This window comes from Coffea eugenioides, unplaced genomic scaffold (assembly GCF_003713205.1).
Source record: "Coffea eugenioides isolate CCC68of unplaced genomic scaffold, Ceug_1.0 ScVebR1_1266;HRSCAF=2088, whole genome shotgun sequence".
Taxonomy (NCBI): Eukaryota; Viridiplantae; Streptophyta; class Magnoliopsida; order Gentianales; family Rubiaceae; genus Coffea; species Coffea eugenioides.
Genome location: NW_020861654.1, coordinates 1 through 68,243, shown reverse-complemented (window position 1 = coordinate 68,243; position 68,243 = coordinate 1). Strand labels below are relative to the sequence as shown.

At 38.5% G+C, this 68,243-nt stretch overlaps 1 protein-coding gene across 2 annotated transcripts; it reads left to right on the top strand.

The window, feature by feature from the left end:
* The first annotated feature begins 34,009 nt into the window (after nucleotides 1-34,009).
* LOC113755174 (serine carboxypeptidase-like 2) lies at nucleotides 34,010-43,580 on the top strand. 2 transcript variants are annotated; one of them, XM_027299235.1, is made up of 15 exons: nucleotides 34,010-34,292; nucleotides 34,451-34,596; nucleotides 35,541-35,617; nucleotides 35,980-36,102; nucleotides 36,254-36,356; nucleotides 36,595-36,632; nucleotides 36,766-36,867; nucleotides 37,207-37,293; nucleotides 38,149-38,307; nucleotides 38,544-38,615; nucleotides 38,822-38,940; nucleotides 39,229-39,282; nucleotides 42,710-42,769; nucleotides 42,882-42,942; nucleotides 43,293-43,580. In XM_027299235.1, the coding sequence occupies exons 1-15, from the start codon at nucleotides 34,165-34,167 to the stop codon at nucleotides 43,374-43,376; spliced, it is 1,413 nt and encodes a 470-aa protein (XP_027155036.1). In that variant the 5' UTR covers nucleotides 34,010-34,164; the 3' UTR covers nucleotides 43,377-43,580. The 2 variants fall into 2 exon arrangements, 1 of the variants encoding a protein (XP_027155036.1); XR_003465595.1 differs by lacking the exons at nucleotides 42,710-42,769; nucleotides 42,882-42,942; nucleotides 43,293-43,580 and having other exon boundaries at nucleotides 38,822-39,039; nucleotides 39,229-39,276.
* Nucleotides 43,581-68,243: the final 24,663 nt, after the last annotated feature.

Below are 68,243 nucleotides of genomic sequence, written 5' to 3'. Positions count from 1 at the left end.
CATGCTCGTTACTTTGCTATATCAAAAACTTGTACTTATAAATAATGGTCAATTTGCTATTTGGAACCTCACTGGGCTTTGAACTCATTCCACGCCATTTGTTTTCCTTACAGGGGTACGAGCGAGGCGTGAGACGTTTACAGACTAGCGTAGTCTAGTTGTTTTGAATTTTGTAATTGTACTCGCACTAGTCGCTCGATTAGGGTTGAATGTACTGAGAACTTAAATCTTTTGATGTATTTGGGACTGTATGGATGGTTGAGATAGAAATGAATGTATTTGTATGTTCTAAACTTGGGAACCGTTATTTCGTTTATTATTGAGGTTGCACCTTATTTTAATTGATGGGAGTGAGTGAGTCCTGGTGAGAGTTGGACAGGCGGTCTGCTAAACCCTAGGGTACGCCCAGGAGGAGGTGGGGCCGTCACAATCACGATGATATAAGTAGGAAAGGTAGGTCACTCCCATAACTAACATTCAAACTTACATCACGAGTTCCAAAATACATCAAGTATCCAATCCTTACATCAAGTTCACAAAGGTTACATCAAATCTCAAAATATGCAATAATCCCGAGTCTAGCCAAGTACATTGAAAATCCTAATACAAAAGTAAATTAAAAAGGGGTTTCTCTGAGGTTCACTTCCGATCCTTTCCTGTTAAGGAAAACAAAACTACAGGGTGAACAAAACGCTCGTGAGGCCAAGAACACACATGCAGACACGTTGTTCAAGTAACAATCCCAATTTAACAAGTAGAGCAATAATATTTCAATAAATAACAATTCGAGCGAGAAAAGTAAACAGAAACAATTCAAGAATATAGAAGCTCTCAGGAGCTATTTTCCACTTGCATGATCACAAACCTCCACGAGTTGACACTCCGTCAATCGGGTAGGTTTAGTCCGTAGAACTTCACTTATCATGTCCCCTTTTCACCTTACATACCCCTGTATCTGTGACGGCCCCACCTCACCCTAAGGCGAACCAAAGGGTTTGGCGGACCGCCTGCCCAGCTCTTGCCAGGACTCATTCACTCGCATCAATTAAAATAAGGTACAACCTCAATAATAAACGAAATAACGGTTCCCAAGTTTGGAACATACAAATACATTCATTTCTATCCCAACCATCCATACAGTCCCAAATACATCAAAAGAGTTAAGTTCTCAGTACATTCAACCCTAATCGAGCTGCTAGTGCAAGTACAATTACAAAATTCAAAACAACTAGACTACGCTAGTCTATACACGTCTCACGCCTCGCTCGTACCCCTATAAGGAAAACAAATGACGTGGAAAGAGCTAAAAGCCCAGTGAGGTTCCAAATAGCAAGTTAACCCTTATTTAAAAGTGCAAGTATCATGTAACAAAGTAATGAGCATGAAAAATTCATAAAAGTGAGCAATAAGTAGCAAATCTCAAAGTGAGCGAGTGTAAAAGTTTTTCAAAAGAAACAATAATCCAATAAACAATAATCACTCCAAAGTATAAGGATACGGATGGCTCTCAGGAGCCAAATTCCCCCTTGCATCACCAGAGCTTGATCAAGTAATAGTTGATACTCCGTCAACCTTCAAGTAAGTAACCAATCCAGTAGAGCACCACTTACACTACTCTCCGTCCACCATTCACACCCCCTACTGGGTCCAAAATCCTCAATAAATATTGGTGGTAATACTCGAGTATACCGATTAGTCGAGGAGATAACACTCCACTCGACATCAATAACTATCTATGGTTCATTATCTAATCGACCAAACCCTTGCCGGTTCGACTCGATTAACTAGCCAGTGGGGTTTGGGGTCCCCAAAAGTCGATGAGGTAACACTCCAATCGACTGAATTAAAATAAAAGTACGAAGACGGAAATGAGAGGCACCTCCCACTCAGATTGAGTGTGGTACATACTGCCGCTCCGCACTTACAACTCAAGTACAAATATATCAAATCATTTGCAACAATAAACAAATATATATCATATTAGGGCAAATGCGATAAAGTACACCCTTGCCCGATCAACAAATCTCGTATCATGTATTTTCATGGATCAAGTATTAAAACAAGTGTCCAGTTCAACCAGATATTTGGAAGCACTCACCAAAAGTCTAGTGCCTATCAAAAACACGTTCAGGTCCAACTCCTTGGTTGGAGTCCAAATCTGCGATAAAATATCATTTACGAATGTAAAATTTTCTAGAGTTCGAAACATAGGAGTTTCGCTTCAAGAAAATCAAGTAAATGCAACTCGTTTGAGTAGTATTCAAGATACTTATCAAATTCTAAGAAATTCATGCTCGCTCTTAAGACTTTGAAACTTGGAAACAATTATACTTTGAAATACCATTTGGGTCGACGAAATGGAGAAAAGTATATCTATTAGTCATAAATTTCATTTTTCCAAGGGTACAAGGTCGGCCAAGTTCTAACTTATATACCTCGATAAAAGAAGGTGCAATATCCTAGATGGTTCAAGTGGTATTCGCTCTCAAACCTTACTCAAGTCGCAAGCATATCTACCTAGTTCTCGAGCGTAAATTTGGGCAGCACGCCCTTTGTATTTACCTATTTTCTAGCCATTTATGGCTTCATTCTTTTCCTCAATCAAACCCAAAGTTACACACAACATAATCTCATTTCATTAGCCGTCCAATAGGCTCAAGGTCATACAAGTACAAAATCAAGCTAAGAACATGTGCGGAAATGAAGTTTAAGTTAGGAAAAAAAAGGCAGATTTGACATTTTTTTTCGTAACAGACACAACCGGAGCTACGCTTATCGGATTAGGGTGAAATTTATACCATTGCGAAGCTAAGACAGAGAGCTATAACTTTGATGAAGACTACTTAGTCCAGTTCTCATCCTGACTAGGTCAAAGTTACCAAAACAACCCCAGATGTTTCAGTTCGAAGCTCACTGTGAAATTCAACCAGCAGTCCTGATTCATTCAATCATATCTCAGTACACACAACTCCGATTCAGGTAATTCCAAAGCTATTTGAAAGCTAAGATACAAGGCTATAATTCTTAAGAAGACATCAATAACCAAATAAGTAGTATTCCCAGTCAAACTAACCAATTACAGAAGCTGATTATCAGTTTCGGACAGAAACAGGGCAGCAGGGGTATTTCGGTCTTTTCACAGGCTACGGAGGTCGGATTGGGATAAAATTTTGTAGAAAACCATAAAACATCATTCTCTACAAATTTCATGTTTTGGGCTAAGGCTGGTTCGGTCTCTAACATACTCAAACAGAAACAGATAGAACTGAACCATAAGAAACCGATATTCTGGAAATTTTCTCCATTCAAGGTATAACTCTCATTTTAAGCTTGAAACCAGCACTACAACCTCATATACAAGCTTATATGCATCATATACCATCCATACAGCAAGTATAAGAAGAAAATCATTCAAACCCAAAGCTGAAATTTTACACTACAAAGCTGGAATTGACCAAATCTACTACTAAACCATGAGATCTACCCAACAAACCATAACTTTCACTTGTAAACCATTAAGTAGTACAACCATGAACTAATACCTTCCTTACCTAGTATTGGAGAAGCACAACAGCCTCTAGGAAGCTTGAACCACCAAAACTCTCCACTCCAAGATGGCAATCCACCTTCCTAAGCAACTTCCATGGATTATTTGGTGAATCTATCAGTTAGTTCGCAAGATTGAGCAAGAAATCAAGATGGAATGAAGTGTTTCTTTCTCTCCTTTTCTCTTCTCACTCTCACGGCCAAATGTGCAGAAATGAAGCCCAAGGAAAGATAAGAAAGCAAGAAAAAGGCTTGGTCAAAGTTTAACACATGTCACAATTTGATTGGTGGTCAAAATTTTCTTTTCTCTCTCTTGTTTTTTTTGTCCAACTTTTCGGCTGCTTTATCAGATATTTTGGGGCTGATTTGACTCAATTAATAGCAAGGGTATTAAGGTAATAAAGTGGTGTTCACGTGGTGCACTCTCTCGGTAACAAACGGTGCACGTCGGTTCTACCCGTTTTTCCTGAACTCGCACGTACTAGGATTTTTACTTATAATTCACTAACTCATTATTCTCACTTCTAATCTCATATTATTTCTCATCTAAAACTCACTCTTAATTACTAAATTTAGTACACAAACCTCCACACTTAATCACATTACCAAAATACGTGAAAACTCTAATTTACCCGAACTATAAAACTAAGGGTAAAACTCTTAATTCTATTCTTTATTCTAACCCTTGAGGATGTAAATAAGTAGTATAGCTATAATAAGGTAATGTATTTCAAGTAAAAGGGAATTTTATGAAAAATGTGATGAATTTTACAATTTCATAGAATAAAATTAGGGTTTTGAGTCAAATATGAGGGATTTAAACACAACCTGTTAGTTACAAGTAAACTAGGATTTTAAAGTACAAGTAGGGTTTCTAGTCTTTAAAATAAAACAATGTTTTAAAACAAAAATAAAATAAAGAAACCGTAATATCCTCTTTGAGACTAAACAAAAACATTATCCTAAAAGTCGGGGTATCACAATCTCCCCTCCTTAAAAGAATTTCGTCCTCGAAATTCTAACATTTAATTAAAACATTCCTGATATCTCTTCTGTCTTCTGACCTAGTTTCACTGGTCATTACATATTCCTTCTGGTAGAAGATCCATACCCTAACCCACTCTCTCGTGTACACTTATAAACTTGCACAAGAAGAAACCAGGTGGTTATCCAAATTCCACCAAAATTCGTATACAAGTACAGAACTCACATTTTTGTTCCCTAAAATTCCATATAGAATTCAAAACTTAAAGAGAAATCAAAGTCAAGTTCCTATGCGGTATCACAGAGGTGTAGAAAATAGACACAGAGGTATAGAAAATAGAAAAATAGTTAACCAGTAGTTAAAATGAGTTCATAAGAAATTCATTTATATCCGTAATCAAATAAAAAAAATCATAGAAACACGAAATCAAAGTATGTAGGTACCGAAGAACCAAAACAATTATAATACCAGCACCTTAACGTGTGCAACGATCACAAATCTAACTATCATATATATAACCCTAACCAAACGTGCACAAGACTAATCCATGACAACACTCACTGATCCATTTTCCTTAATTAGTTCAATCTCAAATCCAATCCTAGAATCTTTCATGCCTTGACGTTTACCATCCAAATTTATCTCAAGTTCAATCGAGATATAGTTCTTTATTCTAGTATTTTCCAGTTTTGGTATTCGGGTACAAGAATCCGAAACTAGGAGCATTCACATCTCAGGCCGTACGCTTCCAAGTGCAAATCATCCAAGTTAAGATTCCTACCCAACATACAAATCTAAGGTCCTCAATAACAGATATTTGTTCCACACTTAACAAGCCAATCCCCACAGTCCGAGAACCTTCTCCCGGCACGAGCTCGATAGGAGCTCTGATACCATCTGTGATGGCCCCACCTCACCCTAAGGCGAACCAAAGGGTTCAGCGGACCGCCTGCCCAGTTCTCGCCAGGACTCACTCACTCACATCAATTAAAATAAGGTGCAACCTCAATAATAAACGAAATAACGGTTCCCAAGTTTGGAACATACAAATACATTCATTTCTATCCCAACCATCCATACAGTCCCAAATACATCAAAAGAGTTAAGTTCTAAGTACATTCAACCCTAATCGAGCGGCTAGTGCAAGTACAATTACAAAATTCAAAACAACTAGACTACGCTAGTCTGTACACGTCTCACGCCTCGCTCGTACCCTGTAAGGAAAACAAATGACGTGGAATGAGCTAAAAGCCCAGTGAGATTCCAAATAGCAAGTTAACCCTTATTTAAAAGTGCAAGTATCATGTAACAAAGTAATGAGCATGAAAAGTTCATAAAAGTGAGCAATAATACTTCAAGTAGCAAATCTCAAAGTGAGCGAGTGTAAAAGTTTTTCAAAAGAAACAATAATCCAATAAACAATAATCACTCCAAAGTATAAGGATACGGATGGCTCTCAGGAGCCAAATTCCCCTTTGCATCACCAGAGCTTGATCAAGTAATAGTTGACACTCCGTCAACCTTCAAGTAAGTAACCAATCCAGTAGAGCACCACTTACACTACTCTCCGTCCACCATTCATACCCCCTACTGGGTCCAAAATCCTCAATAAATATTGGTTGTAATACTCGAGTATACCGATTAGTCGAGGAGATAACACTCCACTCGACATCAATAACTATCTATGGTTCGTTATCTAATCGACCAAGCCCTTGCCGGTTTGACTCGATTAACTAGCCAGTGGGGTTTGGGGTCCCCAAAAGTCGATGAGGTAACACTCCAATCGACTGAATTAAAATAAAAGTACGAAGATGGAAATGAGAGGCACCTCCCACTCGGATTGAGTGTGGTACATACTGTCGCTCCGCACTTACAACTCAAGTACAAATATATCAAATCAATTGCAACAATAAACAAGTATATATCATATTAGGGCAAGTTCGATAAAGTACACCATTGCCCGATGAACAAATCTCGTATCATGTATTTTCATGGATCAAGTATTAAAACAAGTGTCCAGTTCAACCAGATATTTGGAAGCACTCACCAAAAGTCTAGTGCCTCTCAAAAATTCGTTCAGGTTCAACTCCTTGGTTGGAGTCCAAATCTGCGATAAAATATCATTTACGAATGTAAAATTTTCTAGTGTTCGAAACATAGGAGTTTCGCTTCAAGAAAATCAAGTAAATGCAACTCGTTTGAGTAGTATTCAAGATACTTATCAAATTCTAAGAAATTCATGCTCGCTCTTAAGACTTTGAAACTTGGAAACAATTATACTTTGAAATACCATTTGGGTCAATGAAATGGAGAAAAGTATATCTATTAGTCATAAATTTCATTTTTCCAAGGGTACAAGGTCGGCCAAGTTCTAACTTATATACCTCGATAAAAGAAGGTGTAATATCCTAGATGGTTCAAGTGGTATTTGCTCTCAAACCTTACTCAAGTCGCAAGCATATCGACTGTGACAGCCCCACCTCCCCCTAAGGCGAACCAGAGGGTTCGGCGGACCACCTGCCCAGCTCTCGCCGGGACTCAGTCGAACCTCAATCAAATCCGAAATAAAACCACAAGATCAAACGAAACAACAATCCAAAACTTAAAGCGAAACTTATATACATTTCTATCTCAAAAGGAAGTACAAATATCGAATATACAAAGGTTCTCAATTCGTCATACATCCAGCCCGTGCCAAGCACTAGGGCGAGAACCATTACAAAACAAAAAAAAACTAGACTAGGCTAACCTACACTGGGCTCTCGTCCTTGCTCGTATCCCCCTGTTAAGGAAAACAAAACTAAAGGGGTGAGCTAAAAGCTCAGTGAGGTTCCGAACACATATTCAACAACAAAGCCAATACATTAACCATCGATAATCAATAATTCAAGAAACATTTACAATGGAAAGCGATAATAACACATACATTAAAAGGATACGGGCTCACAGGGAGCCATTCATTTGTTCGTTCGTTCGTTCGTTCGTTCTCCTGTCATTCCCCTTATTCCTCCAATCATTTGAAAATGCATTTTTGTAAGTAAAACCCTCGTTCGATCGTTCATTTCATTCACCCCCTCCTGGACGTTGGCCAGGCTCCACCAACCTACAAGGTAATACTCGAGTATACCAACGTTCACACCCAGGGTCACCATATCGCCTGACCGAGTCCGCTTCTGGCTCGAGTCGATCGGTAACGAAGGGCAGGGTCCAGTTCAGCCACAAGGCTTACATCATGCACAACTAATGTATCAATCATTAAATCGTTGAAAATTTTGCGTTTCATTTAGGTCGAGCGCGATAAAGTACACGCTCGCCTAGAAAATTCGTTTTGGAAATCATTGGAAACACTTAACACATTATCAAACAATAACAACAAGTCATGAAGTCAAGGAGAATATAACAAACAAGGAACACTCACCTATGTACGCAAAACAACGTGCAAAATATTCTTCCGGATATTATCCTTAGTGATACGAGTCAAGCTATGCCATCGGATAAGGTTCAAGTCCCACTAGGACTGGTTACACGAGCTCGAGCAGTTCATTCAGCTTCACCGCAGCAAAGACGTTATAAGGCACAGACACGCTTTATAAGGATACGTCTTCTGCCATTTAATCGATTCACCATAGCAAAGTCATTATAAGGTGTGGGCACGCTTTATAAGCTCAAGTCGTCTGCCCATCTAGTCACATTTGCTATTTTAGTTAAGTCATTGTAATAAGGGCTTAATGGTCCATAGTCTTGCTTTAATTACCTAAGCGATGACCTCATAAGGTTGTTTACCTAAGGGATGACCTCATAAGGTTGTTTACCTAAGGGATGACCTCATAAGGTTTGGTCAAGCCTACAATTGTTAGTCTTAGTCAAGACCACAACTCTAGACTAGTACCACATTTAGTTGTTCATCTCTATGTAAGGCTATAAATAGCCCACACTTCCAATGGTTTTAGGCATTCAATCAATAAATCAGATTTTGAGAGTTTTCTTGGTTTCTCCAAGGTTTCTTGAATACCTTAGAATTTCTCTAGGTGTTCGTGACTTATCAATCTAGAATCACACTAGGTTGTGGCGTCCTCTACCGTTAAATCTGTTCTTGAGTGGTCCAAGTTCGGGTTCAACTCCATCAAATCTTCATCGTGTTCCTCTAGATCCGAAGTAGCTTCCGCGTCTCGTATCAGCTGGCATCAGAGCTAGTTAGAGGTATCACGAATATCCTTTTTTATCGTTTTTAGATCTATTTTAGTCTTCTAAATTCGTAGCTCAAGTGCTCGGGTTTGTCAAGTCCGAAATCTGTCTTGTTGTTTCCTTGTCAGAAATCTGTCTTTGTTGTTTAGTTGTTGTCCGAAATTTTCTGTCCAGTTTTGTCTTGTGTTTATGTTCTGTTTAAATCCAGAAAAAAAAAAAATCTCTTGTGTTGCATACCTTATTGTCATTCCCTTGAGTCGTTGCTGGAATTAATTGCTGGGTTGCCGAATCTGTTTGCACTTGTTTCTTGAACCTTTGTGTTGTTGCTTTGCAAAACTCGAACATCAAAACCTTATTGGGGAAGTCTTGAGCTTCTTGGATCAAAGAGGTTAATCTTGGCAGTCTTGAAACCTGAAATAAACCTTCAACCGTGTTCTTGTTTTCATGGAACTTTGATCTTGAAACCAAATCTGTCCAAGTTGTTTACGTTAATTGCTGTGAAATTGTGGTCTAAGCTAGCTGGCTATTGTGTGAAAACACCCCAACAGAAGTCAAAAAAAAATTTCAAGAAAGACGGCTCTAGTTTCCAATTCTTGACCAGCCTTCAAGTTTTACCAAATCTGATTCAAACTTGGACTTTCAAATCTGAACAGCCCTAGTCTTGGTCAGCATTCAAGCCACCAAATCTGATTCAAACTTGGACTTCCAAATCTGAACAACATCCAATTCTTGACAGCCTACAAGTTTACCAAATTTTGTGCAAAATCTGACTTCCAAATCTGACCAAACTCCAAGGTTTCCAATCTTGGCAACCCCAAGTGTCCAAATCAGATCACGGACCAAAAAAAAAAAACCACGGACCAGCAGCTCAACACATTCCAGAAATTTGGGTTTCGGGTAGAGTTTTCTAGGATTTTCAAAATTTCAGCATTCAAGTTAATTGTCTTACTTTCTTTTGAGTCGTTAGTTATTGTCCAGCTATATTTTGAGTCTTGAGTCGTGTCTAGGTCTTCAGTCATTCACCTCCATTTATTGCTACTAGCTTGTGTGTCACTTGTTGACTAGTCAAGAACGTACACTGCGGTGACGCCTAGTTTGTTCAACTCGAGCAACTAGCAAGCCAAGGAATTGCTTGGTAAGATTATTAGAGAGTGATACACTTGAGTGAAACACGAGTGTGAGTGACCTATACATCGTATTAAAAAAAAAAAAAAAAGAGAGAGGAAATCGTTTTTGTTTATTTGTTTTGCAGGTGAACTAAATATGTCTAGTGGAGTGGGTAGCCAAACCATGGACATCAAACTACAGTTGGAAGCCATGATGGGGGAGTTCAAACGATTGCTTAAGAATGAAATTGAACCATTGCATGATCGAATTGATCAGTTGGAGAACTCGAGGCCTCCACCTACCCCGAGTAAGGGCAAAGAATCGGCATACTCAAACGATGAAGAGGAAGCGTTTGAGGGAAGGTACCAAAATGATCAAAGGTTCCAACGTCGAGGAGATGACACCATTAAAGGTGTCAAACTCAAGATTCCCTCATTCCAAGGCAAGTCGGACCCCGAGGCGTACTTGGAATGGGAACGAAAAATTGAGTTAGTCTATGAATGCCACACCTATACGGAGGAGCAAAAGGTGAAACTAGCAGCCGTAGAATTCACTGACTACGCCTCCATTTGGTGGGACCAACTTAGACTAAGCCGAAGGAGAAATCGTGAGAGACCTGTGGAAACTTGGGAGGAAATGAGGAGTCTGATGAGAAAAAGGTTCGTTCAGAGCTACTATAGTCGAGATCTACACCGTCGGCTACAAGCTCTCAACCAAGGGTCCATGTCAGTTGAGGATTATTACAAGGAGATGGAAATGGCCATCATGAAGGCGGATTTACGTGAAGATGGAGAGGCCACTATGGCTCGTTTTCTACATGGATTGAGGCCCGAGATTGCCGAAGTAGTGGAACTCCAACACTACCTCGACATGAATGAAATGCTCGAGAAGGCGGTTACAATTGAACGGCGCCTCAAGAGGAGGGGTACTGCGCGACAAAGCACTACTTATCAAGCTGGAAATTGGCGCACTTCTCAACCAAAAAGGGAGGAGAAAGCCGCAGCTCCTTCTTACCCTCCAAGGCCGAATGGCCTCCCTTCCAAGGCAACGCCCAAGCCTGACTTTGAGGCTAATAATGCAGCTTCCAATCCGCGTGGTCGAGACACCAAGTGTTTTAAGTGTCAAGGATTTGGCCATATCGCTTCTCAATGCCCCAGCCAAAGGACCATGCTGATGTTGCCAAATGGGGAAATTGTATCAGATGAGGAAGAGGAGTACGAGGGGATACCACCTCTAGAAGAGGAAGAGAATGAATCGAGTGAGGAGATACCTACGCATGAGGAGATTGGATGCCTAGTGGTTCGAAAGGTCCTCACTACCCGCGCCAAAGAGGAGGAAATGGAGGTACAACGGGACAACCTTTTCTACACAATGTGTCATATCAAGGATAAGGATAGGGATAATGCACTGATTTTAAGTTTCAACAAAAATGAGAGTGAGGGGACTTATTGCCATTCTAACAACCTTAACATTGCTCTGTCTAGTGTTCCCTGTTTTGTGCAGGTTAAGCAAAGTGCAATCGTTTTGATCTTACAATGTTCCATCCCAAAGACGCTTGTGCAATTTGCGAGTTTCCATGGAGTTTGTCTTCTAGGAGTTAGATCAAATTGGTTCCCATTCATGGAATCAGATAATTTCAATGCTGTTCACGTCTTTGGAGGATCAAACTATGTGTACCCTCAAGACCTTAGAATCGACCATGTTCCACGAGTTTACACAAGGAGCGAGGTCTTCAATGGTCACTACAATACCTATGCTCATCTTGCACCTAGTCCACTTGAAGCTCCAATTTCACCAAGTCAGCTTCCATACTTTGCAAGCTTATTCAAGTTTGAGGAGTATGATTTCATAGGATCTACATCGCATCACTTTGAGGATCCTTACCTCATGATCACAAGCGATCAAGTTGGGCATACATTGAAACTGGTTCGTGAGATTCAAGGTTCAACAATGTTTACTTTCCAGCTTAGCAAGTGGTTTATGCATTGGATGAAAATTGTGGTAATCATAACAAAATTGACTCGACGGCATGTAACTCTTCTTATCATCATTCATGCTGCTTCAATTTGTGGGCAAATTGCTTTCAAGAGAAGGGGAATGATACGAGTCAAGCTATGCCATCGGATAAGGTTCAAGTCCCACTAGGACTGGTTACACGAGCTCGAGCAGTTCATTCAGCTTCACCGCAGCAAAGACGTTATAAGGCACAGACACGCTTTATAAGGATACGTCTTCTGCCATTTAATCGATTCACCATAGCAAAGTCATTATAAGGTGTGGGCACGCTTTATAAGCTCAAGTTGTCTGCCCATCTAGTCACATTTGCTATTTTAGTTAAGTCATTGTAATAAGGGCTTAATGGTCCATAGTCTTGCTTTAATTACCTAAGCGATGACCTCATAAGGTTGTTTACCTAAGGGATGACCTCATAAGGTTGTTTACCTAAGGGATGACCTCATAAGGTTTGGTCAAGCCTACAATTGTTAGTCTTAGTCAAGACCACAACTCTAGACTAGTACCACATTTAGTTGTTCATCTCTATGTAAGGCTATAAATAGCCCACACTTCCAATGGTTTTAGGCATTCAATCAATAAATCAGATTTTGAGAGTTTTCTTGGTTTCTCCAAGGTTTCTTGAATACCTTAGAATTTCTCTAGGTGTTCGTGACTTATCAATCTAGAATCACACTAGGTTGTGGCGTCCTCTACCGTTAAATCTGTTCTTGAGTGGTCCAAGTTCGGGTTCAACTCCGTCAAATCTTCATCGTGTTCCTCTAGATCCGAAGTAGCTTCCGCGTCTCGTATCACTTAGTCACCGAGAAAACCTAAGATTAAACGAGAAAGAATATTACAGCTCATCTAGCACAAACAATTAGGTGAAATCAAAGAAACTCAACAATTGATGAGTAGAACGTATAAAAAGACTTTAAAGTGAAACGAGGACATTTGGACCCGTGGACAAGAATAATTAGGGTTTTGTAGACCAAACGTAAAACCAAACTAAAGACAAGTCGGAATCCAACTAGATAGGCTAAGAAATACTGTTTTCGGAATCATTTCAGAATCAACTCATATTCAAGTAGATATTATACACTAAAGGTCTTAATGAAATTCATGAAAAAAAAGGAGGTCAAAATACCCAAGAAAACCCTAAACCACTCCTCTTTATTTGGGTAAGAGTAAGTACACATTTGGAGTTTCCAATTGAAGAAGGATCATGTTTTAAAATGGAAAACGGTCATAGTATTAGTATTGGACAAACGAAAAATATACAAGTTCAAATAGAAACTTAGGCCTCGAGCGAAAATTTGGGCAGCACGCCCTTTGTATTTACCTATTTCCCAGCCATTTATGGCTTCATTATTTTCCTCAATCAATCCCAACATTACACACAATATAAATAGCCACTCAATAGGCTCAATGTCATATGATTACCAAATCAAGCTAGGACATGTGCGGAAATGACGTTTAGGTTGGAAAACAAAAGGCAGATTTGCTGTTGCTTAGCGGAACTAACACAACTGAAGCGACACAAGTCGGATTGAGGTGCAATTTACACCATTTCGAAGCTAAGAGAAAGGGCTACAATGTTGAAGAAGGCCACTCAGTCCAGTTTGCAATGTATCTAGGTCAAATTTACCAAAACATCCTCAGATTTTCCAGTTCGCAGTTCAACTAGCAGTCCTGATTCATTCAATCATATCTCAGCACATACAACTCCAATTCAAGTGATTCCAAAACCATCTGAAAGCTAAGATACCAGGCAATATTTCTTAAAAAGACATCGACAACCAAATCAGTAGTATTCCTGGTCAAAACAACCAATTACAAAAGCTGATTAGCATGTTCGGATAGAAACAGGGCAGCAGGGGTATTTCAGTCTTTTCACAGGCTACGTTATTCCGATTGAGCTGAATTTTTCAGGCTACCATAAAATATCATTCTCTACAACTTTTATATTTTGTGCTAAGGCCAAATCGGCCTCTAACTAGGTGTAACAGTACCGGGTAGAATTGGGGAAAAATGAAACCCTAATCTGGAATTTTCCGCACAAAGTGGAAATTTTCCGCAATTAGCTACAATTTACGCACAATTGCTTCATTCTAAGCTATCCCAAGTCATCACCCATGGCCACACAATATTAAACATATGAAAACAGAAAAATTCAAGAATAAATATAAAAGTCACCAATCTCAACTAAAAGTCATGAAATCTTTCACCAAATCACATCTTTGACTAACACAAGCTACCAATTTAATATTAGCAAGACCAAAGAATGAACTCCTTAGCTACTCACCTTACAACTCAAGAGAAGAGCCAACTAAGCACCTTTGTTTCTCAAACCACTTCACCAACTACCTCAAGACTACTTAGCAAAGGGATTTTATGGAGTGATTTGTAGTTTTATCGGTTTGAGTTGAAGATTGGAGCAAGATTATGAAGTAGGAAGTTGGAGGGATTTTTTTCTTTTCTTGAGCAAGAGGTTCGGCCAAAGGGGAGCAAAATGTGATGAATTTTTGGTCAAATTTTGATTAAATGGTAAAGTAGGAAAGTTAGTCAAAGTCCAAGAATAAATGGCATGGTGACACTTGTCACCTTTTGGCCCTAAAGCTTATCCTTTTTCCCCCCAATGCTAATCCAACAATAATACAACTAAGTAACCTCTTATCACCTAGTAAATTAATCTCGGTATACAAAACATAACCTAATTGGTCGAATTTTTTTCGAACTTTCCGCACTAGCGGGTCCCACGTCCGATATACACTCTTAATTTCTCAAAAACTAACTGATACGTTCCTCGATCAACTTGTTTCGAGACACGTAGCATGTTTGCCCAAGGATCTAGCAAGGTTGTCCAACGCTTGAATTGCGGGACCTAGAATCAAACGGACGACACGATTTGATTTAGGTGGTAGACGACACTCCGAAGAAGGTGAATACTCCAGGGGAATAGGTCGGATGAACAATCGAGGACAGGACGCAAGATTGCTCAATAACCCTTGCCAAAGCAAGTTAAAGTGCTCGAACTCTCTTCTTAGAAGAAGGAACGAATTAAACCAATTTTATTGATAAAACGACTACCCTAAAACCTTACAAAGCAAGCCTATTTATAGGCTAAAGTGACTAAGAAAACCTAAGGAAACAATGGCAAAGAGTTCGGCCATCTTGGTGTCCAAGATAGGCCGGCCCAATGAGCTATGAAGACAAATTAATCCAATCTATCAAGTACTAAGGCTAAGGCCCTATAGGGCCGGTCCTCTTGAAGGCCCACTTGAGTCTTCGTGGGCTTGGATCATGGTGCAAATGGCTTGATTGTCTCTCTCTAAGCCCTCAATATCTTTGTGAACTCCATGTTGGTCTTGGACGACTCGAACCAGGGCTTGGAGTGATTCTTTGAAGAGCTTGGCCCGTGCACGTGTGACTGGGCCCAATGGAACTCGGACTGGGTCGTTGCGTGGGCCGAGACTCGTGCACACATCAGTCCCCTCCTCTTGAGAAGGATTTGCCCTCAAATCTGGATCCTCCTCGTCAAGAAATGGGCTTAGGTCCGCGACGTTGAAGGTCGCACTAACATTGTACTCCCCAGGTAGCTCCAACTTGTATGCGTTGTCATTGACTCTTTGGAGTACCCGAAATGGTCCATCACCTCTTGGGGACAATTTGCTTTCGCGTTGCTTGGGAAATCGCTCTTTCCTCAAGTGTAGCCAAACCCAATCTCCAGGCTCAAAAATCATCTTGCGACGGTGCTTGTTGGCTTGCTGGATGTATTGCTGCGTACGCTTCTCAATGTTTGCTCGCACGACCTCATGTAACCTGCGCACAGAATCAGCTTTCTTTTTCCCATCTAAGCTTGTGTGCTCAGAGGAAGGTAAGGGCACCAAATCAAGGGGGTTTACGGGGTTGAAGCCATAAACAATCTCAAAGGGGGAGTATTGTGTGGCACTATGCACAGTTCGATTGTAGGGGAATTCAACATGAGGGAGGCACTCTTCCCAAGTCTTAAGATTCTTTTTAATCAAGGCCCGAAGTAGAGTGCCAAGTGTGCGATTGACAACTTCAGTTTGTCCATCGCTTTGTGGATGACTAGTGGTGGAGAATAATAACCTAGTGCCCAGTTTGGACCACAAAGTCTTCCAAAAGTAACTCAAGAATTTCACATCTCTATCACTGACAATAGTTTTAGGCAGGCCATGCAGACGGACAATTTCTTTGAAGAACAGATTAGCAATATGAGATGCATCGTCAGTTTTGTGGCAAGGAATAAAATGAGCCATCTTAGAGAATCTATCAACCACAACAAAGATGGAGTCATTACCCCTTGTTGATCTAGGCAATCCTAATACAAAGTCCATAGACAAATCAACCCAAGGATGGTGAGGGATAGGTAATGGGGTATACAAGCCATATGGATTTGTCTTAGACTTTGCCTTGTGACAAGTAGCGCATCTACCAACCATGCGTTCAACATCCCTACGCATATGAGGCCAGTAAAAGTGCTCTTGTAACATGGCCAGAGTCTTGGTGATGCGAAAGTGGCCCATGAGACCACCACTATGTGCCTCTCGAATCAAAAGATCACGAATGGAAGAATTAGGTACACACAGTTTATCTACATGGAATAGAAATCCATCATGCAAGAAGTATTTTCCATGCGGGTTCTTAACACAAGCAACATAGATATCACCAAAGTCATGATCATTTGTGTAGAGTTCCTTAACCATTTCGAACCCTAGTAACTTGGCATCCAGGAGGGCAAGCAACGAATGTCTACGTGATAATGCATCAGCCACTACATTCGTTTTGCCAGTCTTATACTTAATGACATACGAAAAGGTGTCAATGAAGCTTACCCATTTGGCGTGTCGCTTGCTTAACTTGGGTTGTCCCTTGAGGTACTTCAATGACTCGTGATCAGTGTGTATCACGAACTCCCGAGGGCGAAGATAGTGTTGCCAAGTCTCCAAGGCCCTCACTAATGCGTACAACTCCTTGTCGTACGTGGGGTAGTTTAATGCAGCTCCTCCCAGTTTCTCACTAAAGAAGGTACAAGGCCTCTTGTCTTGCATGAGGACCGCTCCAATACCTACACCAGAAGCATCACATTCAATTTCAAAAGTCTTGTGAAAATTTGGTAATGCTAACACAGGTGCATGTGTGAGTGTGTCCTTGAAGGCGAGAAATGCTTGTTCTTGTGATTCTCCCCAGTGGAACTTGTCATTCTTCTTTGTCACGGCGGTCAACGGGGCGGCAATGGTGCTAAAATCTTTGACAAAGCGCCGGTAAAAGCCCGCCAATCCAAGAAAGCTACGCACGTCAGGGACAGATGTGGGAGTTGGCCATTGCTCGATGGCCTCAATCTTGGATTTGTCCACCTTGATACCCTGCGAACTTACCACATAGCCTAAAAACACAAGCTCATTAGTATAAAAGGTGCACTTCTTGAGGTTGGCGTAAAGATGCGCCTGCCGAAGTGTCTCAAGAACTAATCTCACATGCTCTAGGTGCTCATGCTCACTACGACTATAGATCAGGATGTCATCAAAGTAAACAATGACAAACTTGCCAATAAAGTGTCTCAACACATGGTTCATTAGTCGCATGAAGGTGCTAGGGGCATTAGTTAAGCCAAAAGGCATGACTAGCCACTCATAGAGACCATGTTTGGTTTTGAAGGCTGTTTTCCACTCGTCGCCTTCTTTCATCCGAATTTGATGATAGCCGCTCCTTAAGTCAATTTTGGTGAAAATAATGGCACCATCGAGTTCATCAAGCATATCATCAAGTCTAGGAATGGGATGACTATATTTGACAGTGATAGCGTTCACAGCCCGACAGTCAGTGCACATGTGCCAAGTACCGTCCTTTTTGGGAACAAGTATCACAGGCACAACGCAAGGACTTAGACTTTCCTTTACCCAACCCTTACCTAAGAGGCCATCAACTTGCCTTTGAAGCTCCTTGGTCTCCTCAGGGCCCATGCGGTAAGCAGGTTTGTTGGGCAATGGTGCTCCAGGAATGAGGTCGATTTGGTGTTCAATTCCCCGAATGGGTGGTAAGCCATCAGGGACCTCGTCAGGGAAAACATCCTCAAATTCTTGCAAAAGAGCAACTATGCTCGCAGGCAACGCCTTGTCGAGCTCAGCAACATCCAAGAGCACATGCTTGCAAATCATGAGAAGTATAGGCTGATTAGAGTTCACCACTTTTCTAACATCTTTAGCCTTAATAAACATGTTGTGCTTCCTAGTGGTAGGTGCGGTAGGTGATTTATCATGTATACCCCTAGGTGTGCTCCCTTGACCCTTGGTTGATGGCTCACTCGTAGACGTGGAGCCTTCACCAGGGTCGACCGCCTTTAGTTTCCTCCTTTGACGGTCTTGTTCACACTCCCTTTGCAATAGTAGTTGGTCCTCATAAACTTGTGCAGGTGTGAGAGGTGTAAGGACCTTACGTTTGCCATCGTGCAAAAGTGTGTACTTATTTGCTCTTCCATCGAATGTGACGTGTTTGTCAAATTGCCAGGGCCTTCCCAAAATGATATGCGTAGCATGCATTGGTACTACGTCGCACACGATTTCATCAGTGTAAGTACCAATTGAAAAGAGAATGCGTACCTGTTTGAAGACTCGTACCTCACCATCCTCACTTAGCCATTGGAGGCGGTAAGGATTTGGATGCCTGGTAGTGGGGAGTCCTAGACTCTCAACCATGAGCAAACTGGCCACGTTCGTGCAACTCCCACCGTCGATGATGAGACTACACACCTTGTCGCCTATCTTACAGCGGGTGTAGAAAAGGTTTTCGCGTTGTAGCTGCTCGTCCTCCTTAACGCGGGCGGTTAGCACTAGCCGTGCCACCAAGCAACCTACTTCTCCTCGTGTAGGCGAGCAAGCCTCCCCAGCTGACTCTTCTTCCAGGCAGTCATCTTCGACCAGCTCGGGCATCTCCTCACATTCGTCATCATCAGACACGATTTCGCCATTGTGAGTGATGAGCATGACCCGTTGGTTTGGGCACTGAGATTGAATATGTCCAAACACTTGGCACTTGAAGCACTTGATGTCCCTACTCCTAGTCTTAGGAGTCTCATGCGGTGCCTTTGAAGTGGACCTGGATGCATCGGAAACCTTGTTAGGGGTAGAATAGGAATGGCAGTTAGAGGTGTTACCTTGGATTCGGTTAGAAGAGGTTGGTGCTGCCGCATTTCCAACTTCGTGGGTCGCCCTTCGTGGTTGGTTGCCCCTCCATGAAGTGGTGTTAGAAGTTTGGAACGTACGTACTCCGCGTCTTAGTTTCTTCCCCCGCTCGGCCTTAATAGCGAGTTCTAGAAGGTCGTGCATGTCCAAGTAATGTTGGAGCTCCAAGGCTTCTTGAAGGTCAGGATTGAGACCTCTAAGAAACCGAGCCATCGTGGCCTCATTGTCTTCTTGAATGTTGGCCCTCATCATGGCCATCTCAATTTCTTTGTAGTAGTCCTCCACACTCATGTTACCTTGCGTGAGAGTTTGAAGCTTAGAGTGGAGATCGCGATTGTAATAGCTAGGAACAAATCGCTTGCGCAGCAGTGCCTTGAGTTCGCGCCAAGTCCGGACACGTGGCTCTCCCATCCTCCTCCTATTGGTCCTTACTTGGTCCCACCAGACTAGTGCGTAGTCGGTGAACTCCACGGTGGCAACCTTAACCTTTTGTTCCTCACTGTAGTCGTAGCAGTCGAAGACCATCTTGATACGGCCTTCCCACTCCAAGTAAGCTTCAGGGTCACCTTTGCCTTTGAATGCGGGGACTTGAATCTTAAGCCCCTTGAGTTCGTTTTTGGGCGTGTCCTTTGTAGACCTCTCGGGTCGCCCCTCATCCTCACTAGCGGAGTAGTCTTTGCCATTTGCCTCTTTGGTGCTGTGGTTACTCCGGTTGTGGGATCTAGAACGAGAGCCTCGTGTAAGACTCCTGGACAACTCGTCAAAACGAGTGTGTAACGTCTCCATTTGTTGTTCACTGATTCGCCTTAGCTCAGTCTTCATTGCGGCGAACAACAAGGAGTGATCGGTGGTTGCTTGTTGCTCCATGTCTCGCTTGATGCCCCTGCAAAGGTTAGTAACAAGCAAAGAAAGTGCAAATATAATCCTCACTTCACTCCCTGAGTGTATCTTTCTCTCTCGTGTATAGTGCTCAAGTCGCTCTATAAAACTTACCAAGTACCTTACCTGTTGGTTTAGGTAGTTGAGAAATGTTGCTCGAGTCCAACAATTTGTCACCAACTTTTCCCACAAGAGTAAACAAGAGTGAAGGATGCAAGTGGATGAAATTTTGTGAAGGAAAGGACGGTTTTGGAAGGTTTGGGGACGGTGGACAGATTTGGAATTAATGTCAAAGGAAACTCCAAGAATCCTAAGATGTAGGAGTGATTTCCTAAAGTGGATGAGAGAATATAGGAGAATATCCTAAAATGGAGGAGAAAATATAGAGAAGTGTCCAAGAGTTATCCAAGTTTGTTTGCTTAGTCTCCTAAACCAAAATGGAAAACAAGTTAGAGTTGGAAACTCCCTTGAAGATCTTTCTTAAGCAACTTCCTAATCCTTCTCCACAACAGATTCGGTTCCTCCTCTCTCTTACCCGCAAACTTCCAGAAATTCACCTCTTAAACCCAACCCAAGGTCGGTTAGTCTTGCCCTAAAATCCCCCTCTCACAGCCGCACACTTCACAACTACACAAGCCGGATTTGGTAGCTCGGTTTTCAACCGAATTGGCCTTCAAAAATTTCCAGATTTCTGCCTTCTCAAATCCTTCCCTAAGTTGGCTAACCTTCCTATAAAACTCCCTCTCTCACAGCCGCAACTTGCCCAAGCAATTCGGCTCTCTCTCTATTCCAAGAAACAAGCAATTCGGCCCTCTCTCCTACAAGACAGGTTTGGTTCTTGTTGCTCAAGCAATTCGGCTCCAATGGACTCCCAAGGTAAAGCAAGTATTGTTACTCAAGAATCTCCCAAGAAATTCACTCCTAAACCAAGGAAGCCTCGTATGGATGCAAGATCTTACAAAAAACTCTTTATACGAAGGGAAGTGCAAGTCTTCAAACCCCAAGATAATCAAGACCCTCAAGAAACCCAAAAGGTGACACAAGTGATCAAGATCCAAGGTGATCAAGATTTCCAAGAAGAGGTTGGCCAAAACTTTTGAATTCTTTTCTTTTCTCTTGCTGTAATTTTCTGGTTTGGGTTGGAACAAGAAGTAACAAGACAGGTTTGACAATAATGATACGGCTTCCTTCTTTGTTTCTTGTTGTCCGAATTTTTTTTTTTTCTCTTTTCTCTTGCGTTTCTATTTTTTTTTTTTGACTTAAAGACAACACAAGTTCTTGTCCGAATGAGTAAAAATCCCAGAAATAAGGTCAGCCCTCAACACGCAAGAACGCACCACCCAACTTCCTCAAACTAACAAGGTTTCTCCAAGACTTTCAAGAATTTCAAGATAGCGGTCAAGAACTTCAAGAACCTTAGAAACCTTGTAGATTTCTTCAAGATTCACCAACCCAACAAGTTTTTGTATCCCAAATCAGTTTAGGCCAGCTAAGCACACAACTTGGATAACAATAACTACTTGGACAGATTTGACAACAAAGAAAAACCCTACAAACCCTAGCCTTTTTTTTTTTTTTTTTGCAGATTCAGCTATGACCCAAAGCTGGCAGAATTAATGCAATTAAAAGCACAAAACCTGGTCAGATTAGGCTAGCAACAATAACGACCACTTTGGACAGAATTGGACATCAAATCATGACAACACAACCGCGGCAGAATCGAAGGAACAAAGTCAAGTGCCTCAAAAGTAGGCCACACAGTCATACAAAATACAATGGCCTCAGCACTAGCATCACCCCAACTAATTCTAACTATATCAGTCAAAAGGGCCAAAAGGGTCAATCACTCTGGGTCTAGTCCACAGTAGGGCTACCAGGTGGAATCTCCTCCTCAGGATCCTTCTCCGGATCTTCCTCCTGATCTGGACTCTGGATAATGTCCATCACCTCATCAATCAACCTACCAGTATCCGCTAGGATCCCAGAAATTCGATCTCGGACCTCCTCACCTAACCTAGTAAGTCGAGCCCTAGTCCTCTGAAGCTCCTTGCAAGTGACCTCAGCCGTAGCTACCTTGCCAGCTAATACCTCCTCAAGCTCAGCGATTCTCTCACCCTGAGCACTAACCATCTGTCTCTACTCCTCCACCTCCTCAAGTAAATCTCGGTTGGTGTTCACCAACTGACGACGCTCGTCGTCCAGAGCTAGTACAAGGTGGTTCGGGTAGGCAAACGTCAACCTACACGAACATCGAGAATACCTAGTAGAGGGCGAAGAACGCACACGTGCTCCCCCACCTAGAGCTCGGTAGTAAATAGGCCTAGGAGGCTCTACATGGCCATTAGCATGGTCATTCCCATTAGTTGCAAGGGTCCCGTTCCCATTCTCCATCCCTGCAAAACAACCACACTTTTCGGATTAGAAACTTAGTCACTAGCTCGCTCAGATATCACTTAAAGTATGACTAAGTCATCCTATCTCAAATTTTAAGGGTAAGGTTTCTAGTATATCTCCCAAATAGATCTCTAACCAAGCGCTCTGATACCAACTGTGACGCTCTCACTTCTCCCTAAGGCGAACCAAAGGGTATCCGCGGGACGCCTGCCCAACTCTCGCCAGGACTCAAGACAGTTCGATTCAAGTTTAACGATACATAACCGTTCATACAAGTCTAATAAAGAAAAGTCGCTTCCATAACCAAATATCCCGTCTTACACCACGAGTTCCAAAATACATCAAGTTTCCAAAATATATAACTGTCAAAGGTCTAGTCGATTACATTTGAAACCCGAATACAAAAGTACATCCCAAGGGTTTCTTCGAGTTTCACTCCAAGGCCGTTCCTGTTAAGGAAAACAAATCTACGGGGCGAGCAATTGCTTGTGAGGCCAAGAAACACACATGCAAGCACGTTGTCCAAATAATAATCCCAAATAACAAGAAAACGATAATATTCGAGTAATTAACAATTCAAGTGATATAGAACAGAAACAATTCAAGGATATGGTAGCTCTCAGGAACTAAGTTTCACTTGCTTTGCCAGATCTCAATCGTATACTTTCCCGTGATGACTCTCCATCAACCGGATCGGTATTTCCAATCCGTAGACTCCACTTTACTTCACAAGTCCTTCCACCTTACAACCCCCCCCCCACCGGGCCCGAATGTCGATAAAGGCGCTACTGCATGAGTTGGCCAAGCAAGATCTCTCCAATAGATCAAACTTATCATTTCATTCCCATGGCTCACCAAAGTTCCCAACCAATCTCATGTCGGCTCGAGTCCCAAGGTCGGCCTATGGGTTTGGGCGTCTCCTATTTAACATTTATGAATCGAGTAGATTCACTCCAACGACGTTTGCAGTCATAGCATACCATTTCATTTCATTCAATCATTCAATATCATTCAATCGTTCATTTCATTCAATCCATTCAATACATTTTATTCCATTCATTTCATTTCAATCAATTCAATCACGATTCATTCAAATGAGAACGAGTGCGGTAAAGTACACACTTGACTCCATTTTCAAAATCTCCAATCATTAATAACAGTTAAACATGTATCAAGTTTCCATACACTTGACACTCACCAAGTAATTCAAGAAGTAAAGCACAAGCGGTTGTTTAGGCGTCTCCTGTGAGATCCTCTTGAAGGTCCTCTTGAAGGTCCTCTTGAGTGCCTGAGCAATAATAATAAACTATTACACACTATCACTGAAAACCCCTACTTATCGAGAAAGATTGCACTCATGTACAATTTAAGAAGATATCATGAGAATGAGCCTTAATTACTCGTAAATCGAGACTCAAAAGTGGGGTTTAAAAACACAAGAAAAATCTGATTTTCATCTTTGAAATCAAGTGTAAAATGGTCAAACGATATCGAAAGAAAATGGAGAGTTCTAAAAACTCAATTTCCTTTAAGTTCGGAAATTTCAGATTTGACAAGCAATCTTTGAAAAATCGTATCTCACTCTCTGTACGTCCAAAATTGGAAAACTTAGTACCGTTGGAAACTAGTTCCGAAGTACTAAAAGTTCCTAGAAGACATTTTTCCATGATTCAAAATGGAAGACATTCAAATTTTGGCCTCAAGTTGCTGATTTGGGCTCCCCGGACAGATTCGGGGTTGGTTTTTGACAAATTTTGAAAATTCGGAAAAATTCACAGAATATGAACTAGCCTCTCAAATTTGAAACTCAATTAGAGTTACAATCAATGTTTACAACACAACAAACGGAACAAGAAACAGATTTTTGAGCGCCAGGATATAGCAGCTCAAAGTTGCTGAAAATTCCTCACTGAACAAGGATTTTCTAGATTTGAAACATAAATTTTGAGACTTCGGTTGGGCCTCGAAATGGACTTGGAATGGGATCAAATTTGATAGTATTACCCTACCATATAAGGGCTATTCCTCTGTCAAATTTCATGCAAAAATTCGTACGGAAGGTCAGTTAACAAAGCCACTAAAGTTCCAAGAATTTCCAAGACAAACCTGCCTTGTACTTCCGTTTTCCTTTTTTTTTGACTTTTGGCCAATGAAATTGACTCAAATCCGGTAGCCAAATACATTTGGTAGGTGATTGACACCAAAAGTTTCAAAATAACAAGTCCCAATTCGAAATAAGCAATCACTGATGCAGTTCTATAATTCAGCCACAACTCACTCAATTCAACTTGGAATTGGGCGTGGTTAGTGGCGTTGGAAACTACATTCATAAGGCTACAATTTCTCAGAAGAAATAATTTTGAAATTCTGTCCATAACTAGCTCATATTCGAGCAACAAGTCACAGCACATAACAAGTTTTCTAACACAGCAGTGAAACAGGACAGTTAACTTTGAAAGGCTGGTACGGTTCACTCAAGTTGAATCAGGGGATGCATTTTATACCATTAGAAAAATGGAAGTATCTAGTTTCTAATACCGCAAATGGAACTCGATTTTGACATTGGAACAAAGAGTTATGATCGTTTAAAGTTCGCTGCCAGAGTAACTCTGGACATGTTTTCCAGCCATGAAGAAATTTCGAAATTCAAACATTTACCCAACCAAATCAAGTGATTTTTGGTGGAAACTTTTCATACAACCTATACAACATATCTACATCAAAATCAAGATAATTTGACCACAAAAAATCACACCAAAAGGTGCGGCAAGAACAGGGCAGAACCGGCCCTTCTTCCTTTGAGTTTCTTTCTACTCTTTCAACTTAAATCCACTAGATTAACACTTAATGAACATAAATAACATTCAAAATCATCACATCAGTCCAACAAGTCCATTGTGGGATTTCATAGAGCCCACTCACATGATTTTCAACAATCCAAAGCTACCCACATGAAGCTACAAGTTTCTAAGTGCAATCTAACTTACAAAAGCTAAGATTCAAGAGTTGGATGATTAACTACCTTCTTAGATGATGAACTCGGAAAGTTTTGGTCCTTTGAGCTCCAAGAAACCATGAGGATGAAGCTCTCTTCCTAGTCCAAGATGATCTCCAAGTGGTTTTGAGTTTGTGGTAGAAATTTGAAGTGATTTGGTGCAAGAAAGTGAGGTGAAATGATGAAGGTTTTGCTCCTTCTTTTCCTTGGTGTTGTTCGGCCACAATGAGAGAAAAGAGAGAGTGTGTTGCAGCTGCAAAAGCTTCTTGACTAAGCTTGGTAGGTGAAAGGTTTAAGTGCTCAAAAGTCAACCCTCCAATAGTGCGTGTACGCGCGCGTTTCGTGCTCGTTTCCTCTCGGGTTTGTTTCACTTGTGCACTAAACCTCTAATGCACTTCCATTAACACTATTATTATTCACTCTTAATAGTCTAAAAATAAAGGTCTAAAGTCCCTCAATTAATCGCGCGCGCAAAACGCGTACTTCCGATTTGTGCGCGATAAAACGAAATTTCTAAGGAATTTTTATAACGATAGTATAACTAACTAATACTTGGGTAATAAATCATGAAAATAACTATTTTGGAGCAAACCAATAAATAAGTGAATAAATCGATAAAATAATTAAATGAAAATAAGATAAATTACGAGTCCTCACAGATGAAGCCTATCAAAGCCAAATGCTAAAATTCACAAAAATAAATCAAAACCCTCTCACCAAACCCCAAACAAAAATATTACCCAAATCTAAACTATTTTTCAAAATCCAAATAAAAAACTATGAATCTACCAAAAATTATTAAACCTCCAAATTTCATCCTAAAATTCACCAATAATCTATCCAAAAAATCATATTAGAATATACCAAAGAAAATAACATTTTAAAAGGATAAAATTGATTAAATTTTTAATTTTTGGGCCATAGTAGAATTAAGTCAAAATCTGGGGGTCAACATGCAATTTTGGAAAGTTTCCATGCATAAGCTTCGAAGAAGCTTTCCTCTTCACTGATTTCCTTTTTCTGCCACTTTCTGTGTTTATATAGTGCAATTTTTTCTTTGCTAAACACAACTAAATTCTCAATTAACATCAAAGCTTTGGTTTTAAGCGGCAAAATCATAGAAATTCAATGAGCAAATACGCAAATCTTCTGCAACAAAAGTTCCGCAATCTTCTGGGTTTCATTCCAATCGTATAAATCATGCCAATCAAACCTCAAGCTAGCAAAATGTGCAACTTACACCGTTTATCGCTAAAACCCAACAATCAAAATTGCACCAACACAAAAAACAGCAACTAGGGAAACATCAAGACAGCAAAACATGATAACAATCACGGAGCCAAACCAGCAGCAAAATGTCATAGGATTCATGCCTTTTGGACTTGGATTCTCATGAAAACAGTGTTAAAGCAAGAAAAGGAGAAGCAATGGTTACCTCAGAATGTTTGTGGCATCAAAGCAACGTGAAATCTCCATGAAACGGCGTGCCGACTCTTGAAATGAAGCAAATGGAACTTTGCCGCAAAAATTCAGCGATGATGAACCTGATACTTTGGGTCCCGATTTGGGAGGGTTATAGATGTTTTTTTGGGGAGATTCCTAAGTGAAAGTTCTTTTATTACTTGCCAAGATGGTGTAGAAATCAAGAGCTCACTCAAAAGCTAAGAAATTGGTCAGAATTTGCCAAGAAAGCAGGCTGGTTTGTCAGCCTGGTGATGAATTTTTTTTGCAGCAGATTTTTCTCTTTTTCTTCTACTCAATCGTCCCTCTCTTTTCCTCTCTCACTCTCTTTCTTTTCCCTTTCTGTTTCTTGTCTGAAGTTCTCTGTTCTCCCCCAGATCCCCCCCACTTTGTTTCTTCCTTTTCTCTTTTCTTTTCTTCCTCTCTTCCCTTGCTTGCTCCCGAAACCCTCCCCTTCCTTTTCTGGTTTCTCTCCTCCTGTTTCTTTCTTTTTGCTCTTTTCCTTTTCTTCCTCCTGCCCTCAGCTCTTTCCTTGGCTTTTTCCCTCTTTTCCCAGATTTCTCCAAGCTCTCCTGGTTTCTTTCCTTTCTTGTTTTTCCAGCCCTGCCCGTAGCTCTTTGTTTTTCTTTTCTCCTTGCTTTTTCCTCCTTTCTTCCCAGAGCTCCTCACCAGCTCTTTTCTTTTGCTCCAGCCCGCAGCTTCCTCTCCCCTTTCTTGCTTTCCAGTCCCGTCCTTCCTCCCTTTCTTACTTAGTTTTTTTTTTTGTTTTTCTCTCTCCCAGAATCTCCTCTCTTGCTCCCTTCTTCAGTTTTTTTTTGCTCTTTTTCTCCTCCCCGGGGCGAAAGCTCTCTCTTCTCTCTCGGTTCCTTTTCCCCTTGTCCCGTAGCTTCTTTTCTTGTTTTTCCTTTTTCTTTTGTTTGTTTTTTTCCCGGGCTTCCAAGTGTCCTAGCCACCTATCCTCTAGATATTGTGGTGTCAAAAGAAAAATAGAGACATTTGTCTCATTTGTATGCACTCCACCTAGCTATTGTGCATGGCCTTCACCTATCTTCTTTTTATTTATTTATTTTTTGTTTTTCAAAATCAATTTAAGTAAACAAAAATATTAATTCCTAATTGAAATTGCATTGCAAAATTTTCATTTATTTTAAAGAAATTGAATCTTAAAAGGATTAAAAACAAATTTTTTGAAATTTTGTGAGAATTTTCCTTTTCAAAAATTTAATGCAAAAATATCTTAAAAAGAAAAATGATGAACCTAATTTATAAAAATAATCAAAAATAAACACTAACAATCATTTTACAAACTTAATCAATCTAAAATAACATAAAAACAAGAATAAAAAATAAAAAATAAAGCTAAAATTGAGAAAAACAAAAAAAATGAAATTTTGGTGTCTACAAGTACTTTTTAACAAATCACTGTAACCCCAAATGAACCTTAAGAAAGACTCAATTCAACAAAAATAATAAAGCAACACTATGTACTTGTATATAATAATAATGAGATAAATAAGGACAAAATATAAATACTAATGAAAGTAGCTACTTAAACCAATTTGAATTATTTACTATAAACAAAACCTTATCATTAGCACTGAATTTCAAAACTTTTGATTTTTAAAATTTAACTGTGCAATTTTTGAATTTGAAATTCAACTTTTGCACACATATTATGAATCAAACGACGATTGTGTATACATTATCAGTGTATATAAGATTCACTCTATCTAAAATGATTAATCTTTCGTACACTAACAGTGTATACATTGTCAGCGTTGGATGAAAGACAACTATGCAAAATTTGAATTTGAAATTCAACTTTTGTACATATGATATAAATCAAATGATGATAGTGTGTATACTATCAATGTATATAATATTTACTCTATCTAAAATAGTACATGAAAAGAATAGAAATAGGGTTTCTCTATTGGGCACCCGTTAATATATCTAACATTCACCTAATCTACCATATATACATATATTAATAATTATGATTTTTTCTTATAATTATATACTTTCCTTATTTAATCTTATCTACCATCATTTGTATTTATTTACTTTTTCTAATTAATCATACATTTCTAAAAATATGACACCTGAAATATATCTTAGTGGGTGCCCAAGCCCACAAAAAAATATATATTTAGCCTTGTGTAGTTATATTTTTTATTTTATTTATTACGTACTTTTTTCAAAATAAATCACAGCAAAATCCAAAAGAAGATTTTAAATGCCAGTATTAACTTTTTTTAGCATTATTGATAGACACTATCCCTAAGGGTGGACACGAGTCAAGTACCCGTCCTGTGCACCATTTGGCTGACCTGATCTGCATCTTGTGGGTTAGCCATTTTTTGACCCTTACCCGCCTCACATATCAGCGGGTACCCTGTTGAGATAGGATCGAATTAATGAGTACTCGTCCTATCCCACTTATCATTTAATTTTTTTAAAAAAGTAATTTATACTAATTTAATTTTATATTTTACATATTCATATAAGATTTAATAAAGATTTTTTCTCAAAAAAAAGTCCCCCACCAACAAATAATATGTGAAGTGAACACAAGGAAAAGGAAAATTTAAAAGAATTCAAAGTCAATAAAAATTTGAAATAAGTAACACATTTTTTAAAATATAAATTCCATATTAATTAAACTTTTTTCTAAAAAATATAAGATCATGACATCGACAAATGAATCTTATAAACAAACTATAGTCTTTGATATTTGTAATGCAATTTGTTGAATGAAATTACTCATTTAACTCTAAAAATATTATTTTATAGTATATATATATAAATAAATAAATAAAATATATATATGTGTGAGCGGATTCAGTACCCATGAGTCTTTAATTATGTGACCCTAGCCCACCTTGTATTTAAACTGGTATTTGACCCTCTTTTGACCCGATCAAATAATATGAATCGGATATTTTCGGATCGGATCAAATTAGATATGGCCGATTTTTAGATTAGTGGGTGCTTTTGCAAATCCTTAACTGTCCCAAATAAAGAACATGTAATGTAAAAACTACCATCATTTGTTTATTTCCTTTTCGAAATTGATATTATTTTTTAATTTTGATATTTCCTAAGTTATTTTTTATTTTTCTCTTGCCAAATTATTAGTATGTTTTTGGGTAGTGCTCTACTTAAAACTTAAAGTGTTATCTTTTCATGCATAAATTTGTTCTTTTGATTTTTTAACTTTAGACAATACAAATATTGTATGTTTATAAATTGGACATTTTAATTTAATGTTTAAATAGTAGTTACATATTTAAGTTAGAATTACCAAAGGTAATAATACATATTTATGTTGGATTACCTAAAAGAATGACTGGAGTGAATGTTAGTTCCTTTTTGAATTTGATAGTATGTTTTATCTTTTATATTTGATAAGTTGTTTTCATTCTGTTATTACCAATTTGAAGGATTTCAAATATTTGTTTCCTTATTTGCAATAATCATTTATAAGTGTGGTATTGTGTTAGTATGTTAAGTTTTGTTAATATTGTTAGAAATGTTACTCATTCATAAATGCCTATATGATAAGTATGTAATTTCAAACTTTGCCAGTATTTTGAATGTTGATAATATTTCGTTCTAAAATATTAAAATTAATTCAAAATTAAAATTTAACTAACTTATAACCGCATACATGGTAAGTATGTAATTCAAAGATTGAAAGTTATTTATTTAACTAAAAATAAATAAACAATATAAGAAAAAAGATGGGGAGTTGGGAGCTCTCTAAAGGAGTCTACACTGAAATTGTAAATAATTTCTGTTATTGGTTAATTATTAAAGAGTTGTAGGAATTGTAATTAAATTTTGTGTTATCAATCTAAAATTTTGCAAACATGATTTGGATAAGTTTTACATAAATTTGAAACTATAAGGGTCAACTAGACATGGGGAAGAACTGGAAATCGTGGAATTTAATTTGCATACCAGTATCAAACAAAAGAATTTGAAATGGTTTGATTGTACCAAATTGTGGAGGCAATGTGTGTGAATTAAAATAAATGTAAAATTCTAGGGACAAGGAATTGGGATTTTGGAGATGTGTGAAGGTTTATGATAAAAAACCCTCCATCTATTACATATATATAAAGATAAGACAATAAGTAAAATTCTCAATTTGTACAATAGGATTGAGAGAAAAATGTATCATTTTTACATTTTGACGATAGTCATGCATTGCTATTTATCAATTTGTCAAACCATTTATTTAAATTTATAATATCCTATATACAAAAAAAAAATTTACAAATGACAATACATGCTATTTGTCATCTAAAGCTAAGGAAAACATTAAAGTAAAAAATTTTACTTGGAGAGAATTATTGATAAGTTGGTTAAACCAAACCTTTTCTGCCTAAAAGAAATGTTAAAATAAAGACAGGTTTTTTGATAAGGTAATTTAACAAAAATATTTCCTACCTAAAATATAGGGATTTAAACATGTAAATTAAACAAACTATAATCATTAGATGACATTAATTGAAACTAATAAAAAATAATAATTCAAAATCCTTGAGAAATGACACATGTTAACGTATATATATGCTATTTGTCATTTGCAACTAAGGGAAACGTTAAAAGTAGTAAATATACTAAATTTTACTTAGAAAAGGTTATTGATAAGTTAGTTTAACTAGGATTTTTATGTCTAAAGGAAATAATAAAATAAAATATTTACTTAGAGAGGCTTTTTGATAAGTTAGTTTAACAAAATACTTTTCTAACTAAAATATAATAATTTAAACATTTGAACTAAACAAACTAATAACTATTAAATTACATTAATTGAATTGATTAAAGAGTAAAATAATTCAAGAATACATGTCATATTATTAGAAATCTTTTGGAAAACATGGACTAATAAATTTCTAGTGTAATAGATTTCCTCGTATTTGTCCCGTTACAATCTACACACTACTTTCAACTTTTTATTCTTCTCATGCTTTGGTCCAAACCGTTTCCTCCTGCCCATTCATTCATGCGCGTCCAACTTCCACTATCACTATTTTGCCCAGGTGGCCATAATTATTGTTTCCCACACGTGTCTCGTCCACATTGTGCTCCAACAATAGGCACGGTCAAAGTGTGCCTACCATAGACAGATCCAAGTACAAGCCAAAAAAAAAATGTCTGGCCAGGAGTGAGAGATGGTTCTCTGATTATCCTTTATAGTTGCAGAGGATTCCAAGAAATTAAACTGGACAAGTGCCAGTGCCAGTGCCAGTGAAGCAGCTTCAAACTATAGATCCGAGCAATGTCTGGCCAGAGTACGTGAACTCTGTTACTCTTCAAAATTAGAAGAAGACGATAACTATCCAATTAAAAGAAGTGGAATGTCAATCGAACTCCTTACTTATTAATGCTACCTTTCCAAAGCTTTTGACTATGTTAATCAAAACAAAAAAAAATCCTTCCCTCCATTGAACTTATATTTTAGCAATGGTATAAATTTGAAAATAAAATGAAAAGTGGGGCCTTTTTTTAATATGAGTAAAAACAAAGGGAGGGAACTGCCACCAGCAAATAAGAAAGCGCTTTTAACATTTCTCTTAAAAGAAATGATGAAGGAAATACTAGGTTTCTTTTTTCTTTTTATACCCCGAAGTTATAGTTGTATTTAGCATAAATTATATAAATGCACATGCAGTAACAAGTTGAAGGTAATGATTTGGATACTATGATGGTTTGTATAACTCTTATAATGAGGCAAATCAAGTAGAATATTTGGTGTTCAGCCTCTATTTGTATAATACACGAATAGGATTCGAACTCGATCAAATATTAAATGAGTTATAAATGTTACTCAAATTCGATTGGTTAATTTGCATTGATATTCGAGCTCGAATTCGAATTCAATCTTGTTTCATTAAACTAAATGAGTGAATTTGAGCTTGAACTCAAATTCGAGCCTAAAAAAAATTTAATTATATTTTATAAAGGTAATACATATATTATAATAAATTTAATTATATTTTTTAAAAAAACAAGTAATACTAAATTTTCTATATAATTACCTTTTTAAGGAAAATATAAGGTATAATGTATTTATATTTGGAAGGTGTCTATACATATATTTTTTAAGGAAATATGTTGTTCTATTTCTATAGTGTCTAATTAAGTTGTAGCTATGCATACATTATACATAGTCTCTAATTATTATTATCATTATTATTTAAGAAATTCATGCAGTATTATAAATCCTCAGAAGAAAATTTATACTTTTTTTCAGAAACGATAATTGTTGTATAACTTAATCTATCCTATATTAGGGGGAGGGAGCGGACCTAAGGAGGCCCAAGAATAATTCGGAGGTGACTAAACTACCACTAATCAGACAGGTGCACTACTTACCTACCTAAATTTTTTTTTAAACAAAGTCACTTTAATGTGATAATTGAACTCTTGCCTCCTATCCTATCCAACTTTTAATGCTTTGATGTTAGCGTTTGAACAAAGATCAGTCGCCAATTTTGAATTTTCATCGTACCTACTACCGATTACTAGAAAGGCAACGTTGAAAACCGATATTTCATTCCAACTAGTTTTAGTTCAGCAGGATCATGTTCTAACCTATACATGTGTTTCGTACTAATTATGATAATAGCTATTAATGAACGAACTCAGGAAAAAAAATCATTTAGAAGTAAGAGTAAATTCTATATGTACTCATAGTATATACACTGTTACATTTAGATCTATAACATATATAAAAATTTGAACTTATAATTCAAAATATACATAATTATCATTTATCCAACTTAATAATATATATACTATCAGTGTATATGATCAAAAGTTTGCATATGTTCTTGGAAGAGCCTTGCAGCCAATTGTAGAAGCAAATAAAAGGAGTCAAATAATAATCTCCCCATCTTTCCTCCAAAAATACATCCAACTACAAATATGTCAAGCTACGTTATGTGGGATAGTGTGATAATTGTCTTCCCCATAATTGATAATTATAAAGAAAACAAAGATTTTGAATTTCTTTGGTTAAGACACAAAAAATGAAAAAAAAAATTGAAGGAGTGAATTGGGTGAATAGACACAAGGGGCTTTTAAAAAATTTGACACAAGGTAAAGGATCATTGAGGAGGTAGCCAAATGAATGTTGAATTCTTGACTAGTAGCACTGGCTTTGTCAAACTCTTGACCTCTTCCTGGCTTGTCTTATTATTATTATCCACACATCTTTTCCAAGTAAAGTGAGCAGAAACATCAGAGGTTGGATCATTGAGGGGGTAGCAAAATGAATATCGAATTCTTGACTAGTCACACTAGTCATGACACCTGCAAATTACTGGCTTGTCTCTTCCAAGTAGAGTAAAGAGAACAGAAACATCAGCTGTTGGCACTTGGCAGTCGTGTTGGTGATCAGCATGAAGTTAAAATTGCTAACCACTTTGCTTCTGCTCTCAATATTTTCCTTAAAATTTGCTTCGCCACGATCCATAGTCGAGACGCTACCAGGATACTCTGGTACTCTTCCATTCAAACTCGAAACAGGGTATGTATTCCCCTTCCTACTTTAGCTAGACCAACTTTAATTAGTTCAAATTGTCGGAAGTAGTGACGAAAATAACTATTGGATAGAAGTAGTATTTGATAGAATTGCTCAGCTAGAGTTGGTATTCACAATAACATTGACTTTGTGGCTTGCGTTAGGTATATTAGCGCTGGAAGAGACGATGAAGTGCAGTTCTTCCACTACTTTATCGAGTCAGAAAGGGAACCCGACAGGGACCCTCTGATGCTTTGGCTCACCGGTGGACCTGGTTGCTCTGCTTTTTCCGGCCTGGTTTATGAAATTGGTACCTACTTCAGAGTTCAAACACACAATTAGCTTGCTATTTACTAGTTATTCTGCCCTCGTTGTTAACCAAGCTGATCACCTTGCGAGATTGTTCTCCTTTTATTGAGTCCATATGTACTCGAAAACGCTGTTTCTTGATGTTTCACTCCCTTTTTTCTTTTGGAGACATCTCGGGAAATTTTCCAAGAGTAAACTATTCTTCTTGTTGTAGGGGGCGTAATACACAATCCTGTTCCTTTCAGATTCATTATTTTTTCACTATTACGACAGTCCTTTTTTTTTTTTCATTTTTCTTCCCCTAAAAATTACAGGGTTAGATGTTAAACCATTCTCTGTTTCTCCTCCTCCCTCTTTCCCCCCACCTCTCTCCTCCTTCCTCGTTCCCCTCCCTTCCTCCTTCCTTTTCCTCCCTCCCTCTTCCTCCCCATCCCTCTTTCCTCCCTCCCCCTCTCTTGTCATGCTGGGTTGTGGGGGGAGGAAGATGGGAGGGGAGTGTGGAGAGAGGAGAGGGAGGAGGAAGAGGAGGGAGAGGCCGGTGGTGGTGATGGATGATGGGAGGGGCGATGGTGGGTGGTCAAAATTTTTTAAAATTTTAAAAATATGTCAATAAAATTTTAAAAATACCCAAAATACATTTTAAAAAATATCTAATACAAACGGGCCATCAACAATAGTTTTTTCTCACATTTACCACCATAGTCAAATTTTTGAAAGATAGTGCGAAAACTCCTAATTCATATAGATCCTATAATCTTCGGACAATGTTGACTTGTGTACTATTTGAACAATATCGTTTCCTAAATTGTCGAAGAACAAATAAAAAAGAAAAGAACTTACACGTAACAAAAGATGTTATGTAGCCGAAAAGAAAATTGTTTTATTATCCAAACTAAAATAATTCTATCTATCTGATAAAATAAATGGAAACCAAATTCCATGCAGGCCCACTGAATTTTGATTTTGAGACTTTTGATGGGAGTTTGCCGGCGTTCGTCTTGAATCCATACTCGTGGACAAAGGTTGCAAAGTCTGTGTTTATTGTTTACATTTAAGGAGATTAGACTAACTTCGGGGACACGGTTGCAGTGGTTTCTGATACTGATATTTGTATATGTTGTCTTGCAGGGGAATGAGGCAGGTATGATTAGTTTTAGGTATAATTAGTGCGATTATTGTACCCTTTTTATAATTTGGTATATACGGACATAATTTTGTTGTATTTTATGATTTGTACACATTTACGTAACTTTTGTTGTACATCATGAAATAAAACAAAACTATGTAAATATATATCAAATTATTAAAAAAAATACAATAATCACATCAATTGCACTTAAGACCAACCATACCTGCCCCAAATCTGTCTTGTGGCACTTCTTAGATAGCAAGCATTATTTTCTTGGATGCGCCAGTTGGTACCGGATTTACTTATGCAACTACCTCAGAGGGTTATCATTCTTCAGACATACAAACGGTTGGAGATATATATACCTTTCTTCAAAAGGTCACCAATAAAATTTTCAAATTTTTTTTTTATGAAAGGTTAACTGCAATAAGTTTAACTTCAAATATATATATATATATATATATATATATATATATCATGTTTTTGCTAAGATATATCACGAGCGATAAGGAGTATATGATGCTTGCAGTGGCTTTTAAAGCATCCTAACTTTATCAAGAATCGCCTGTACATTGCTGGTGACTCATTTGCGGGCTATCTTGTTCCAATGGTCGTCAACAAAATATCGCAAGGTTAAAATTACGCGTTTGTTATTTTTCCCTCCCTATTGTATAATTAAGATCAAAGTTTATCAATTTTTCCCGATATAATATAATCAGCCTATAAACCCCAAATATAATCACGTATTGTCATATGAGGTGCACATATTGCAAGGAAAAGACAATTAAGTTCAATTACATCATATACTCTGTATGTTGTTTTCAATTGGTTTTTACAAACAGAAGTTATAATATTTGATTTCATAAGCAGGCATTGAGGCAGGCGTCAATCCAAGAATGAATATTCAGGTGATTTATGTACAGTCTGCCTTAATTTCTTCCCCCAGAGGCATTATTATGCGTGCTTATATGATTGAGTCAGAAATTCGACAATATTCACTATGATATATTTTTACTATTTTTACTATGATATTTGAGTTAGGGGTACGTGATTGGAAATCCAGGAACAGAATACCACATCGATAAAAATTCGGTACTACCATTTGCTCACCGCATGGCACTTTTATCAGACAAATATTATCAGGTGTGAAACAAACCAAAAATCTTAATTATGTTGCTGTTAAGTTTGGCATTGACATTTTTATTTAGGATGCATTTGATAAAATTAAAATTTAAAATCTCAAATCTGACTCTATTAATTTATTGAATTGTTAAGTATTAAAATATTAATATTTAAGCATATTTTGCATTAATTGATAAGTGAAGATTAAGATTGTTAGAAGCCAATAGTACGTAGACAGTAGAAGATTAAGATAAGCCTTTTCATTTCATGAAGCCACTGGCTAGGCTGCTGAAAGTCAATAATTAGGAAATTACCTACTAAAAACATACTGACACCCGCTTGATATTGAGATTGTTTCAGATGGCGAAAGTTAATTGTCACGGGGAATATGAAAATCCAGATCCAAACAACGCGTGGTGCCTTTACGCTCTCCAGTTTTATAAAGAGGTAGGAAAAACCAGCATTACATAGCTTATCGTAGTAGTTTACATAATAAGCGTGTTTCTTGTTGCTTTTGTACCCTGATAAGTTCTCTCATATCCCCCAGAGTCATAACTTGCTTTATAAGGTGTTATCATTATTTTTTTTCGGATATGAAAAAATTCCCTTATGCTAGATGTATCTTAATAGTTGCATATTCTTAATGTATTTTCTACCATTAGTTCAGTTTTTACTTGAATTATGATAGAAACTAAACTATGCTATTTTATTTCCTAATTAGTTTCTTGTTTTGGTTTTTGGTCTTGCTAAATTTAGTTTTCATATTAATTTAGGAAATCTCAAGTTAGTTCCAAATAAATTTCTGTTTGCAATTGTGTTTATTTTGGGAGTTTTGCAGTCTATAAATATTACTAATGTAGTTGATTATTACTTGAAGAATTGAGTTGAGTCTTAAAAGTGAATTAAGTGAAAGCATCTAAGCATTGTTATTGTGAGTTATGGTAAGCGAAAAGGTACAATTTGATATTTTATTATTGGGTTTTGAGTCAATAAAATTAGTTGAGTTATTGTAGTAATTTTGTCCTCCTCCTCTTCTGATATTATTTTATTTGTTTCAAAATTGTTTTCGCTGTGCGTGTATTTTTTGTGTCAACAAATTATTTTTAAAAAATAAAAAGCTTAAGGCTCCCCTCCCCCAAAGCTTGCAGAAAGTCAAGATAGATTTGGTGATTTGTCTCAACACCATCCACCTACCACTATAGACTATAGAGTTTAGATTACATACATACCGAACCTGATGGACTCTGTGAAGTGATGGTATACTCGCAAAATTGGCTTACAAAATGCAATCTCCATTATCAGTGCATTAGAAACATATTCCAAGCAAATATTTTGGAACCGGCATGCAAATTCAGGTCATCCAAGCCTAGTGCATCGGAATTGGATAAGAACACCTATTTGGAAGATGACCCGATCATCAGGATGCTCCCTCAATCAAATAAAAAGGAATCGCGGTGTCGGGTAAGTTATTCATCTTTTTTTTTGCGTATCTAAGTTAATTTTATATACACTATTATGATTGAATAGATAAAATATATGCAAAATTTAGATTTTAAATTTAAATTTAAATTAATTGTTATACACTAAATGATAGTAGTGTATATACTGTTAGTGTATATAAATTAATTCTATATACATATATACTCTCAACTTGGGAGATCATTTGAAAAATTAATACCCTACATATACGCATGTAGAATGACAATTATGTGCTATCATTTGTGTGGGCAAATGATCAAGCCGTCCAAGAAGCTCTACACGTTAGAAAGGTAATGTCGATCTCAATCCTCGTCTTCACCCGCATTTTTTTTATTTCCCCAAATATATGGTCGTAATACTCTTAAGGTTTATGGCGTATACTTTCCTCTATGTGATACAACAGACCTTGGTCATTGTGACATAATATGCACGTCCGCTAATCTTCAAGATTAATTTAGTTACTAACTTGTATTTAATTTTTTTTTTGAAAAATTAGGGAACAATTAAAGAGTGGAGAAGGTGCAATAAAAGCTTATCTTATGACCAAATTGAATACAGTGTTGTCCGATATCATAAGCTGCTGATCAAGAAAGGATACGAAGCATTAGTTTATAGGTAAAGTCATGGCTGGCGCTTTTCCTTCTCTTTGTTAATTAAAAGAGAAACGGATAAGTTGAGCAGCAAGCAAGCGAAATGGATGCTCTATTAGCTAAGGTTGAGGCTCTGAAAATTAGAGATTATGAGTTTAAATCCTCCTATCCTCCTTTCCACTTCTCAAGTCTCGTCCCTCCCTTGGTGGAAAAAAAAAAAAAGAGAAAAAGCCAGCAAATTGTACTGACCAGTGGCAAAATGTTGATTTCATTTTTTCATTATAAGCTTTTCCACTTTTTCTTTTTCTTGCAGTGGTGATCATGACATGGTAATCCCCTACATTGGTACACTGAAATGGATAGCTGCAGAGGCCCCGTACTGGGCCTAGACACGTGGCAGCCCAGGTATAGCCGAGCTGGGCTCCGGCCCCAGGCTCCTGGCGACCGCCCTGGGCCGCACCCCCGCTAGGGCTCCAGGGGGATCAGGAGACCGTCCCGCAGAGGTCGGAGGAGATCCCGCTCGGCGCGGGATTGAGATTATATCAGGAAGGTCCCGGAACGTACGGAGGTCGGACTCTGACCCAGGTATAAATAGTGCTACACACCCATTGCCCAAGGTACGCTCACTCCTGATGCTCAATCCACTCTGACTAAGTTAATCCCCGGGAACCCTACTCACCGGAAAACAAACTTGACCGTCGGAGTGCCCTCGGGGACCACCTCAGGGCCCTCTCGTAAGTCCACTCCTCTGTTTTGCAGGCTTGGAACCAGCTCTTCCATCGGCACCCCGAGCTCATCAGGTCAGCTCGGTCAGGGGAAGTTCCGTGCTTCTTCAGTTGGCGCCGTCTGTGGGAACCGAAAGGTAATTGTTAGTGTTGATGGCAAGAACACGATCCAAGCGGACCGTTGAAAGCACCGGTCCTGGAGCCGGAGAGGGATCCCGCCGAGCGGAAACCGAAGCGGTCGGGGGCGTTGGGGGCTCAGCCCTCTCAGGGGAGCGAAGACAGCAGATCCTCCAGTTCGTGACGGAGAACCTCCCCATGCTGGAAGACATAATCCGGCAGGCGAAGGAAGGGGGCGAAGCCGGTGGAGCACATACCTCCAAGGTGAAGGGGAAGGAAAAGGAACCACTTCCCGACCCCTCGGAGGATGGGTCACGAGACCAGCCTCCCCGGAGGAAACGGCCACGGACTCCCCCTCGCCCCCGAGCCTCGGTGGTAGGGGACAGCGAAAGGCACTCCCGCGACAGGCCCGCGGGGAGCAGGCCGAGGGACCCCTCCCCACGGAAGCCTGCGTGAAACGAGCCTGAACGCTCTCCCACCCGATCTGTCAAGAGCCGGCCGCGCGATCCCTCTGTGGAAGTCTGTCCGAAACGAAATCGAGCAGATCCTGCGGCCACGGCCGTACGAGGACGACTACATGACCTCGCCCTTTACCCGGGAGATAGAAGACTACCCACTACCCCGGAGGTTCAAGATCCCAAACATCGAGTTGTACGATGCCTCGACCGACCCGGAAGATCACCTTTCGGTCTTCCTGACGCACATGCGCCTGCAAACTGCGGCGGACGAGATCCGCTGCAAGACCTTCCCCATGTTCCTGAAGGGGAAGGCCCGGCTCTGGTTCCAAGGTCTGGCACCGGGGTCCATCCGGAGTTTTCCAGAGCTGGCCAGAGTTTGTCGTCCAATTCGTCTCTTCCAAGACCTATTCGAAGACCGCGACTCACCTGATGGCTATCAGGCAGAGGCCCGACGAGTCGTTGAGGAATTTCATGACCCGTTTCAACACGGAGAGCTTACAGATCAGGGACAAGGACGAAAAGGTGGTCATGGCCGCCTTCATGAACGGGCTCAGGGTAGAGGAGCTCTTCTACAAGCTGGCCGAGAAGCTTCCCGGAGACATGGAGGAGCTCTTGACCCCGGCGCACGCAGCTGCCAACGCAGAGGAGGCGGCTCGCCTGAAGAGAAAGTCAGATCGAGAGCTCGGAGATCGGAGAGGGCTATCTTTAAAGCCTTAACGCTCGACCCAGGAGGTCGGCATGGCTGCCTTTAAAGTTCAATACTCGGCCCAAGAGGTCGGCAGGACTATCTCTAAAATCCTGAAGCTCGACCCAGGAGGTCGGCGTGGCTGCCATTAAAGTTTAATGCTCGACCCAAGAGGTCGGCAGGGCTAACTTTAAAGCCTTGACGCTCGATCCAGGAGGTCGACGATGCTCGACCCCAAGAGGCCGACACGAGAAGTTCTATTATGCTCGGCCCCAAGAGGTCGGCACGAGAAACTCGACGATGCTCGGCCCCAAGAGGTCGGCACGGTTTAAAGCTTCGAAACCTGGGAGTTCGACGAGGCTCGACCCAGGAGGTTGGCGCAGTTTGAAGCTTTAGAGTCTGAGTTTGCGGAAATCCGGGAATTCGACGCTCGACCCATGAGGTCGGCATGAATACCTTGGAAGTCTAACGCTCGGCCTAGGAGGTCGGCGCGGCCTATCCTTAAGAATTTGACGCTCGACCCAAGAGGTCGGCAGGGCTATCTTTAAAGCCTTGACGCTCTACCCAGGAGGTCGGCGTGACTGCCTGCAAAGCTTGACGCTCGACCCAAGAGATCGGCATGACCGTCCTGAAGGTGTGATGCTCGACCCCAAGAGGTCGGCACGCCGTGACTTACTTTGAGGCAGCTTGTCAAAACCAGGGAGCACGCTGGCTCGGCCAGGAGGTCGGCACGATTGCCCTGAGAATGTAATGCTCGACCCAGGAGGTCGGCATGTCTGCCTGGAAAATGTGATGCTCGACCCCAAGAGGTCGGCACGTCTGCTAAAATCAGGGAGTTCAACGCTCGACCCAGGAGGTCGGCATAACTGCCTTGGAAATGTGATGTTCGACCCCAAGAGGTTGGCATATCCGCTAAAATCAGAGTTCGACGCTCGACCCGGGAGGTCGGCGTGACTGCCTTCAAAGTATGATGCTCGGCCACAAGAGGTCGGCACGGCTTGAAATTTTGAAGTCGGAAAGTGCGATGTTCGGCCCCAAGAGGTCGGCACGTTGTGCCTTAACTTGAATGAGTTTGTTTGACCCAGGAGGTCGGCAAGGCTCAAATCTTTAAAAGTTGGGGGCTTAAACCATGTCAGTGGCAATTTGATGCTCGGTCCCATGAGGTCGGCACGCATTGATCAAGTTTGTCGAAACTTGGGAGTTTGACGCTCGACCAAGGAGATCGGCGCGGTTTTCTCAGTGACAGCACTGTACCAGAGGTGACCGGGGCAGAGCAGTGCACGACGCTGGTCTCCCACGTGGCAGAGTATAGATTAGGTCTGCCTGGAAGTCTTACCTAATCTAGGGGGCTAGTGCAGAGGCCCCATCCTGGGCCTGTACACGTGGCAGCCCAGGGTCGACCCAGCTGGGCTCCGGCCCCAGGCTCCCCACGGGGAGCCAGCCAGGGGCTCCAGGGGGAGGGCTCCGTCCCGCTCCCTCGGAGGACCCCGCAGGGGGATTGAGATTATATCAGGAAGGTCCGGAACGTACGGAGGTCGGACTCTGACCCAGGTATAAATAGTGCTACACACCCATTGCCCAAGGTACGCTCACTCCTGATGCTCAATCCACTCTGACTAAGTTAATCCCCGGGAACCCTACTCACCGGAAAACTAACTTGACCGTCGGAGTGCCCTCGGGGACCACCTCAGGGCCCTCTCGTAAGTCCACTCCTCTGTTTTGCAGGCTTGGAACCAGCTCTTCCATCGGCACCCCGAGCTCATCAGGTCAGCTCGGTCAGGGGAAGTTCCGTGCTTCTTCAATAGCCCTTCTGAATTTGACTGTTGATGACGATTGGCGGCCGTGGATAGTTGATGGTCAAGTTGCAGGGTTAAGTTTCTTTTGTTGTGTTATCTTTACAATTCATAACAACCACCTCTATCAAGAAAATACACATAATGCTTTTGAAAGAAATACTCCTACTAAATTTTGCTCATTGCAGATACACGGAAAGGTATATTTACAGCAAAATCCAGTCTCATTTAACCTTTGCCACGGTGAAGGTAAGATAAAGTTGACCCAAAATTTGGACTTTGGTGCTGTAAATTTCCTCTATAGCTATAAAATGGTAGTATATGACTCCATTTCCATTCATTATTAGATTAATCTTTTATATACCGATAACATATGTACTATCAACGTTAAATGAATAACAACTAATATAAATTTGAATATGTTAGATGAATGACTACTGATATAAATTTAAATGCGTTAGATGAATGATAACTAATATAATTTTGAATTTGAAATTCAAGTTTTGAATATATATTATGCATTTAACTGTGATAATATGTACACTATCAATACATATAAGATTACTCTTTACTATTTCCCTCCCCCACTTTTTTTGCAGGGTGCTGGACATACAGCTCCCGAATACAAGCCTAAACAATGTTTAGTGATGTTGGACCGATTCTTTGAAGCTTATCCGCTGTAAGATTACCCCCCAATGGTTTGTTATCCGCGGTAGACCAGTGCAAAATCTGTCAAAGTTGGCATGTCTTATTCTGGATTATTCCCAGTATAGTTATGAAGTTGTATACCAACAAATTAATCATCCACAATATTCGTCCATTTTAGTTCCTAGCTAGACAAGATCATGAATTGCTTGGACGTGGTAAAGGTTATGCCTTTTTTTTTTTGTGGGGGGCAGGGCTGGGGTGGGGTGGAACCGGGGATTGGAGGGTTTAGTTTATTATAGTTGGCAATTATGCTCAAAACCCAACAACCCACCCAATTCACCCACTAATTTGAGAGGTTGCGTTGGGTAATTTGGGTGTTGGGTCAATATTGGGTTGGGTAATAAAAATTCAAATATATTTTGGGCGGTTTGGGCATTTGTGTTGGGCACCCATTACCCAACTTAAATTTAAAAAACAAATAAAGAAATTAAATTCAAGTAATACAACTCTTGTTTCCGGCAACTTCAATGAGCCCAAAATTTCTTCTCTTGTTTGGCAGCAAATAATATCAAAACAGCTCTTGGTATAATCCCCTTGTCACATATCGATACCAGTCAAGAACCATGGATTCACTAAAAACAGTTCCTGATGTAATAATCCCTTTGTCATGTAACAATACTAGCTTTTTTTTTTAAAAAAAATATTGGTTAAGAACAACGGATTCCATTATATGTTACGATTTAATATGTACCTATATCAGTATTGCTATATTGAATGAAGTATCAATACGAAATTCTAAAGTTAGAACCCAAAGCTGAGTACTCGAAAAATAGAGAATGGTTATAAAGTGGATTATAGATTAACTTTTCCTCTATAATTATAAAGTAGGACATCTTCTCCTTTATTTTATCATTTTTTAAAATTTTTAGAAAAATGTAGGACCGAAGGCATTAGAATGTACTTTATTGGTGACTGGTGGATGGTTGAGTTGTCATTGGACCTGTTTTAATATTGTGTTAATTTTCCCAAAAATTTTCAAATGAATTGGATAGTGATATTTGAACTAATTGGTTGAGAATTATATCTCTCTCATCAAAATTTCAGTTTAATTAAGGCGTGATTGGATCTTTTATGATATTAGAAATATGTATGGTATGGCAAATGCTAAATCAAGTAACAAGACTTGGAAAATCGTATACTGGTATATCATTTTTTCATGCTATATCCAACTTGGACCAAATTTATTTTAGTGTGAGAAAATATGTTTATGTGTGTGAAAATTTTTTTTTGTATGTAAAAATGTATTTGAGAGAATTTATGTAACAAAATCTATTAATTAATATATTGGGTAATATTTGGGTTATAGATTTGAGATGACCCAATATGACCCAACCCAAAATTAACCCAATTTAAAGTTGGGCAAGTTAGGTGTAACTCATTTATATAAAAGCCCAACATCAACCACCCGAAAACCCGCCCAACCCGCCCAATTGCCAGGTATAATTTAATTGGATCAAATAATTTGCGCCACAGGACATGTTGTTATTCAAGTTGTCGCCCTTTCCCTATCAATTGGAAAGCTAATCATATAGCTGCACCAATAAAATTGCCAAGCTAAGTCCCCTGGTAATAAATTCAAGAATTGAATATTATTTACCTCCATTGAGATTGGATCAAATTATCAATCAGACTCTCCAATTTGACCAAACTATGAAACGGTTCCTCAAAATAAAAACTTCATAACAAAATCATCCCTGGTGTTGGTCAACCAACTTAAAGTTGGACGGGTTGGGTATAACTCATTTATATAAATGCCCAACATCAATCAGCCCAAAACCCGTCCAACCCGCCCAATTGCCAGGTATATTTTAGTTGGATCAAATAATTTGTGCCACAGGACATGTTGTTATTCAAGTTGTCGCCCTTTCCCTATCAATTGGAAAGCTAATCATATAGCTGCACCAATAAAATTGCCAAGCTAAGTCCCCTGGTAATAAATTCAAGAATTAAATATTATTTACCTCCCTTGAGATTGGATCAAATTATCAATCAGACTCTCCAATTTGACCAAACTATGAAACGGTTCCTCAAAATCAAAACTTCATAACAAAATCATCCCTGGTGTTGGTCAATCAATGTTGACTACCTAACTTTGATTGACGTCAACACAAATTAGAATGAAAGTGCTAAAATGCCCACCAAAACCCTAGTCCTCTTCTTCCTTCTCCCATAGACACCAAATTCTTTGTCAATAGCTAAACTCTGACAATTTTCACAGCAAATGCTTACAACATTAGGCTAGATCTAATTATGAAAAAATCATCCCAAAAATAAAGCTACGCTCAACTTCTTTTTTTGTTTGGGCAAATAATAAAGAATTTTATTGATCAGCAATGAAAGTTTGTACACATGGCTAATGCCTCTATTACACCTTCTAGTCTAACAAACATTTCCAGTCCATTCCCCACTCCTGCACAATCTCCCAATTTTGACGTGTTTTAAGGAAGCTTGGCCAATTACTTACTACAAAGCACACTGCTTCAATAATATCCTTCAAGAGTTTATCACATGTAGCAGATTTCAACCGAAAAATTACTTCATTCCTTAGCCTTCAAACGTGATATACAGTAGCAGCTAAAGCCAATCTCCTTATTTGATCTACAAAGGAATTTGATTTCCAATGAGATGCAAGCCATGCAAGTTCCACATCCCAAGTATATGACCCACGATATACCAAGAACATGTTCTGCACCTTTGTCCAAACTGATCTTGTAATGTAGGAATTAAAAAATAAGTGTTCCATGGTTTCCTCCTCCTCTTGCAGAATGCACACAAGCTAGTATGTAGGGAAACTCCCCATTTCCGTAATCTATCAAGTATAGACAGTTTCTTCTTGCACAGTAACCGAAGGATGAATGCATATCTTGGAACAAATCCTTTCCCCCACTCCAATTTTGCCCAAATCACTTTTTCCCCTGCACCACATAATATCTTATAGCAGCTTTAGTATTGAACACTCCAGTAGAGGATCCTTCCCATACAATCTGATCTTCATACTCCACCAAGGGAACAAATTCATCAGGTGTAGCATCTTTTAGTCGACGTACCTCTACTGTTTGTTTCCTTCAAATAGGCCATCTCCATCTTCCGTTCACTATGACTTCTGATACAGAGGCAATTGGTTTACATCCGAAGTTATAAAGCGGGTTGCCTGTAAAGCTCTTGCATAAAGGCCCAAGAGGATGCCATGTATCAAACTAGAAATTTGTTCGAGTGCCATTCCCCATTATATGTCTAATGAAAGGTACTGACTCTCTGATTTGCAAAATTTTCCTCCAAACCCAGGATGCATCTACTGGTATCTTAGAATTCCATAATGACTGATTCTTCAAAAGGATACTATGTACCCACCTTATAGTCCTTCTGTCACGCCCCGAGCCCGCACGCGCCCGTCACGTGACATCCGCCGTATTCCCAAGTCCCACTCAAGAATACAAGGCTACATTAACTAGACTACTTTTACAAGTACTAAAACTAGGGGTGAGCAAATTCGGTTCTTACCGAATTCATAACCGATTTCAAATTCAATTCGGTAATTTGAAATCGGGTATTTGGTAATTTGGTACAAATTCGGTACATACCAAATTCACCGAATTCTAATATGGTATGAAATAGGTAATGAGATTATGAATTAGGTAATAACCGATTTCGCATTCAAATTCGGTAATTGAAATCGGGTACCGCATTACTGCATTCGAATTACCAAATTGGTATATAAAATTATATAATATATAGATAAATGCTATTTAGTATTAGTATATACTACTAATACTTTATTATATTATATAGGTAAATGCTATTAATAATAATTAGTATATGGTATTATCAATTTATCATCATATCATGTACTTATAATAATAATAATATATAATAATGTACAATATATTATTTTAGTATTTGTTAATTGTTATATGACTATAATAATACCAATATATAGTAATACATAACAATATAAGATAACTATAATACTTATTATTTTATACATGAGTAACATGACTAGAATTAGGTAATAATTAACACATATATGTATAATACTAAATATTAAACAATAAACATAATTAGTAATTAAATTTAGATATTGGTAATTTGATACATCATTCATGTTTGAATTATTGAATATTTGAATGCGTAATCTCTAACTTGCAAGTATTAGTGTACTCTACATATTTAACATAAAAATTCATATTATCTATTCACTAATCTTAATTCTTAAGACTTTAAGTATAGATAAGACAACTAAGTAGTTAGCAGTGTAAGTGAATGCATATGAATTGCAAATCAATGTACTAGTGTATTGACTTTCACAATGATATATGTAAGTAAATAAGTTTTATTTTGATTTGAAATAAATTATAAGTTTGTAAGTAATATAACTTATCACTACTCATTGTAATTTGTAAGTTTGTAACTAATATTACTTATTATTAATCATTGTAAATTATAAATTCATAAATTATCACTAATCATTGTACAGTCTAAGGTTTATTCTAGTTTAAATTAATCACTTTTTATGTGTTCCTTAAATCATAGACTAATGATTTTAGGCATAAGTTATCAAATAAGTTAAAATTCATATTATCTATTTACTAATCTTAAGGCTTTAAGTATAGACAAGACAACTAAGCAGTGTAAGACTATAAGTGAATGTATGTGAATTGCAAATCAATGTATTAGTGTATTGACTTTCACAATAACATGTGTAAGTAAATAAGTTTTTATTTTGATTTGAAATAAATTATAAGTTTGTAACTAATATAACTTATCACTAATCATTGTAATTTGTAAGTTTGTAACTAATATTACTTATTATTAATCATTGTAAATTATAAATTCATTGTAACTACTAACTAATATTGCTTATAATTAATCATTGTAAATTATAAATTCATAAATTATCACCAATCATTGTATAGTCTAAGGTTTATTCTAGTTTAAATTAATCACTTTTTATGTGTTTCTTAAATCATAGACTAAGGATTCTAGGTATAAGTGATCAAATAAATGCCAATTAAACCACAAAATGATTAGAACATAAGTAATGTGTTCAATTATGAATAAATTTAGGGATCAAATCAGTAATAATTTATAAATCATAGATGAATTCGGTTTAACCGAATTCATTACCGTTTTCGAATTTGAAATCGGTTGCGGAATGAATTCGGTTATGCCCAATTCGGAATTGAAAACGGTTTAAATTTTTACAGGTAGAATAACCGAATTCACCGAATTCAGTGCACCGAATTACCGAATTTGCACCGAATGCACACCCCTAACTAAAACAGTATAATATAATTAAACGAAGTGCGGTACACATCTCATATAAAAGGTAGTCTACGAAAACCCATGACGTTCGTACATTTATTCTCTAATTGAAACCACGGAAACAAAAGTAAATGAAGCTAACAACTAGAGTAGCTAGCCTGCCAACTTCCAAACTAATAGAAGTCATTCTCAGAGTCTTCTACGTAAACCAATTCATACTCCTCAGAATCTGTAAAATGGTAAAAAGTGGGTTGAGCGACAAATCGCCCAGTAGGTAATATCTACCCCTCTGTTGGACCATGTACTCGTAATTTTAAAAATATATATCAAATCCTTTGCACATAAATCACCTCTATAATTTTGAAAGTAACGACATTTATAAAACAATCAGTAGTAAAGAATGACAAGGAATTTAAAAGCACTTTATTGATAACCATACATGAGAAATCGCAATGTCATAAATCACTTTGTAACAATTCATAAGTCTCTTCATGTCCATTCATGAATCATCCCATAAAACGTCGCATATCCGCTTATAGATCATTTCAAAGCAGTTTATAGATCATTTCATATCCGTTCATAAACCTTCTTTCAGTTCAGCTCATAACAAGTACATGCAATGACCGGCTACTGAGTACTCAGCCTAGAGATTTTACCCCTTCTAGGTGGGCGACCAATAGGTTTCATGACTACCGATTGGTCTCATTTCATACATGGGTCAATCGGCCGGACTTTATACCAGACTACCCTGACCTTGTCAATCGGCTGGGCTTTATACCAGACTACCATGACTTTGTCAATCGGTCAATCGGCTGGGCTTTATACCAAGCTACCATGACCTCGCCAATCGGCCGGACTTTATACCAGGCTACCATGGCGGTTAGACAGGACTATAGCCTCTACCGTCTATCCCATGACTGTTTTGAGCTTTACTTGTCAAAAATTCATTCCACACGCCACATATATAAATCTTTGATTTCATAAAAGATTCCGTTCGTTTGGTATATAATAATGTATCGAAACATATCAAAGAAGTCACATGGTCCATTTTTGTATAAAAAGAAATATAACTTTCATAAATATCCAAGTAAAGCATTTAACCAAATACACTTCAATTCAACACAACAACATAGGATTGAAAACAAAAATTTCATTTTTGAACCTTTGAAATCTCAGAAGGGTAAGTACCATCTACCTTTGTTTAGCTGCTCGGGTGGAACTACCTTAGGTCCTTGTACCGTACCTATCAAATACATGAGTTCCCTAATTAGTTGTTACTTCCTATAGATGCATAAATATACAAACTCTGAGTAAGTCAAGGATTCGTGTCTAGCCCATTATATGAACCCTAATAGCATCTTCCTTAAATTGATGATTTCTATTTTTGGAAAGTTTCCTAATTTGGAAAGTTTCTATTTTTAGAAAGTTTCTTAATCGGAACGGCTCTCCTTTTAGTAAAGTTTCCTAATTTAAAAGAGAATAATTACTCATAAACATGCTTATTATTTTGATAACTATCTTACCATATCAATTTATAATTTATAATTATCCCTTATTATTATTATCATTATTATTAGTGTTATCATCAACATTATTATTTACCGCTATGATTATTATCATTAGTGTTATTATTAGTACCATTATCAGCATTATTATTATTATTATTATTTTAAGCATTTCGTTTAACAATTTAGAACTTATCTTACCTTGTCTAATTTGGCTTAATACGGCTAAATTACGGTGTTTTACGTTTCTACTTGAGTATCTTATACGTAATTAACTAAGTATAATTTTACATGACTAAACCTCAATTCCAACAATTATATTAAATTGGGTCCTGAATTTTAATGCCCACCATAAACTATAATTTATAGTTTTAAAATTTATTTATTAGACATTTACTACATTTTATATTATATTTTAGTCCATATCTAATTTGCCATATTAATTAGAAGGTGGGTTGGACCCATGGTTGGCCTCTTGGCCAACCATGTTTGCTCATGGCCAACCATGTCTGGCGACCCAAGTCTTCAATTGGTTGGCCGACAAAGGCCAACTATAATCTTGCTTCAACATTTTTTTTTCTTTTGGTCTTGGGTTGGCCGAAAGGCCAACCTTTGGGATTCTTCCTCTGCCGCCAGAGATGGCGGCCCCCACTTTTTTTCCCGTGGTGTTGCTTCTGCAACTCCTGGCAAAAACTTCCTATTTTTAGTTCTCCTTCTTTTTTCTTTCGACAGATTTGGGGCAACCCATTCATCTAACATCCTATTTTTACTAAATCAAATAGTGGCAAAAACAGAGCAGCGGCGGTCGCCGCTGCTCTTCTCCTTCTTTTTTCTTTCGACAGATTTAGGGCAACCCATTCATCTAACATCCTATTTTTACTAAATCAAATATGAATCCTCCTAAATCTCTTATACTAGCATATATCTCTATATATAACATAATACATATCTGTAAAATCTTTAGGATAATTAATCCGACTAATAGAACTTAAAAGAGAATTTTCACATGAATTTAGGACTTACGAGTTTAGGGGTCTAGTCGTCTGATTGATTGATGGCGACGCCTGATTTTCCTTCTTTACTCTCTGACGGCTCTTGCTCTAAGGGGAGGCAGACAATGAAAGGTAGGGAATATGTTATTTTTTTTTCCTTTTTTGTTTTGATAAGTATGCTAAACCCTAATAACCACCCACTAGTAGGTAGTTTAGGTAGGAGTTTTAACTATGGTAAACTTTCACCCTATTTTATCTCATCTTAGCCCTTAATTAACCATTTAACCTAACCTGTAATTATTTTTGCTTTTACCCATAATAAATTACCATTTAATTAAATTGGGCAAGATAAAATAAGCCCAAAAATCGTGGGTTTTACACCTTCTTACTACAAATATTCCATATTAATTTCATAATCAGACATTCGTTCCATAGTTCAGTACTATATAGCCCCAAACCACCTTCTTGCTTTGGTGCACATGCCTCTTTCCAACTAACTTTAGCACCATACATCTATTTAATCTCTCTTGCCCAAACGAATGAGGCTAGAAAAGTATTCACTTTATTCGTTATAGCTTCTAAGCAGAATAAACACATTCCACCAATGCAAATATATTCTTGACAGCACTGCTTGAATCAATTGTAATAAACCTCCATAACTCAATTTTTGATTTGCCGACCCTTCGATTTTTGCTCCAATTTAAGAAAAATAGGCTAAAAATCTGTACATGAAAGCCTAGAACTGATTAGTGGTAAACCAAGATATTTTACTAGAAGCATACCCCTTGGCATTTTCATCATATCACATAGATCAGTAGTATATGTTCATTCAAAAAAATAAGTCGAGACAATTGCAACTCTTTGTATTTAGGATGAAAATCAAATCACTTTTCTTTTATATTCAATTCTAGAAGACCAGAAAACATTTCCATAGAGAGCAAAAATAGGTAAGGGGATACTGGCTCTCTTTGCCTCAAGCCCCTTCCACTCTTGAAGTACCCCACTAAAGAACCATTCATATTAACTAAAACATGAACTATTGTCACACAAACTTTAATCCACTAGATGAATTGTGTTGGAAATCCCAAAACTTCCAAGCTACCAACCATGATGATGCAAGCTCGAATCTCCAAGCTTTTGCTCATCGAGAAATGATCTGATTAGGTAGCAGAAGGATCTATCTTGATTAGGCTATGGACAATTTGGATGGACTCTAAACCCAATCAAGGACAACTCGAGATTGATTAGAAAGGTAGAAGGTGCCACAACCAACCATGGTCATTGATTGATAAGCCAGAACTTGAACAAATGAGACATCTTCACTTTGTATCAAGGGCGTTCCCAAAAGAACAAGAAAGAGAAAAGTCTCTCAAACTTTATTCATCTCCAACATCAACTAAAGAAAACCGAATATGCTTGGCTATTTATAACCTACAAGCTCAAACCCTAATCCTTTTTGGAAATAACATCAGACACAACTTTTCAAATCCTAGTATTTGTGTCTAGATATACTAGATATGCCTTAATAGGCTTACAAGACTCAAACGGATGCTATGAAATAGAAAATAGCTTAAAAGCTATGAAAATCGCTAAAAATTGGAAAATTTGATCCGACAAAGACCGGTCGGGGACATCACAATCGACGGATTGGAGAAAATACAACAACTCGGGCAAAACCTTCATGTGAGCATACCATGTTGCATGGCATTTATCTAATTGCAAGAAGCTCACGAGCAAAGTCTTCAACCACGGAATGTACCACTGCGCACGGATTTGGTTATAACGCCCATTTATAAGAGTAAAATTTAGAAGGTGATGTGTGTACGGGTCAAAGCCCACGCAATGACTTACATGTTTCGAGTCCCATTGGGCCCAGTCACGCATGCATGGGCCAAGCTATTCAAAGAATCATTCCAAGTTCTGGTTAAAGTTGTCCAAGACCAACATGGAGTTCACAAAGATATTGAGGGCTTGGAGAGAGACAGTCGAGTCATTTACACCATGATCCAAGCCCACGAAGAGTCAAGCGGGCCACCAAGAGAATAAGGCCTTAGGCCCCATCAATTAGTTAGCAATTAGTTAATGATTAAGTACGAGCATGGGCCGGCCCATCTTGATCCAAGAGCATGGGCCGACTTTTTCCTTTTCCTAGCCCCTTTAGGGTTTTAGTCACTTTAGCCTATAAATAGGCTTGCTTTGTAAGGTTTAAGGGTCAGAACTTTTATCAATAAAATTGTCTTATTTTCGTTCCTTCTTCTAAGAAGAGTGTTCGAGCCTTTTACTTGCTTTGGCAAGGGTTTTGAGCAATCTTGCGTCTCGTCCTAGATTGTTCTACCGACCTATCCCGTGGAGTAGTCACCTTCATTGGAGTCATCGTACTACCGTCTTGAATCCAATCGTGTCGTCCGTTTGGTTCTAGATCCCGCAATTCCAAGCGTTGGACATCCTCGCTAGATCCTTGGGCAAACGTGCTACGTGTCTCGAAACAAGTTGATCGAGGAACGTATCAGTTGGTATCAGAGCTTTGGTAGAGGTATCTTTCGTTATATCCATATTTTTTGTAGTTGTGTCGTAGGATTCTTAGTACTTTCCACTGCCTTGTTCAAAAAAAAAAAATATACTGTTCATCGTACTGTTCACTGACACTGTTCATAGTTACTGTTCATCCGAATACAAATCTGTCCAGCCTTGTTGTTTGTGTTATCCAACTTGTTTACTTGGTTTTCAAATCTGGATTTTGACAAAACTTGTTGGAATTTTTGAATCTTGAAGAGAACTTACAATAATCTTGAGCTTCTTGAATTCTTAACCACAATCTTGAAATTTCTGAAGTTCCTGACAACTTCCTTGAAAGTTCTTGAAAGATCTTGGAGTTCTTGGTAGTTATTATTTGTGGACTTCCTTGTTTTGTGTCGTGGTTGATAGTTGTAGTCAAGAAAAAAAAAAGAAAGAAAAGAGGAATCGGTTGGCAAGAAAAAAAAAAGGGAAAGGAAAGAAAGGGGCAACCGAATTGTTTCGAATAGGGAACCAAATCTGATTTGTGCAATCTTTCTTGGAGTAGAATTTGGAAGTTACCAAAAGTTGTTTCAAGAAGATTACCAAAGGTTGTTTCAAGAAGGTTACCAAAAGTTGTTTCAAGAAGATTACCAAAAGTTGTTTCAAGAAGGTTACCAAAAGTTGTTCAAGAGGAAAAGGATTTTCAAAGGGTTTCCAAAAACTAACTTGTTTCCAAAATCAATTAGGAAACTAAGTAAAGCACTTGGATAACTCTTTGTACTCACTTGGACACTCTCTCTCCTACCTTTTTAGGAAACTTTCCCAAACTCTCTCATCCATTTTTTTGGAAACTTTCCTAAAACTCTCTCATCCATTTTTTGGAAACTTTTCTAAATTCTCTCATCCATTTTTAGGAAACTTTCCTAAATTCTCTCATCCATTTTTTGGAAACTTTCCTAAATTCTCTCATCCATTTTTTAGGAAATTCTCCTAAAATTCTCTCATCCATTTTTAGGACCTTTCCTATATTCTCTCATCCACTTTAGGAAACTCTCCTATATTCTCTTCCTAGATTTTAGGAAACTTTCCTACATTTTCTCCTACATTTGCTCCTATATTTTCTCCTAGATTTTAGGAACACTTTCCTACATTTTCTCCTACATTCTTGTGGTTACACTTGTGGAAAGGTTGGTAACGGTTGTTGGACTTGAGCAGCATTTCTCAACTACCTAATCCAACAGGTAAAGGTATTTGGTAAGTCCATTAGAACGCTTCGAGAGATACACGAGGGATGAGCACATACACGTGAGCTTGTGTGACGTGAGGAATCTCCTTTTCTTTGCTTACCATTTTGGCAGGTCACGCACTCATGCCTAGAGAAGTTGCGTCTTACCCATACAACCAAGAATTCTTGGAGAATAAGCCTCTCAAGAGGAGGGGTCTCAAGATGCCTACTCACAAGTACTCTAGTTCCATGCAATCCAGTTCACAACATGGGTATCATTCACTCCGGGAGGAGATGCAACGCCACCGTGCTTTGTGTGTATATGAAAGGTATAAACAAGATTGTGATGAGTATGAGAAGGAGCAAAGAAGTCTGCGTAGAGCATCTAAATCGAGGTCAACTTCAAGCAAACGAGGTGCATCTAAGAAGTGTCTTGACAATCAAGACGAGGAGTTTGAGAATTCTCGAATTGAGTCAAAGCTTCGTGAATCAAAGGAAAAATTCCGAAGTCGGACTAAAGCATTGATTGATGACATGATGGAAAGACTTAGCCAAGTGCTGGATTCACACTTGGAGCAACTTAACCATGTGCCAACCGGTGGTAATAAAGGAAAAATTCAGTCTAGTCCCTCGTTGATTGAAGAGCCACGTACGAATGAGTTGCTGCCGAGCCGTGAACAAGAGCTCCCCAATGAAAAACAAAACTCAAGTGCAATGAAGGATCAATGGTCCGAGAAGAAGGGAGTGGGGATAAGCAAGAACAATTTGGCCTTAGTGAAGAGTCAAGAAAAAGAGTTGACCATGTCTACAAACATTGAACGTGTGAACACTTTGTTTGCTAACCGGATAACATGTGTTTTGTTTAGTATATCCTCGTTTGTGCAGGTTAAACAAAGTCAAGTAGAGTTGGTCATGGCATGTTCCATCCCGAAGTCACTTGGACACTTTGTGAGTTTCCATGGAGTTTGTCTTCTAGGAACTAAATCTCTTTGGTATCAATTCATGGAACAACGTCCAATCAAATCTGTCGGCACCATTGGAGGATTCATTCGAGCTCATCTCAAAAGGGAAATTCCAGATTCTACTTCTTATTCTTTACCTATGGTTCATTCATCACCTTTGCCTTATTTTGAGCATGTTACTAGCACTAACTCTTGTTGCTCTTACGTAGATCTTGATGAGGAAGGACTAGCACTGGACTCTCAAGTTGAATCAATTGGTGGAAGAAATATTGAAGTGTCAAAGGGAGTTCTCACATTTAAATCTTGCTCTAAACCTTCTTACTATTTAGTTAATAATGTTCCCTTATTTCTTTATCCAATTTCTGAATTGTTTCAAGTTGAAGGTTATTTTGTGTTTGTAGGTTGTAAAGCTGGCCAAAATTTCCCAACTATGACTAAAGAGTTGCAACCTGATTTCGTGCTTGTTCCAGATGCATGTGGCGCGAACGCATGTGATTTATATGGAGTGCGTCTCACTTCATTGTTGCCGCTTATGCTGGGTGATGCACACAAGTGTGTCAATCACAATCCGAATGCTACCCTTACCTCCCTGGGTCATGTTTATATGGGTGTACAACACGGGTGGTTCAGTGTCCTACCTCCAGCTTGGAAAGTTGAGTCGATTCAGCAATGCCTAGGGTCAAACTGTACCATCTTGGACAACCAGATTCGGGGCTTTTTTAGTCCCAACGAACATCGTTATCAAGTGCACGTGAATGCCCATACTCGAAGACAAATTGGAGAGCTTTGTGTTGCAACCTGGAACGTTCACAAGCCTTACACACGTTCCTTCTTACCTTGGCGAATGTCCTTGTTCGAGAGGCCCTTGAAGCTGACTAAGAGACATGTGCACCGAATTATATTAATCATAACATGTACAAGTGTTATTCAATCAAAGAGGGCCAATATGTGGAGATTTGAGGCGTCATACTGGCAACTCTTGTTAGTATCATTCATCTCCATCCAGATTTGAGGACAAATCCTTCTTAAGAGGAGGGGACTGATGTGTGCACGGATGGCGAGATGGATAGCGGCTTTAACTCAAGACTCTCATAGAGACCTCAAAGGCTTGAAGGATTTTAATCGGGTTATCTACACCATGACCCAAACCCATGAAGAGTCAAGTGGGCCTCCAAATGAGTTGACCGAATAGGGCCTTAGGCCTTAGTAGTTATTTAGCAATTGATTAGTGTTTAAGTAAGAGCATGGGCTGGCCCATCTTGTCCCAAGACCATGGGCCGACTTTTCCCTTTCCTAGTCCCTTTAGGGTTTCAGTCACTTTAGCCTATAAATAGGCTTGCTTTGTAAGGTTTTAGGTAGACGTTTGATCAATAAAGTTTTGCATATTTTCGATTCTTCTTGAGAGAGAGATTCGACCCCTTTACTTGCTTTGGCAAGGGTTTTGAGCAGTCTTGCGTCCTGTCCTAGATTGTTCTACCGACCTATTCCCCTGGAGTATTCACCTTCATTGGAGTGTCGTCTACCGTCTTGAATCAAATCGTGTCGTCCGTTTGGTTCTAGATCCCGCAATTCCAAGCGTTGGACATCCTCGCTAGATCCTTGGGCAAACGTGCTACGTGTCTCGAAACGTGTTGATCGAGGAACGTATCAAGTTCCATCTTCATTTCTTGCTTCATTTGGAGAGAAATCAACCTAAAACCCTAAATCAATCCATAGAAAGTTGCAACAAGGTGGCAAGGAAACTTGAGGTGGAGCGATTTTGGGGGAAAGAAAGCTATAGCTTGCTACTCACCTTGAGGTTTGAAGGTATTTTAGCAAGGAACTACTCTATCTCTTTAATCTTACATTGAATGAGATTATCGCTTGTTTGTAGTAGGTTTTATGGAAGATTATGTAGTTTTGTATAGTAGTTTCCTATTTCCAGCTTGTATTGGAAATTTCCAGCTTTGAAGGATGATTTTCCAGCTTGCTATGAAATTTTGGGCTGCCATGAGGATTTTCCAGCTTGTACATGTATTTTTGGCTTCACTTAAAGGATTTCTAGCTCTTGGTGTTAAATTCCAGCTTAGGGTTTAAATTTCCAACTTAGATATATGTTGAAGATATGCTAGGTATATGCCTAATATAGCTAGTTTTGTGGCTGGAATAAGGACCCTTTGTAGCTTATAACTTATAGACTTGATTTGGGGCTGTTTTGCTATGAGATTGTAGGCTTGAAATTGGAGGAAAATAAAAGGAAAACAGGGGAGATGCTACCCGTTTTTGTTCTTGTAGTTTAAGTGAGTGGAAGTGACTTGGAGCTTGATATATATGTTCAAAGTTGATAGTTTTGTGGCTTAGAATATGCACCATTTGTCCCCTACAATATGTGGCCTTGATTGAGGTTCATTTACTATGAAACTAGGATTTGAATTGGATGGTTAACTTAAAGAAATATGGGGACATATTGCTGGATTTTCTCCTTGCTGGTCAAGTGAGGGTTGGGGTGTGAATCTAGGGCATTTTTGTTTTCCTCTTGTATATGATTTTACTCAAAACACTTGTTATTGTGATACCTCGACTTTTAGGATAATGTTTTTTTTAGTCTCAACGAGGATATTACGGTTTCTTTATTTTATTTTTGTTTTAAAGACTAGAAACCCTACTTGTACTCAAAACCCTAGTTTTACTTGTGACTAACAAGTTTTTCTTAAATCCCTCATATTTTACTTAAAACCTAATTTTAATCTATTGAGTTGTAAAATCCCTCATATTTTTCTTAAAATTCCCTTTTATTTGGAATCCATTACCTTATAATAGCTATACTACTCATTTACAACCCCAATGGTTGAAATAAAGACTCGGCATTACGAGTTTTCCTTTTTCATTCATCGTTAGGGTAAACAAAGGTTTTTACGTCTTTTCGTAGTGTGAGTAATCGGTACGGAGTGTGTACTAAATTTGGTGATTAAGAGTGAGTTTTAGATAAGAAATGTGTGTGATTAGAAGTAATAATAATAAATTAGTGAATTATAAGTTAAAATCTTAGTACGTGCGAAATAAGGAAAATCGGGTTGAACCGATGTGTACCGTTCGTTACCGATTGAGCATTGGAGAAATTGGGCGTCTAGGTTAGAGAAATTGGGCTGTTGGGAAATAAGTCATAGGACACATAAGTATTCGATTGCCTTTAAGTGGAACCGTATCTATTAAGATGAAATGCCGGAGAACTGATTCAGTGATGTTTTGTTGTTTAAGTATGGAGACTGGTGGATCTAGCGATACCGGTGGACCTAACGGTGCCGGAGCACGAGCCACAAGTGTAGGTGGGCCGGTGAACCAGGTGGTGCGCCGACGAGTCCTCAGATATCAAAAGAGGGTCGAGGAACCCTATAGGCTGTATTCTCCCTTCGGTCAGCTGAGTCGATCGTGTGAGTGTCGACATACGTATGGATACCCTGATGAGGTAGTTATGGCTATAGATGACGAGCGTCATTGCCTAGGTATGGCGGTTGACACTATGAGGGCACAGTTAGAGGAGGCCAGAGAGGTGAGCCATGGACAGGCCATGTGCCTGCGTGACCTCGAGGCAGGGTTTTGGGCTGAGGAGGAGCGGACGCATGCACTTGGTCGTCAGCTTGAGGAGACCCACCGTCACCTCTTCGCTTTGAAGGGGCAGATGAGAGAGAGAGCCCGGGGTATTATGCGAGACTGTGAGGTTCTCTTGGATGTGGCTGCGGAGGCGCCACCTAGGGCTGGCGGAGCGGGGCCGATGGATGCGATAGACTCTATGGGCTTTGTAGGGGGTTTCCGCTAGGGTCGTTACTCTGACTTGTTTTGTTGACTCTTTTTGGAGCCGGTGTGCTCATGACCTAACATGTTTTGTATTGGTTGGATATTGGTTGTTATGTGAACTAATTGTGTATACTTTTGGCGTGACTTGTATATATATGTATATATTTTGATCTTTTGGTTATTTCGTGCATGTTATAATTTTCAATGCTTTGAACTCGTACTATATTTTGTTCCAATTATAGAAGCTATAAAACAATCAAATGGAGATCCGTGGTCGAGGTGAGGGTAGAGGACGAGGGCAAGGAACCGAAGGGGTAACAAATGAAAATGCAAATAGCCAAGTAGAAACCCAAGTAGCTACAGCCATACAGCGCATGGCTGATTTGTTAGAACAAATGATTAACCAACTAGGTCAAGGCCAAGTACAGCATCCCAAAAATCATGAGGGAGAGGACCGTGCCTTAGAACGGTTCCAGAAGTTTCTACCGCCAAAATTTTTGGGTGGACCTAACCCTGATATAGCGGAGAGTTGGTTGGATCGAATGTTAGATATTTTCGCTGTATTAGGATACCCGGAGGAACGGCAGATAGCTTTCGCCTTTTTTCAGTTTGAGGGGGCGGCTCGTGTCTGGTGAAATGTGATCCGAGCCAAATGGGATAGAGAGCAGACCCCCTGGACATGGGTTAATTTCACTCGTGAGTTTAATGAGAAGTACTTATCGTCACTTGTGATGATCCTGTGTTATGATAAGGGTCTTGGGAATCTTGCATTACAGTGTCATTCATTTTGTCCTGATACTCCTTCTTTGCTCGTTTGATTCTGGTCCAATGAGGATGACTTGAGTGGTAGTTCCACGATCCATAGTGACCACGCCATATTTCAGGAGGAATGCATATGTTTTCCTGAAATATGTATCTCTGTGCTTCCTCATACTCATCATCAAGGTCTAAAATAGTATGATCCATTTCTTTATAAATTACTGCACTTGGACAGGATTGGACTTGGTTATTTTGCAGATTGCAAGGTCTATGGAAATGGAAAATAACATATTTAGACTGAGTTGAAAATAATCCAGACCAATATGTTAATGGTCGAAACCATTGCAGGAAAACTTGAAGGTTTGGATTTAATGGCTGATTAAAGAAAGGTGATTGAAATTCCATAAGAATATGATATTGATGGCAAAGACACCAAAAATACCATAACAATGATTTTGGGGAATTCATCCTGAGGATAGGCATAAAACTGGATTTTGTATCCCAAATCATCATCTGAAGAATTAGAAAGACTGCTTTCTTCGGAGCCTGTATCTTTAGAGGAATTATCATGAAATTCAGTATAGGTTGAAATATATGGAACTGAATCTTCATGAAGTTCATCTAGCACTGTTGACAAGGGATTATCATATACCCTAGTAGCTTCATTTGCTTTCCTTTCCTGTTCAACAGAAAAAATTGGATTAGTATAGGTACTAAACATTAATGAAGCCGGCGGTTCTTGTTGAGATGACGGCTGTTCAATGGCAGTTTGTTTGGCTTTTCTTTCCCTTTCAGTTTCAGCCTTTCTCTGTTCTTTTTCAGCCATTTTCTTTGCTATTTCAGCATCCTTTTGAATTTGTTTATTTTTACGATATTCTCGTAAAGTTGCTGCAATATCAAAAGGTTTGGTAACCTGTGGCTGTGGTGTTGAAAAATAAAGAGATGGTGATGGAGTTGTAACTTCACCGAAATAGAAAGGTGTCGGCCAATTTTGAAGTGGTACTGCACCATTCATGGGACCTACCTTAAAAAGAGGTGTGGAAGACCCTACATCATATGTAGGAACTTGACCTGTGGTTTTCAAGACATGTAGCTGATTTTGGATAAACTTTGTTTCTTTTTCTCTGTTGAGAATAAAATCAGCTAAAGTAGATGGATCAGAGGGCAAGATGTACTTAAGCTCTTGAAGTCTTTTTTCAAAAACTTCAATCATGTGAGACACCTGAGATTGCTGAGTTGAGACCGTAGTATCAATTTGTTCAATCTTGTCTTTGGCCTCTGAGATGTTCTTATGAATGGATATAAGGGCAGTGTTTTGAACAAGAGAGTTCTCAGTTTGCCAATTTAGAACATCTTCTGTAGGATTTGGTCGAACAGTTTCTCCACTTGGTAAAACTGTTGAAGAAGTATTTTGGATTTTTGGAGTATGTCTAGAACCATTCTTATTGAAAGTTTCCAATTTTGGAAAATCTGCTTCACTGAACATAAAGCATTCTTGAACATGAAAAGTTGGAATTCGAAGTATTGGTTCAGATTTACAGAATGGTTGAAGAGTCCCTTCCTTTTTGGATTCTTGTGCTTCTTTGTCCAAAATATCAAGACACTTTTGATAATAAGGATGAAGATCCTTTTTTGAATATGAATCAGGTGTCTGAGAAATTTTTGGAATCCAATCAGAAGGAATTTGATAACCATTAAACTGGCTTCTTTGAGATGCAAAGGTGTCAGTGTCTGGATCTTGTGGATCCAGGTCTGGTTTGCAGGGTCGGGGTTCAACTTGTTTTGATTTTGATTTTTTCTTACAAGATAAATCTGGTAAGTCAAAACCAAGAATATTTTCAAGTTGACAGGAGTCACAAATGTTGCAAATATCAAAATAGATATGACCTGAGATAGGATCCTGAAACCATGATACTGGGAGTCCTTCGTTATCAAAATATTTGATAATATCTTGGCTTCGATGTACCTGCTGAAGATTCTGAGGATGATCATCATGTATTTCCCATTGTTTCTCAAATTCTGAGGGATAATACATAGGTACCTGTGCACACATAATAGAAGGATGAGATTTTGAAATCAAATCTTTAAAATGAGAATGATCAAATGAAATTGATGTTCTCCCTTCTTTGGTATGAGATATCCTTGAATTTGAGGATTCAAGGGGTTCATTTGCTTGAGCATGCAAATCTTCATAGTCTGTAATCCAGTCATTTGGTAATAACTGGATTAAATCTTGCTTTGAGATTTGTCGGGGAACATGAGTACAAGAGGCACCATTCTTTTCATCAACTCTTATTAAAAGAGCGTTTTCTCCTCCTGGAATGGCCAGATCAAGGGCATGATTCTGAACACGATAGACCATCTGGTAATGGAGGGTTGCTGCGATGGCGTCTGACACTTGTTCTGCACCAATAATTTGTACCTGTACTTTAAGAGCTTCAAGCAGATGAGGATCTGCTAAAGACATGTTAAAATTTGGGAAAAGGGTGACAAAAACAGTTCCAGCATTTAATGTAGTTTCAGTTGTTGCAATACAAGCATGCTGGTATTGTTTGAATCTGGTATCCAATAGGGCTAGTCGAGCAACTATTGGGAGTCCTTTCCTCCCATGAAATGATAGGGAAATCCTGATAGCTCCAATGTGTATATGGGTATAACCTTGCTGTTTCCATTGCATAGGGAAATCATTCGGAATATGCAAAGTTATAAACTGTTCTTTCCTGGTAGCAGGAATTGGATGTTGATCAACCTTTGATGCTTGAATGTATTCTTTAACTCCTTTTGGATGTGATCTTATTAAGGATTTAATAACATGAGTAGGAGAAAAAGATTGTTTACCGTAAGCGCTATAAGGATTGATAGTCGGAATAGAGGTAGGATTAACCACCTCTGGTTCAATAGAAACTTCATACAAATAATCTAATTTATTACTATGTACTGTCTTTATTTCCAATCCACTATTAGTAGTAATAGAAGAAAACTTGGAAGAAGAAGAAGAAGCCATAATTTAAACACGAGTAATACTCAGGTCTTTATTAATAACAACTTTCTTTTTGGAGTTTTCTCTATCTACTTGCACACGTTCTTCTGAAGAAATAACAGAAATACGATGATACAACAGATCTATCTTTACTTGCCTACTTACAATACTATAAGACCACTGATTAAGATACTCAGAATACTGAACAATTTCAGATTGATATCGTTCAATTCTTTCATAACACTGAGCTTTAGTCAGTTCAATATATTTATCATATATGTGAGGACCTCCAATTATTTGACGAATATGTTCATACCATGCATCAAGACTATCATAATGACGTAAAATCCAAAAATTTAAAACATCATGTTGTTGCATAATATTAGCAAAGTCAGGGAAATCATTCATATGATTGGAATGACAAGAGTAGAGGTTTTGTATAAAAGATTCACCAGGGTTGGCTCTGATACCAAATACCAGAGTGTCTGCTTAGATACCATATCAGAACCATAATTTGCTCCTTGAAGGTATTCCCGAACACAACAGCCTCTCTCCTTTGGGCCTTCAAAAGTTCAAGGGACTTTTATCACAAGAACAACTTATGGCAAAGCTATGGACATCTAAACAATCACGCAGTTATGAGGATCTCTCGGCCTTCCCTGGTGAAACTAAAAACTTAGAATGCCATAGGGATAGAAGCAAACTTGGAATTTTATTGATATTTTCCTCGATGATCCCTTACAATGAAAACTGGCCTCTATTTGTAGAAATAGAATTTGGCCCTTCAGGATAAACGACCCTTCCGAAAAGTAAACAACAAACGACTCTTCGGAAAAGTAAACAACAAACGACTCTTCGGAAAAGTAAACAACAAACGACTCTTCAGAAAAGTAAACAACAAACGACTCTTCGGAAAAGTAAACAACAAACAACTCTTCTACGGGGAATCTTCCATATCAACATCATTCCAAGCCCACTGGTACTCATCATCTGGGGTATCTGATGGTGTGGTAGCTGGATCTGTAATGTTAAGCATTTCAATGTGATATTGATGTGCCTGTGCATTCCTCCTTCTATTCTCAATGCTTTTCCATTCTGTTCTATTTTTGAATTTATAGGAAGAAACTGTTGAGGATGATGGAAAATCCTGTGATGATCCTGTGTTATGATAAGGGTCTTGGGAATCTTGCATTACAGTGTCATTCATTTTGTCCTGATACTCCTTCTTTGTTCGTTTGATTCTGGTCCAATGAGGATGACTTGAGTGGTAGTTCCACGATCCATAGTGACCAGGCCATATTTCAGGAGGAATGCATCTGTTTTCCTGAAATATGTATCTCTGTGCTTCCTCATACTCATCATCAAGGTCTAAAATAGTATGATCCATTTCTTTATAAATTACTGCACTTGGACAGGATTGGACTTGGTTATTTTGCAGATTGCAAGGTCTATGGAAATGGAAAATAACATATTTAGACTGAGTTGAAAATAATCCAGACCAATATGTTAATGGTCGAAACCATTGCAGGAAAACTTGAAGGTTTGGATTTAATGGCTGATTAAAGAAAGGTGATTGAAATTCCATAAGAATATGATATTGATGGCAAAGACACCAAAAATACCATAACAATGACTTTGGAAAATCATCATGTCTGGCAATGAAAATTTGACAGAAAGGATATTCAGGATTAGTTCCAAAGGGATTTAAGATTGAACCTCCATATGAACTGAATATTTCAAATTCATATTGATTTCAGATTCTTTCAATATCCTCCTTTTCCCATGGATGAGGAATTTGGTGAATATCTGGGGGTTCAGAACGAACAGGTGAGAACATGAAACAAGGTTGGTCTTGTTGAGGCAAAGGTTCTTTCCTTGAGAAGAAATCAGCAACAATGTTCTTTTTCCCTTTTATGTTTTTGACATCAAAAGAATATTGGGAAAACCATGCTGACCATCTAAGTAACTGAGGATTAGGGACAGTGTTTTGTTTAAAGTGCAGCATTTTAGGAAATGACCCCATATCCATTTCAACCAAGAAATGATGGGATATAAGGAAAAAAGAGAATTTCTTTATACCATTCTTGACTGCAAGGATTTCTTTGAATGTGGAATGATAATGTTGTTCGGAAACTTTGAATTTTCCACTAGCAAATCCACAACAATGCTTTGCTCCCTGTTCATCTTCTTCAAGTAGTACAGCTCCCCAATATTTATCACTGGCATCTGTTTGTAAGATCTTTTTCCCATCTGATGGAATATGAAGTGTGGGAAGATCTTGGAGTGCCTTCTTGAGGATTTGGATTGCTTGGGTTTGTGAAACACCCCATGGTGGAGGTGTCTTTTTAAGCATTTTAGTCAAAGGACTAATGTGCTTAGAAACTTTGGGAATAAATTCCCGGACATAGTTAACAACACCAAGAAATTGTTGGACCTGGGTTTTTGAAAGATTTTCTTCAGGGAAATCCTTAATGGATTGTCCAACATGCTCAGGAGTGCATTTTCCTTTAGCAATTTTCATGCCTAGGAATGAAATTTCTTGCTGAGCTAAAAACATTTTATTTTCAGAAAGCATTATCCCGTATTGCTTAACAAGATGATGAAAATCTTTAAGCAACTCAAGATGTTCTTCAAAAGTATTACTGAAAAGAAGAATATCATCAATGTAAACAAGTGCGGAATGTAAGATAGGCTGAAATATCCTTATCATCGCTTTTTGAAAGAGAGAAGGTGCAGTTTTTAATCCAAAAGGCATCACCTTCCATTGGAAATGATGATTTGGGATACAAAATCCAGTTTTATGCCTATCCTCAGGATGAATTCCCAACTGCCAGAATCCAGATTTTAAATCAAATTTAGAAAACCAGTTGGCCTTGGATATCTGGGAAAAAATAGTAAATCTGTTGGGTATTGGAAACTTATCATCAAGCAGGAAAATATTAAGAGGCTGGTAATTGATTACCAATCTCATTTTCCCTCTTACCTGTTCAGATCTTTTGTTAACATAAAATGCCTGGCAGGCCCATTGAGAATGAAAAATCTCAATGAGTCCAAACTTTAAAAGTTCTTGGCATTCCTGTTCTGCAAGCTTTGTGTCATTGGGATTCATTCCAGAATGACTAGCTTTTGTGGGATTGATATCCTCATTTTTCTTAAAATGAAGTCGGATAAAAAACTCAGAATTTTCCCACAAAGGATGATCACACTTTTGTAAAAACTCTTGATGATTTGTTGAGCATGATTCTTGAATAATCTGCTTTTGAAACTGCTGGAGTTGATCTTGTTGAATACTTTCTTCTTGTATTAAATACAGCTTTGGGATTTCAATGAAAGGTTTAAAAAACTTTTTGATTTTATCCCATTCCCTGTAATAAGATATTTATTTTGCCTGTAAAGATCAAATCCTAACAACAAGTCCTTACCGGTAAAGTTTGCTCCCAGAAATTTTGAACTAACACAGCAATCAGGGAGAAGTTTGAGAGTGATGGGATTTTTTGTGACAAATCTTGTTTCAAAAAGATTTCCATCAGCTCCTCTAAACTTATTCACTTCAGGAATCCAATATGAGTCTGGTAAGATATCCTTCCTCATGATGGAAGTATGGGCACCTGTATCAAAAAATGTAATAAGAGGTATAGGTTTAGAATATTTATCTAACAAGATATGAATAAGAGTTTGTGGATAAACTTCTCTTCTTTTTTCTCTTTATTTGCCATAGCAATAGGCCCAATACTTAAGATTTCTTCGGGGACCTGTAAAGCCAATAGAGTAGTGTCAGTAGGCTCCTCTTGTTCAGAAAATTCAGATTCTAAATCAGATATGGAAAAATGAAGTTCATTTTGAATTTCTGAAATTAATTTTACTCCCTTCTGATTTTGAAGACAATTTTTTGCAAAATGTCCAGGCTTTCCACAGATAAAACATTTGTTGCCTTTTGTGCCTCTGAACCTTTTAGACTTTCGTCTAAAATATTTCCATTTCTTTCTAAAGGATTTTCTTGGAAAATTCTTATAGGCCTTGGTAAAGCTTTTGAACTTTTTGAATCTTCTGGATCCTTTTCTTCTCTGGGATGGAGTACAGGCTTGGCATTTTCCCTTGGTTATTAGCTCTGGCTTTTTGCAGGCTTGGTCCAAACAAACATCTCCTTTTAGATATTCTCGAATAACTTTCCTCTTATGACAAAGGTCATCAAGAGATAGGAAAACTGCTTGTTTGATTTGGCCAATGGTGAGATTTAAAACTGATCCATACTTATTATGGATATACATTTCTGCACCATCTGCAAGTGGCTTGGGAAGGGAACTGATAAACGGTTGTTTGAGATTAATATCTGCACCAAGAGAGTAAAATAACTTAATCATCTTTTTAAAATGTTTATTTAGATCTCGTCGATCATAAGATAAACATTTTATTTGAAAGAATTCTTTTCTTTTTGCTTCCTGGAATTCTCGGACATTTCCAAGGGGAGAGGATGAGTTCATACGATTACGTCAAGGGACTATGAGTGTGGCGGAGTACGAGACGCAATTTACCAAACTCTCTCGTTTTGCTCCAGAGTTAGTGCTGACAGTCTGAAAGAGAATTCGTCGGTTTGTCCAGGGTTTGAACATTGGAGATTCAAGAGGCACTGGCAACTGCTCAATTGGAGACATATAGTTAAGTTATTGAAAAAGTACAAAGAATTGAGAATACTAAGAGTCAAGTAAAGGATTTTCATGATAAGAAAAGAAGACAACCGGATACAAGTAGTTATATTGATGGACAGACCTCGAGGAGCGAGCCACCATCTAAGATGGGTCGAGGAGTAGGTGGTCCACGATCAATAGGGACCCTGAATCAAGGAAATTTTGAGAAAGGTCAGGCAGGGAGGGGGACCCAGAAGGGTAC

Excerpts from the sequence above, each read along its gene's own strand:
- LOC113755174 (XM_027299235.1), top strand. The coding sequence starts at position 34,165 with ATGAAGTTAAAATTGCTAACCACTTTGCTTCTGCTCTCAATATTTTCC. Across the intron at positions 36,357-36,594 it reads CGTCAACAAAATATCGCAAG|GCATTGAGGCAGGCGTCAAT; the intron begins GTTAAAATTACG and ends TTTCATAAGCAG. Across the intron at positions 36,868-37,206 it reads TATCAGACAAATATTATCAG|ATGGCGAAAGTTAATTGTCA; the intron begins GTGTGAAACAAA and ends AGATTGTTTCAG.